The sequence below is a fragment of the Alnus glutinosa genome, chromosome 4 (genome assembly GCF_958979055.1).
Source record: "Alnus glutinosa chromosome 4, dhAlnGlut1.1, whole genome shotgun sequence".
Classification (NCBI taxonomy): Eukaryota; Viridiplantae; Streptophyta; class Magnoliopsida; order Fagales; family Betulaceae; genus Alnus; species Alnus glutinosa.
In genome coordinates, this window is record NC_084889.1 from 27,331,459 (window position 1) to 27,403,547 (window position 72,089).

General features: G+C 36.2%; 2 protein-coding genes across 2 annotated transcripts; both read right to left on the reverse strand.

Moving 5' to 3' along the window:
- Positions 1–14,546: 14,546 nt before the first annotated feature.
- LOC133866562 (probable calcium-binding protein CML27) lies at positions 14,547–15,393 on the reverse strand. Its single transcript, XM_062303121.1, has one exon. The coding sequence runs from the start codon at positions 15,341–15,343 to the stop codon at positions 14,828–14,830; it is 516 nt and encodes a 171-aa protein (XP_062159105.1). The 5' UTR covers positions 15,344–15,393; the 3' UTR covers positions 14,547–14,827.
- Positions 15,394–24,983: 9,590 nt separating this feature from the next.
- Positions 24,984–28,291, reverse strand: LOC133866897 (pentatricopeptide repeat-containing protein At3g18020). The gene is made up of 2 exons (XM_062303552.1): positions 25,351–28,291; positions 24,984–25,237 (listed from the first exon to the last, which is right to left on the reverse strand). Exon 1 carries the CDS (start codon positions 28,237–28,239, stop codon positions 26,113–26,115), a length of 2,127 nt encoding a protein of 708 aa, XP_062159536.1. The 5' UTR covers positions 28,240–28,291; the 3' UTR covers positions 24,984–25,237; positions 25,351–26,112.
- Positions 28,292–72,089: the final 43,798 nt, after the last annotated feature.

The window sequence follows — 72,089 nt, forward strand, 5'->3', positions numbered from 1 at the left end:
GGGATATTTATTTTTTTTCATGTGTCGTATAGCAATATATAAGAGAGTAAAATTTGAATGTATTGAAATTTTGGACTTTTAGTGATTTTCTTCGTGTAATTATCTTTAGTAGTGAATTTTTTTTTGCCTCTCTTACCGGGGATGTACCTCAATTTAAAAAAATTACTTAAATTTTGGTGTAATTTATGATTAATTTATTTTTTCTTGTCTTAATTTTTTTTGCATCTCATCGGTTATGAGAAATAAGACTTATTTCCTAGCATAATATGTAATTCATTGGTGACGATCAAAGTTTAAACTTGATGAGCTAGGCATCGCTTTTTGATTTTCCTGAAACCACAACCAGGGTAGGGCCTACTCATTTTTTGAGAAGATGGAAAAAGAACGAGCAATTACATTTGTAATTAACACTGGATTTGTTTGGACATAATTTTTTTTTTTTTTTTTTTTGTATTTTTTGATATTTGATGCAACTGAAAATAATGATTCACGAAAATCATTTATAGTTTGACAGAAAAGCCTATTTAATTTTTGAACAATGATTCATTTTATGAATTTAAACTTTTCATTCTTGTATGCAAGTTTGTGAGAATCCGTCATCGCCGGCTATTGGAATTTGTTGATAACTCGAATTTGCCGCCGAAGGTCCCCCTATTTCAGAATTTGACAATATTGGCCGGATTTCGGTCATTGGCTCCGGAATCTAGCACAGTGCCCGGATTCCATCAACTGTACATGACATATTTAGGCGATACTGAACTGTGCCAGATTCCGGTAAATGTTACTGGAATCTTACCAGTGTTGCCCAAATCCGGCCACCATTGCCGGAATCTCGTCGCCAGTCATTTTTCAACGTTAGTAATTTAATTTTTTGTATGAGCCAAACACTTAAAAATATTTTTTAAAAAAATAATGTTATTAAAAATAATTTTCGACAAAAACACATTACCCCAAAAGGAGGAGCGTAATATTAACTACTTTCCGTTTATTTGGTTGTCTTGCCAAGTGGTGATTTTTATTTATTTCTTAGAGCTACGTTCGCGCTGCCCAAACCTGACCGGTCTGAATATTCTTCGTTAATATTCAGTAGAGGAAACTCCCATTCCGTAAAGATAAATGACGAATATATATATGTAAAGCACCCAACAGGAAGCAATCAATGGCCCCGCAACGACGGTCCACGGAGACTAGCCGCCAAACAGGATATATAGTCAATATAGACATGCATGAAAAAATGAAACTACAGTAATGGACAAAAGAAACGACGGTCCACGGAGACTAGCCGCCCAACGTACAGGATATATAGTCAATATAGACATGCATGAAAAAATGAAACTACAGTAATGGACAAAAAAAAGAAAAAAAAAAAAAACACTAGACATGGAATTAAGTAATTAACATGTAGAAGCTGGTAGACTTGTCGGTGCAATCCGGCCAATCCAACGTAACATCTCAAATCTAATGATAATTTTAAAAGTTATATCAACTATAGAATAAAAAAAAATTTTAAAAAAAAAAAAAAAAAAAAAAAAAAAAGATAGTTTATAGCATTACTCTTTCAAACTACAACTTAATTGATAAAAAAAATTATCAATATCTCCTTAATGACAAAAATACCTTTAATAAAATAAAAATAAAAGTTCTTATAAAAAAAAAACTAAAACTAAGAATTAAAAAAAAAAAATTGAAAAAAACCAAGGGGTGGAAATTTAAAAAGTTTTCATTTTCTAAAAGAAAAGTTCTATTTTTTTTTTTTTTTTTTTCGAATTTATGAGATATGATTGTCTTATTCAAAAAAATAAATAAATTAGGGTCATTTTTTTTCTTTTGCTAACCTTTGGAGACATTGACAATTTTTGCTAGATTAGGGGACATTGTCCCAATTAAAAGTTGGCGAAAACATTGCCCATTGGATAGTAGTTTAAAGGGTATGCGGACTTTTTCCTATATAATACCAAAATAAAAAAGAAAATGATGTGATTAGGAAGTGTTGCAACTCATATGTCTTAGAGCATTCTCAACCGCTTTCTATTGATTTTTCTTAAATTTAGATAACAAAACTACTTTTTACCTTTCTATCTAAATACAATTCATAATAGCTTCATTAATTTATCGGTCCATATATCAATTAAATATTACTTCTTTACAAAATAATGCTTGGATGTATACTCTTATGTATATACTCTAGTACGGTGCGAAGTACTTAACGCACATGCACATGCGCACGCAAGTTTGGCAGTGGGTTGTAAGGCGCTAGTGACACTTTGATGGCGCACTTGGCACTTAGCACGAAGCATCGGAACTCGGAGCGATCTAATCATGATCTTTCAATTTCGGATGGTTATGATCAATCGATCTGGTGGTTTAATCTAAACCATATGATGCTTCTTAGGTAGATCCAGTGGTTGGATTTACTGGACCATCACTAAAATAAACTGTAAGGTCAAATCACATTTGATCTAATGGTTGAGATTAATAATAACGATCTAATGATTATTATTAAATAATCATAGATAGTTATTTGATTTAATGGTCAAATTTAAGTGTCTGTTAAAATAGTAGTTTATGGCTGTTACTTAAGCAGTTATGGACGGTTGAATTAACAGTTATTTTCAATATTATACATAAGTAACTGCTGTCCAGTTATCAAAAAAATACAAAAGTAACTGCTGTACAGTGATTAATAAAAGAGATAACAAAACTTCATTTATCTTGAATGCTTTTTCAGATACCTTCTGTATTTTTAAATAGAAAAGTCTATGTCTGTCTCTTGCTATAATAGAAAAATCTAGAAGTGTTCGGGTTTAATTTTCGTTAGTGCAAAATGCAATTAAACAAACAGAGGATTCTTGGCTCCATTGTATCCTGGAGAAATATTTGCTGTAACCTTTTGTATACCTTTCTGGTGGGGGCAAATAATTTCTTTAGGAAAGCGACATTGTAACGCGCCTTAGGAGCATTTCGTTTTTCTGCTTTCGTTTTCTTTTTCTAACATTCTTAAGAAATTATTTTTTGCTTCAATGGCACCGTAATCTCTGAAAGAACTTGCTGCTGATTTCATCAAACTCGAAAGGTTTTGGAAGCCAGATCTACACTTCTTGGACTATAAATGGTGGCTTTTTGGACTATGGTGGCTTGTTATTTGCTTTTCTTTATTATTTCTTTCGTTTTGGTATGACTGTTCATCTCAAGATGTCTTCTTTGGAGGAGTGGCCGAGCCAACGTGTCGTCGGCGGGATGATTTTTTGCCCTTTTTTTCACTTTTTTCTTTGATTTTGGAAGCCAGATCTACACTTCTCCGCCGACTTCTGACTGACACGCGCCCCCCAGCCATGTTCCCCGTCGTCTTCCGCCCTTGCCGCCGCAAGCTCTGGTCATGTCGGTCGTCGGTGATCGGCGCGTGGGGCCTACGCGCCTGGGAGCTCTCTGCTCTGTGGTGCGCGTGAGGGCCACGCTCCGCCTTTTTTAGGCCGTGCTCGTTGGCATCCAGTTATACGGCGTCAGATCTTCATCTGGGTGGTCCAGGTGACGACCTGTGTCCTTCACGCGCCGCCGTCCGGCATCTTGGCCTTTTCCCCCACTGCCGGCAGCTTGTTTTGGGTGTTTTTTGCCTACGTGTTTTTTGTGTTCTTCTCTTGTTTCTCCAGTCTCAGCCTGCTTGTACTTGGATCAAATTTTATGGGAATATTTGTTGGCTAATTACTAGATCAACCCTATTTCTTTAGAGAATGAACGTTATTGTAAGAGAGGCTCAAGTGTCCTTTTTGTAAAATTTATATTTCTGCTTAGGCAGCTGTTTTACAAAGCCAGATCCTTCTGGCTTAGAGAGTTGGGGGGTCCTGTCCCTTACTTTCAAGTTGTAAGCCTATGGGTTGTTTGTAGTATTAATGATAGCACATGCTATTTTGTTCAAAAAAAAAAAAAAAACTTCTCATATATTCTTGCACGCATGTTTGTAAGAATTCGCCATCGTCGGCCATTGATGTTTGTTGGTAGCTCGAATCTGTCGTCGAAGGTTCCTGGATTTCAGGATCCGAGGGCACTGGCTGAATTCTAGTCATTGTCTCCGAAATCTAGCACAGTGGCCGGATTCCAGCCACCATTGCCAAATTCTGGCTACTGTGCTATATTCCCGTGATACTCAACGGAATTTGGCCATAGGCCAGATTCCTGGGAAACTGGTTTGCCAGTCGTGCCGAAATTTAGCCAGTGCTGCCGGATTCTGACAACCATCGGCGGAATCTCGTTGTCGGTTGTTTTTCATCATCGATGATTTTTTTTCATATAAGCCAAATACCGAAAAATATTTTAAGAAAAATCATTTTTGTTGACCATATTTTTCGACGGAAAACATTTTAAGATACTATTAATTACTGTTTGCCGTTTATTTGGTTCTCTTGCCAAGTGATTTTTATTTATTTCTTAGATTAATTAAGTGTTGCCCAAACCTGGTCTCAATATTCTTTGTTAATATTCAGTAGATCGAAGAAAGTCCCATTCTGTCAAGATATATTAAGGAATATATGTAAATCACCCAAAATGAAGCGATTAAGCGATTACAATCTATATTGATAAAAAAAAATTATCAATATCTCCTTAATAACGAAAACACCTTTAATAAAATAAAAAAGAAAAATAAAAGAAAATAAAAAAACCAAGTGGTGGAAATTTAAAAAGTTTTCTTTTATAAAAACAAGGTGACAATTCCTTGAGCAAATATAGCCATCATTTAGTAGAAAATGGAAATATAGTTTTTTTTTTTTTTCTTTTTTTAAGTACAACAGCAATCAAGCTTACAAGAAGAATTCAAGGAACTTTAAAAGAAAAAGAAGAATCCATCCCAAAACAGGGAGGAATGGACGAACTAAAAGAACTAAACGATGAAACAGAGGTGGTAATGCAGCTAGAGGTAAATCTAGTCGCGGCCCAATCAGCCACATAGTGGGCGCAGAAGTTTGCACTTCGGTTGATGTTACCAGCAGACCAGCTAGGAGTAGATGAAATAGTTGAAAAAAACTCCGATATAATGGATGAAATACGCCAGTCTTGAGTAATCGAAGGATTATTGATGGCAAGGTTAACTGTCAAGGAATCACCTTCAAATGTTACATGGGACAATCCCATAGATGAGCACAATGTAGCTGCAAGAAGAGCTGTGGTTGCTTCTCCATACAAGGGGGTGCATAAAGGACTAATTCTCGTCAAAACTTGAATAATAGCACCCGTTGAATCTCTACAAACGGCTGCTTGAGCTGAGAAGTTCCTACGGATTGCTGTATCATAATTAATTTTAAAGCATAGAGGAGCAGGCTTAGCCCAGATCTGACAAACAGGAGAAATTTTATTTGACCAAGCCCGGAAGTGTGTCCGAGATGTACGGTTAACATCAGCTGAGATTGATAAAGCATTCGGAATCCAACCATCATGATGAGCTTTGTTTCGAGAGTGCCAGATACGATCACAAGCTACCATTGCAAATATTTGGAACAAATGAAAATCTGCAGGTGGAATACCTATTGTTCCCGGATGAAGAATAACATTAAGCCAATTAGAAATTTCAGAAATACAGAGGGTAGTAATATCCAGTGACCAGAAAGAGTTCTTCCAAATGACCTTCGCAATAGGGCATGAGAAAAAAAGATGAAGCTGCGAATCTGTTGAAGCAGAACATAAAGAGCATGAAGAATCCCTTTGAGAAGTTGCAATAGACTGAGCAATTCGATCCTTGGTGGGGACAATGTTCCAGATCATTTTCCAGAGGAAAAGTTTGAGTCGATGATTGAGCTTCAGCTTCCACAAACCTTTCCAACTGCTAGGAGTAACAGGCGAAACATGAGGGGATCGAGAGGAAGAATATAAATGATGGGCCGTCTTGGAAGAGAAAACCCCTGAAGCCGATGCAGTCTAAATAAGAGAGTCAGACATAGCTATCTCATGAAGTGCACTAATTCGAATTTTCTCTCTCCTCTTGCATGAACATGTCAATATATGTGTGTGTGTGGATGCATATTATAAGTTAAAAAGAAGAGATGTGTGGTGCCACTCTTTAACACTTTTTTTTTTTTTTCGCAAATTTACTATTAAATATGTGAAATTTACATGTAGTCCCATAAATTTAATGGTGAATTTGCACATATCTTATATTGAGATGGACAAAAGATACGTAAGAAAATGAAATTAAACATTTCTCTAAAATAATAATAATAATAATGATAATAATAATAATAAAAATCATGATTGAGGTGAAATCACATTATTGAATAATCTATAGTTACGCAAATTTCTTTTTGATTAAAAAGAATCACTTCGACTGAAAAGGCATTGTTGAATGTGTGAAGTGGACAAGTATGAAACCTACCAGTAAAGTCATTATTAAAAAAGAACCTCTTTCTTTCTTTCCCATTTTTTTTTTTTAGTGATTATTAAAAGAACTTGATAGAAAATGGAAAAAATATAATTTAGCCCCTTAAACTATCACATTTTTTTTTGGATGGCCCCTTAAACTCATCTTTGCCTGTCCACGTTCGGAGAGGCAGAGATGAGTTCGCCGAACTGCAGGCGTGCATTGTACCCAACGACAATGCTAGAAAAAAGCAGTACGTCATTCGGTCGATCGCAATATTTTTTTAAAAAATAAAAAATAAAATTTTAGTTTTTTTGTAGTTTTAAATTTTTTTAAAACTTTTTAAAAATCTTTTTATTTTTTAATTGAAAAATGACACGTGCCAGGGGTGTTATGGAGATATTTCACCAATATGGGCATTTTTCAAAGGTTTTGGTAGTTTGGTGGGCTAGAGTGTAAGCCTTGGTCGTTTGGGGCACCATTCGGATAAAGAGTAATAATTTGGAGGGCTAAATTGTATTTTTTCTATAGAAAATTTTTAGTCCCAAGGAAATCTACATATATAATTTCCTCAAGACTCAACTCAATACTATACTTTTTGGGCTTTTAACAAACACATGATAGGCATCATTTTCTTCAACAAATTTTACTGTGTCAACCTAAAGACTTACCTTCTCCAATAGATGTTTTAGATTGGTGGACAGTCTCAATCTACCGAAAAGTCTTCCCCAGCAATTTCAACTTCCTCCTCCACATGAGATGGATTTAGTAGATGTATTTGAAGCTTGCTAACAACAGTCAAGGCGGCCTACAACTGACCTAGATCGCATCAAGCCTTCCCTCCTTTTGTTGAAATCGTCTCTTCAATGATACACTCATCCTCCTCCTCCACAAAACATAGATTTGGTTGATGGTCTCAACAGTGAGCACCATCTATGGAGACAAATTATTCGGTTAGAACCCCAATTTGTGCACCAATTTGATCTCTAAATCACTCAAACTAACCACCAAAGCAAACAAGTTGCTCCTCCAATCACTATAAACATGTTGTCAATTGTTTACCACATGTTGACTCTTCGCGTTCATACACATCACCAATAGTTGCATATATGTTTCCTCCTCAATGTACTCTTTTTCGCGCCATGATAGAAAATAATCTTGGCTCTGATACCAACTGTTGTAGCGTGGTATAGTGAGTCACAAAATTAATAAATACAAACTACAAATCCTCCCAATAAATGTTGGAATTGGAAAATTAACATGAAATTTGACTTTTGTACACCCTGGAGAAAAGCTCTCAAAATCCACCAATATTTCCTCCATTTGATGTCAAAATAACAAGATATAGAGCTTTTACCCCAATTGGTCTGTTTGTAAACTAATCTGCATCAGTGAGTTGTATGTGTAGTGTGAAGCATGCATGGATTTTCAGAAAAACTAAAGAGGAAAAAAGAAAGGCACGATCTTTAATTTTAAAATGTAAATATCGCGACTTTAAGTGTTAGAAGGTGAAAATGGAACTTCTTTGATGTTTTAGAAGGTGAAAAGTGGGAGCTTGGTTAGAGGAAAAATTTGGAGAAGACAATCTGGGCGTTATAATCTATGTTCTCATTCAAACGTGGGTTACAGATATTCAAACGCGGTTTTGATGGTTAGAGTAGAATGGAGACTTTTAAGGTTTTAAGCGTTAGATTAAAGTTTATGTCATGGGGACCCAATTGATGATAAGGAAACATTTGCAGATGAGGGAGATAAGGTAACAAAGGATATTTTGATTGGAAATTTACGCACTAGGTAAGTAAATGCACGTGAAACATTAAAGTAATAATTTTGCAAGCATGACTATTTTGATAAATGATAAATGTTGATATTCTTATAAGCAGGAATTGTGTTATGATTCCTATGTTGTATGCCCTAAAGATTGAATTGGAATGTATCAAAATTTATGACATCCAACTGCATGATTTACATACAATTTAAATAAAGATGACATCGCTACCAATGAACTATTATATGAAAAATATTGCAAAAACCATTTGTTACATATGCATGCCAGTTGATATAGACTTGACCCATGGCCTAGTTGTTGAGAATATAACTTTTACACTAGATCTAAGTGGGATTGTGTCTGGCGCAACTAGGGTGGGGTCACTAGTTGTGGATATCATTAGGTTTAGTGATGTTACTTAAAGTCGGATCCGGTCGATCAACTAGTAGATATCGCGCTATGTGCATCCCTTGTTGGTTGCGGCCGGGGATGTACCAGAGGCTGTACAGAATGCCTAAACTTTACTGTAAGTGAGTTAAGGGTACAAATAGGCCATATGAAGGACAGTTATGACTTGATGACGTAATATTTACTTTATGTTTTTATAATGATCATGACTTATTTGCATAATACCTAAAGAATAGCTTTTCTCCAGATAAACTACTTAACCAAGTTGAATTTTTTTTTATTACTATTTCTAAAACCCTGACCTATTGATACATTTCGTGCATTGTTTACCTGTCATCTTTATATTTCAGAAAAATTTGGCTCGTTGCATGGACTATCTTTCACTAGCGCAATGCGCAAGTTCTTAATATTATTAGACCAATCGATTTGTCTTACAACATAAATCATTTTACGTCAAAACAAACGAAGTATAAGTTTCATGCCAAAACACGGTACAAATCGATTGGTCTTACGCGTTTAGAGTTGGGTCTTTTGATTTTCTTTTTTTTCTATGGTTGATATGGCACTGCTAATAAGGTATTAATATTAGAGTGTTGACATGAACACTGGCGTGTCAAATAAAACACACGTGACAGGGAACAAACCATTAACTCTGATTGTGAAGTGACTGAAAGACCTATTTAAAAATTTAGAGAAAACTTAACAAATTTATTCCTGAAATTAAAAACTCGATGAATAAATCTAAATCGGATAAAAACCTAAGAGCGAAATATGATTTATCCTTAAACCGAAACGTCTTTTCATCCTCACTTTTGATTTACTGTAACAATCGTTTCAAGAAAGTAGCTATAAGAGAGGTTATTTTGTGCGTCATAGATAAAGTTTGGGTTGAAGAAATTTCAAATTATATCTGTAGTATTTTATTTAGGGAGCTTTTGCTCCTAGGTGATTAAGTTTATTCAATAAAAATTAGTATATTTCAATTAAAAAAAAAAAAGGTGGCAATGAGAGGGCTCCTTATCAGAGAAAATATCAAACAGCTATCTTGGATTTCGACCCTTTTTCAAATAACTCTTTGGATTTTTATTCATTAATAAGTTGTTTTGTGTGTTTTCCATGTTTTCAATCAAATCCATCCTTTCCATCCCACTTCCGTCAATTTTTTATTTATTTATTTAAAAAAAATCCAAGAAAGGAGCATAAAAAAGAGCCCAAAAAGAGGAAGCTAATTCAAGCAAGCTATTGTTGCTTGGGTTAAACAAAGTCTATTGCTGTAACTTGTCAACTTGTATCACCCTATAAATATTACACAAAAAATACTAAATGGACCACTTGCACGATTTCTTATTCATTTACCCAATTTTTTTTAAATAAATAAATCCAAAAGAGAAGACATGTATAGTCAGCAATTAAATTTGGGCATCGGCTGATTTGGTGAATTTCTCGCATGCATCCTTGAATTCACTCAAGGCTGAACAAAAACTCCTACTGAGAAGAAGAATATATAATCCAGCATGGAGAGCCCAACCACTGAAGCCCATCAAAGGACTGGCGGCCCACTGAGCAAAGCAGCATCCGAGAGAACAGAAACTCATGGTGTGGCTACTATATTAACACCAAAATAACAATTTCATAGACGGAATTTGAAAAACTTCAACCCAATTTGAAAATAAATTCTTTCCCTTTTCTTTTTTGGATTTTATTATTTTACATTTATCAAGTACTCTTTTTTATCTAAAAAAAGTAATCAATTAGTTGCACTTGCAAATAATAAATATTAGGTTTGCATTAGCAATTTAGCATTTACGTGCCTTTCCTATATTGCAATGTAGGATTATGCCATCAGAAAACAAAAGCTTGAAAGATATCAAAATTAAACAAACAGGCCCTATACAAGGGGTGTACAAATGGTTATAAACGACAGTTTTTAGCTAAAATCGCTAACCGCCTAGACGGTTATTGTATTTTACCAACTAAAACGGCTAATAGCCTAAGCGGAGGCGATTATTTTTATAACCGCCGGTTAACGGTTATTGAGTAGGTAATCGGCAGTTGTATAACCGCTTTTCAATTTGAGCTTTGAGCCGATTTTGGACCGGTTTTAGTCACTTTTGGGCCGGTTTAAGTGCAGGTTTTAAATCTAAAATCCAAAATAGTAAACAAATCCAAATACAAATACAAATACAAATTTAAAACATAACAAATCCAAATAACCAAATACAAACAAATCCAAAACTCAAACATTACAAATCCAAAATTATATATATATATATAAAGTGCTAATAACCGCTTTTCTCATTTTTCCCAATCCTTATAACCACTAAGCCGTTATTTATAACCCCTTTTGAAAGCAGTTATACTGTTTGCGATTATAAGCGGTTAGCAGTTTTAAAGGGGTTATAACCGCTCCGTTTGTACACCCCTACTAATATTATACCTTACTAGTAATGCTAAGGACCATCCTTATATCCTCCTAAAATTGACGTGGTTTTCAAAATTACTATTAAATTTCAATCTAATAGTGATTTTAAAAGCCATATAAATTTAGAAGAATAAAAAAAAAATGATCTGGCTACTGTGCTGTAGTTAAAACTATAACAGATATGCCATAAAACACATGAACTGCCTGGATGTAAGGGAGTTCAATTTAAGTAAAGCCTTGTCGTTTTAAACTCAAACATAGTTGAAGCAAACGTTTGCTGTGGTTTTGTATGCCCCTGCCTCTAATTATACCACCACTCTCTCTTATCTGAAACGTACATCTCAAGATTTTAATCTAGACAGGGACGAAGAACATTCCAAACGGAATTAAAAAACTGTTCCAATTTTCGTAGAGCACATATCGATCTGGGATGGTTCAAGTAGACTTCATAATAAGCTAGACATCTTGTAGCCCTTGTTTCAGATGTTTTGTTGTACTGGTGTAGTTGTTTTTTTGTAATTAATTTCTTATTCATTAAAAAAAAATAATATATATATATATATAACCCTGCGTCTTCAACCTCCTCTTTTATCCTTATCTCTTCCTCTCTGAATCTCTGATCCAGCCAAAGGAAAGCCATACTGATAACACCACAAACGTTAATTATTTCTCTTTTATCCTTATCTCTGCGACTTGCATTTTTTTTTTTTTTTTTTTTTTTTAAATTGCAACTTGCATTCTTCGATTATCTTTATCTCTGTACAGGGGCATGGCGTCATATTTATAAACGGCGTCAAAAATAAAATCACCGCAAATGTTTGCTTTAACTATGTTTGAGTTTAAAACGACAACGCTTTACTTAAATTGAACTTCCTTACATCCAACCCGTTCATGTGTTTTACTGCAGATTAGTTGTAGTTAAAACTACAATACAGAAGTCAAATCCTAAAAAACATAGTCCCTATCATTACTTGATATGAGATGTTTATAATTTTTGTACAATTTTAACCTTTTATAAAAAAAAGATGAATAATTAAATTGAAAAAAAAGTTGTTTGATTGAAGTTTTACCAGTGTGGGCCCTATACTAACCTTAGCCCCACTAAAGACGGACCAGTAATATTTAGCATTACTCAAGGATTGATGAGCATCATCGCACTTGTAAATCCGTGTCCACCCCCACTAAGCCAACCTCTCTAGTGGTTAAGCCATTTTACTCTCGATGAAGTCAATTTTTCGTAATTCAAAATGACTGTAGCCTACCAAAAATTTTAAAGCGGGAAAATGTTTTACATCGAAAATAATGAAACCTTTGATTCCGAAGAGGAAATTCATTTTCTCGACTTAAAGCTTTACAATTATTATATATATTCTTAACAAACAATTTTTTTTTTTTTTTTTTTTTTTAAATTTAGAATATCTTTATACAGGTCAAGAAATTTCATTTCAGAATTTAAAAATTGATGTCAATTTTTTTTTTATATATATATATATATATTCATTCATAAAAGAATTCATCTAGATGGAAAAAGCAGAAAAAAGTAGGTCATTAATCATATATTGAGATCCCATGTAATTCTCAGGACCTGCAACTTGCAAGGGTCTACAATTATCTAAATGCATGATTATGCCCCATCGTCCATCAAAAAAAAAAAAATTAACACCCTTTGTCACTTCAATTATTCGGCCAACTTTAGGAGTAATTCAAAGACCTTATTGTTATAAAAAGTAATAGAAAGCAGAAAATCAAAATGTTTTTAAGGTGCGTCGATTTCCCTACTAGAAATTATATGCAAAGAATTATAGCAAATATTTTTTTATGTTACAATTGAACTAAAAAATTATCTGTTGTTCAGTTACATTTTGCACAAATGAAATTAAACTTAACTATTCTCAAATTTTTTATTGTAGAAAGAGATAGAAATTTGTAATTTAAATTACAGAATGTGTTAGAGAGAAACAGGAGAAGAGGTTAAAAATAACAGTTACTCTATCTAAACTGCTAATTCAACAGTAATAAATTATTAATTTAATAAAAACTTAATTTAGACCATTAGATCAAATAATTATCTAATAATAACCATTAGATAAAAGTTGATTTGACCTTATAGTTTACTTTAGTGATAGTCCAGTAAATCTAACAACTGAATCTACTTAAGAAGCATCTCATGGTTTGATCAAACCACCAAATCGAATGATCTGGGCCGTCAAAAATTGAATGGTCATGATCAGATTACTCCAAGCTTTGATACTTCTTGCAAAGTGCGCCATCAAAACCTCCTACAACCCACGTACAAGTGCATACACCTAAGCATTGCTTTAAAGTAAATGCTTGAGGTTGGTTTAGCTTTTTAAATAACAATTTGACTTTTTTTTTTTTTCATTTTCCTTTTCCTATATGGGACTCTTACTTCAATGATCTTTGATACCTTCAATTTAAAGCAACCTAAAACCACAAAATAAATATATACATATTAATTTTAAAAATTCTTTTAACACTTATCAGTTGTTTTAAGGCCGCTAAAATCACCCCCCCCCCCTCCCAATCAATTACTTTGGGGTTGGTTTGGTCCGACTATTCTCATCAACTATTTTAGAGTAGTGAACCACCCGAAAAACTGTTTTTGGTGGTTGGATTGCCCAACCTAGCGGTCACCACCCTAAAACAAGATTAATAAAATAGACATAAATTTCTTTCAAACTGAGTTGAATAAATTTCTTGCAACTAAGTCTATAAAACTGCCATATAATCTTTTTAACACATAAAAATCACATGTTTTTTTTTTCAATATTTTTATTACAAAATCAAATGCTTCTTACATAATAATTGAAAAGTATATGGATATGTTTGACAAGTTACAATACAATGCAGAATCCTGCAATACCATTTTCAACCTTATTTTTACATTTTTAAAAAACAATCAACATTAAAACATTTCAACTTTTTTCACTTTTATATCACATAAATAATTTTTTATTACTATTTAAATAAAAAAAATTCACTACAATACAAATTTTTTTTACTTTATATCACATTTATCACTTTTTACTATCTTCAAAATTAACTCTCCCCTATTCTGTTTTACTATTCTGTTATACACTTTACTAAACATACCTATATTTTAAAAATGCTAAAAGATACGTAACTACGTTCATAAAATTCTTACACCTCAATTTACAGAAAATTTGTCCTGACAAATTTCAGCCACCAGCTTTGACCTTAATTTTTTGGACCTTTTTTTCTCGTACTTTTTATGTACGAAGGTTCCCAACCGTTAAGCTTAACACCGTTAAGCTCCTGAGACTAGGCTCCTAAAACCCGTTGCTCCACCTGCCACGGACATACGCTTTCTTCCTTTCAAACATTGTTTATTAGAGCCTAACAGAAGAAGCATTGTTTATTACAAATCTTGGAGACCGGCACCATTCTTTTAGACTTTTAGTCATTTAACTTGACTGCTATTTTTAGCAAAGACTTTCTCGAGATTAGTTACCCCTAAACTTGCGAAAATGATATAATAGCAAAATTGTCGGCTATTCCATCGGGATTCCCATGCTCAACGCCTCTCATTGATATTTCACCGGAAAATTCGCTTGAAAGATAAATTTTCCCTCGAAAAAAGCAATAAATATTCCACAAGAGGAAAATGGTACAAAGAGCAACTGATATTTGCCATTTACACACCGCTAAAATTTTCAGATTTAGCACTAGTGCAATAGTTATTTTATTTTAACTAAACCATACCCTATAGTTCTAATGATCAGAAATTAATTTCAGATTTTTGGATGAATAGAAATTAATTTCAGATTCAAACTAGACAAGGAAGAAAAGGAAACGATAACACCTGTATACGTGCGAAACATTCCATAACTATAGATTCCGAAATCTACGGCGGGGAGCCATTGCTGTTGCCGTTTTTGTTGGCGTTGGTCATCATCCTCTCGAACTCCTCGAAATTGACGTTGCCGTCGCCGTCGGAGTCGACGGAGCGGATCATGCGGTGGCAGTCTTCGATGGAGCAGTTCATTCCGAGGCGGGTGAGCACAAGGTGGAGCTCGGAGGCTGAGATCAGGCCGTTCTGGTCCTGGTCGTAGAGCCGGAAGGCCTCGAGGAGCTCCGACGCCCCGCCGTCCTCTGCGCCGGCGCGGCAGAAGGCAGCGAACTCCGTGAGGGAGATGAAGCCGTCGTGGTCGGAGTCTAGCTCGTCCATGATGCGTGGGAGCTCGTCTTCGTTGGAGAATGTGGAGCCGAGCGATTCGAGGACGGCGCCGAGCTCCGACACGGAGATCCTCCCGTCCCCGTTGACGTCGAAGCGGTTGAAGACCTTCGCCACCTCGTCCATGTTCTGAAGGTAGACCGACTGCTTCTTTTGGCTCACGTTCGAGCTTGGGCTCGTTGCCATGGTTGTTTTGGTTTTCCTTTTTTTTTTTTTTTTTTTTGCTTTTATAGATATTGTTGGGTTGGTTTTCTTCGCATTTATAATAGGATCGGAGGAGCGTAGGGGAAAGGTGATCGAGAATTGGGGATGGGGACCGCATTGGGTGGAGTGTAAGGCGTGTTGAAATGTGTGGCACGTGTCTGCTCCACGCGGGTTCGACGCGGATCGGCTTTATTTTTTTTTATTTTTAAATAAGTGGTTCGGCTTTAGTTTAACGGCCGTTAAAACTCATTCAAGACATTTTAAATTTCTGGAAAAATATCATTTTAGCCTCTTATATTATCACCTATTTTGCATATAACCTCGTTAAAACACTCCTATTCTAGCTCTCAAACCATCAAAATCTTTGAAAAATGTCTCATTTGGTAAAATATTTTCATATTATTCCTGTCATGTATCATTTTTCAATTAAAAAAGAAAAATGATAGATTTACAATACCACCACAACAACTGTACAACACCCCCTCACATGGGGGTGGGGTCCAGTGTGTGGAGCCCACTCCCATGTGAGGGAGTGTTGTGCAGTTGTTGTGGTGGTGTTGTGTAGGAATCAAATCCCTTTAAAAAATATTAAAAAAAATTAAAAAAAAAAACTATAAAAAATTAAAAACTAAAATTTTATTTTTATTTACCTTTTTTTTTAAAAAAAAAAATAGAAAATATAGTGTTTTGGGGGTGGCTGCCACCTTGGGGCCAGGGATGGCCGTGCACCTCCCCCGACCCCCTAGGGGTGGCTATCGGGCCATTAAAACTCATTCACGACATTTTAAATTTTAGGAAAGATATCAACCCCTCAAATTACCATCCGCTTTGCATATAGTCCCATAAATTACCAACACTTCCACTCCAGCCCCTAGACTACCAAAACTTTTGAAAAATGCTTCATTTGACAAAATATCTTCATATTACCTATGCCACGTGTCATTTTTCAATTAAAAAAATATTAAAAATAATTAAAAACTAAAAAAACTAATTTTTTTTTATTATTATTTTTAAATAAAAAATAGGGTGTTTTGAGGGTGGCTGTCACCTTGGGGAAGGGGGTGGCCACGCACCACCCCCAACCCCCTAGGGGTGGCTTTCAGACCACCTCAAAATCCATTTGCTCGAAAGCTACCCCCATGCCATTGGGGGTAGCCGCGTGGCCACCCACGGCTCCAGGGGTGGCCGCGCGCCACCCCTCGAGTCCTAGTGGTGGCATTCGAGCCACCCTGAAATTCATTTGGGGTGGCCCAAAAGCCACCCCCAGGCCACTGGGGGTAGCCGTGCACCACCCCCAAGTCCTAGAGGTGGCTCGCAAACCAACTCATTTTCTTTTTTTTTTTTTCTATAAAAAAAATGAAGTTTTATTTTTAGTTTTTTTTTTAATTTTTTTTTTAAAAAAATATTTTTTAATTGAAAAATAACACGTGTCATGGGTAATATGGGAATATTTCATGAAATGGAGCCTTTTTCAAAAGTTTTGATAGTTTGGAGAGTTGGAGTCGGAGTGTTGAAAGTTTGTGGGGCTCAACACAAAACGGGTAATAATTTAGGATGACTAAACTGTAATTTTTTCTAAATTTTATTATATTTAAATATAAATATAAATATAGTAAACTGTTTAATTTTCAAAATAATTGTTGGATGGAGGATGGCATAGAGCACGACCGAGCCACACCCACATTAACCATCGTCGTGATTAGGTTGGACGACCTACTTCAATTACTATCTTCTTCTTCTTCTTTTTTCTTTTTTTTTTTTTTCTTTTTTTTTTTAAATTTTTTATTTAAAGAGTATAATTATATTTGTATAGTTATTTTTAAAGAATTTGCTAACAAAGACCTTGAATTTAAAATATGTTTATATTCGAGTCTTAAATCCATCGAATTTGAAACTAAAGTCTTAAATTTCAGTAACGAAAATAGCAAATTACGAAAACTAGAGTCCATATGAAGTGACGAAAAGCATCGAAAATGTGGGACTTCAATTTTTTTTTCTCTAAATTTAACTAAGATCGAGTAATGATATATACACCGCAGCAATAGGCTTGTTTGGTAAAGACATATACAGAACAGAACAGAGTAGTGGGTTGTTAATTTTGAAATTAGTAAAAAGTGATGATGTGATATAAAATAAAAAGAATTTGTATAAAAAAGTGAAAAAGTTTTATATTGTAGTGAATTTTTTTATTTGAACATTAATAAAAAATTATTGATGTGATATAAAAAGTAGGAATGTTTTGAGGTTGATTGGTGGTAGAAAATATAAAAAAGTAATAAAAAAAATTACATGAACAGTAACAGCATTATGCTGTTCTGTTCCGTAACCTATCAAACAAGCTCAATATTTCAATATTATGAGGTTGGGGAGTTTAGTGGGGTAACCGTAGAAGTGTAAATTAGAATGCAAAATTTAATTATTTATAATATTTGTGGCTGAATTCACAAAATATGGATATTACTTTTAGATATTTATAATAATAACCGCATCTGCATCCTGTTTTTAGTAACAGGATTCACGAGGTTATCATCCTCTATTTGCGTATTACATAATGAGCTTATTTTAGTTTTTTGGGTTTTCTTTGGGTTTATATTAGGGCCTATTTTAAATAATTTGAAAAATAACTTGGGCCGATTTTTGTCTTGTTTAAATTATTTTTAAGGATAATTGCACTATTGGTACTTGAGATTGGCCAAAATTACGAATCACTCCCTGTGGTACAAAAAATTTATGGAGGGTCCTTGTGATAAATTATAATTACAAATCACTCATTGATCCCGTTTTCTGTCCATCAACTTAACAGAGTCCGTTAGTGTATTACAATACAAATGATACTTAGACATTATCTCACTATTTATATGACGTGGCAAACTAACGGATTCTATTAACTTAGTGGACTAAAAACAGGTTCATAGAAGGATTCGTAATTATAGCTTACCACCATAACCATTCGTGAACTTTTTGTACCACAGGAAGTGATTCATAATTTAGGCCAACCTAAGAAACCAGTGGTGCAATTTTCCCTTGTTTTTAAGCTTTAATGTTTTGAAAATATATTTATTTCATATTATTTTTCCTTTTTGCTCAAGTGTTACACAAGAAAACAACGCATCCAACCAAACCATCTACAACACCTGCTCCACAATATAAAATATATATTATATTTAAAAGATATGTGGATAGTTGCAGATAGATACAGATAGCGGATGCGTGACAGTTAATATCAGTATATCTAGTAGGTGTAATGCTACACGTCATTCTTGTGCCTCTAAAAAAATGATGTAATTTCTAAAATTACCATTTGATTTGTAATAGATGATCACTATTGAATTTTGATATAATAATAACTTTAAATTACCATTTGATTTATTTTTTTAATAATGGTTAATCCAAACGTTATTACATTCCACCATATTTGCATGGTAGAATAAAAATATAATATTTTGTGATATATTATAACATTTCTCTTTAACTAAGTAATCAAATTTAAAAGTACTTCAATTATTTGAAATAAAATTTATAAAATCTGAAAAAATTTACGCACTACACTTCATTTCATTGTATTGATATGACAATACTTTCAATTTTATAAAATAGGATGTAATTTATATATATGTACATAATAATAATAATATTATTATTTTTAATAATTACTAGTTAAAGTGTTCACCTAAATAAGATGGAATGTAATATGTACTATTACTTTTTCTTTTTCTTTTTCTTTTCTTTTTTTTTATTCAATTTTTCTGAACAACAACAGGGGAGAAGGGGGATGTACCAGTACCATTACTTGTCAAACTTAGATCTAGACATCATTTTATTTCTATTATTGTCGGCAGAAAAGTGGACTAGACTTTACCTCAAAAAAAAAAAAAAAAAAAGGGCTGTAACACTTTTTTTTTCCACCTTTTTTTTTTTTTTTTTTTTTTTTTTTTTTTTTTCTTTTTTAATTATGAAAAGACTGAAAAAGTTTGTGATCCACACGACATGATCTTTGTGTTTTTTTTTTTTCATCACATGATATTGATTCGGAAGAAAAGCAAATTCGTTGCTTCAAGCGACATGATCTTTGTGTTTTGTTTTTCATCACATGATATTGGTACCTTTTTTTTAAAAAATATATATATTTTTTAGCGGTTGGCACGTGGTGAGCCGTTAATATTTAGACGAAAAATATAACAGAGATACTAAACGAGTTTTTACTCTTAACTCAAGTACTACCTAAGAAACAAATGAAAACTTAGGTACTAAATTTAAAAAAATTTAAAATTTAAGTGCCAATAAAATATTTAATCTTATATTTAAATATAAATATAAATAATATAAATATAGTAAACTGTTTAATTTTCAAAATAATGGTTGGATGGAGGATGGCATAGAGCACGACCGAGCCAAACCCACATTAACCATCGTCGTGATTAGGTTGGACGACCTACTTCAATTACTATCTTCTTCTTTTTTATTTTAATTTTTTATTTAAAGAGTATAAACGAAAATAACAAATTATGAAAACTAGAGTCTATTTGAAGGGACGAAAATCAACGAAAATGTGGGACTTCAATTTTTTTCTCTTATTTTAACTAAGATCGAGTAATGATATATACACTGCAGCAATATCTCAATATTTTGAGGTTGGAGAGTCTAGTAGGATACTAGTAGAAGTGTACGTGCATGTAAATGCTGCGGATGTAATTATTTATAATATTTGTGGCCGCATTATAAAATATAGATATTTACATAGTTTTCGAATGATGACATGTCGATCGTAGGATTGTTCTTCTAACAATGAGAGCTCGAAGAAGATTGTTGGGTCCATGGACCTGGAATCTACAAAACAGAAAAAGGCTCGCTGAGAGTTAGTTAGCGACGCCTTCTTTGATAGTTAATTCAGTCGCTGCTTTTCTGAAAAGAGGAATGAGAATAACAATTAATGTAACTGGCCAAGTTAGGTGTTATCCATTTATGATTTCTATTTATACCACCTTCCTTTTGTGAGCTCGCACATGTGAATCTTGCACTGCTGACGGAGCAAGTATAAATTGGATCTGACATGATTAGCGATCATTTATAGTATTCTGACCATTAACATGATGAGTTGGCCGGAGTAACGGCGCAAGGCACTACTGTTCTCCCTGCACCCAGTCCTGATTGGATTGGATGACCTCATATTTAATAAATGGCTAAAGATCCTCATAAATGAGGAGATCTTTCGTTTTGAACATATATCAAATACTTAATTGGTCGTCCGTGTGTCCAAACATTATTCACTTAAATGCTCGGCACTATCACTCCTCTTAAGAGGCATCTGTTATGTTGGATTCTCTTGATTGATGGGCCTATCCTGCATTGATTCAGAGTACAATTACTCAACAAACAAATATCACTTTTAGATATCTACAATTACAATCGCAACCACATTTACATCATGGTTTTAGTAACAGAATTCACGCGGTTATTATCCGCTATCTGCGTATTATATAATAATATATGGGCTTATTTTAGTTTTTGGGGCCTTCTTTGGGTCTATATTAGGGCCTATTTTAAATGATTTGAAAAATAATTTGGACCAGTTTTTAGTGTTTTTGACTTGTATAAATTGTTTTTAAGCTCTAATATTTTGAAAATATATTTATTTCATATTGCTTTTCATTTTTACTCAAGTGTTACACGAGAAAGCAACACATCCAATCAAACCATCTATAACACCTATTTCTAATTGTTATTACATTCTACCACATTTGCATGGTAGAATAAAAATATAATATTTTGTGATATATAACATTTCTCTTTAACTAATTAATCATATTTAAAAGTACTTTAATAATTTGAAATAAAATTTATAAAATTTGAAAAAATTTACGTGCTACACTTCATTTCATTGTATTGATTTGACAATACTTTCAATTTTAGAAAATAGGATGTAATTTATATATATGTACATAATAATAATAATAATATTATTATTATTATTAATTACTAGTTAAAGAGTTCAGTTCAATAAGATGGGCTGTAATATGTACTATTACTTTTTTTCCTTTTTTTTTTTTTTTTAAAATTTCTGAACTGTTAAGGGGGATGTACCAGTACCATTACTTGTCAAACTTAGATCTAGACATCATTTTATTTCGATATTTGTCGGCAAAAAAGTGGATAAGACTTTACCTTAAAAAAAAAAAAAGAAAAAAGAAAAGGCTAACACTTTTTTCCCCCTTTTTGTTTTGTTTTGTTTTGTTTTTTAAATATGAAAAGACTGAAAAAGCTTTTGATCCACACAAAATGATCTTTGTGTTTGTTTTTTTTTTTTTTTTGCACCACAAAATGATCTTGATTCGGAAGAAAAGCAAATTCATTGCTTGAAGCGACACCTATCCCTCTCGATATCAGAAGGAAAGCTCGTGGGTTACTTCGTGAAAAGCTTTTCTTACTCGTAGTAGTTTGTCCTTTATGATTATTAGTTAGTGAAAATTATTATTTTATAAAGTAATAGAATTTAAATCACAAAAGAAATATATATATATATATAAAGGAAAAAATTATATAAGTTTTCATCTGATTTAGATTCCGTTTTTAGATTTTCAATTTCAAAAATAAAGTCTTTAAGTTTTGCTCAAGTTTCAAATTGGTTCATTTATTATTTTACTGTTAAAGTTAACAATTTTTCATTTGTTACGTGTGTTTTATTTGGCATTTTAGGGTTCATGTCAGTACCCAATACAATGTCGATGTCTATGTGAGCATCAAAATTAACGGTTTCTCTTCTAATGTTACAAATCTAGAATATTAGGATGACGAAGAAGATTTTTGTTTCTAGAGTTTGGTCATCTTGGGTTTTTTTTTTTTTTTTTAAAAAAAAAAATTTTATTTATGAATGACTTGGTGCTTGTATTAGATGTTAATATGGACGCTAATGTATCAATTTAAGACATACATGAAATTTGACAAACTATTAATTTTGAAAGAAAAAGTGACAAAATAGCCTATTTAAAATTTGTGAAAACCTAAGGACTATATTCTTAAAATTGAAAACTCAAGGATTAAATTCAAATAAAATAAAAACTTAAGATCTAAATATGATTTTTTCCGAAAGTAAATGTAGTAAGGTATGACTTTAAAATAATATTACAAAAAATCTAATATAACCTAAAGGTCCTACTAAACTTACCAAATTCAAAACAACGCCGTTTATGTATAAAGAGAATGCGAATACAATAATTAACCGCATTCGCATACTCTAAAACTGTTATCCACACCCGTATATATGGATAATGGTTGTTGCTAACCGTAGCCGCATATACGGATAGCGATCAGATGCAAATAACGAATATCAAATGCGGACGATTTTTATCTGTCTGCAGTTTCACCCCTAGTACTACCAGTGTTGCCAGAAGTTCTTTTTGCGTTGTTCATGGGCCCCGATCCTTGTATCTCATAGTGCTGTCGACTCAAGTAGAAGGTCGCTACTAACTCGCTAGCATGAGGAGATACTTGAGTCCTATTTTGTACTCATTCGGAAAATTAGCGACTACGAAAAATGGCCAGCAAACTCTGGCAAAGGTTTGGCAAACTCTAGTAGAGTTCTGACAATGGTATGCCAAACTCTAACGATTTGAGAATGAGAAGTTCAAACTCGAAAAATAGTTTACGATTTTAAAGAAAGAAAATTAAATAAAGTTTTCCTAGTCAATCAAAAATGTTTTTGGTTTTATCATGATTTTTCATTGTACTAAACACCAAAAATAAGAAAAATGATTTAATTTTCAAAAAATATTTTACATCGAAAGAAAACTGAGCATGACTAGGGTTCGGTTTGTCGACGCTTGTTTGACAACCATTTTTGAAAATGGTGTAAATGAAGAATTTTCTTTTTTAAAAAAAGTATTAACATTTAAATTTGGTTATGATAAAAAATAATATTCATAAAATGTTTTTGAAAATATATATATTTTTTTCTTATTTTCATACAACTAGTCTAGAAATAAAAGATTGATTGTTTTTTAGTTTATCATTGTTGCTAAATTACCATTTATCACAAAAGTTTAGTCTTATTGGAAGGGATAAATTTAATCAATCAATTTATATTTTAACACTCTTCCTCAAGTATGGGTTCAAACTTTCCCTTAATAGGTAAGACTCAACACGTGAAATATTTAATTTAAATATGATGAATTGACGGAGACAAGGTTAAAACTCAGAATCTTTAATCTGATATACAAAGCAAAATTGCTACAAGAAATATAAGAGATGACTTTTTAAGTAACTACACAGCCTATTGGTGCTGGAGTTGCTCTAACAAAAATATCTATTCAAATGGCTGAAAAAGCGTGGGAAGAACAAAGCATCTCCAACCAGGCATGGAGAAAGGGGACAAACCTCACAAATAGGACAAATAGGGAGAGCAGGGGGAAGAAGGAACCAAAAAGATAAAGCAGTTGGAGCCACAGAAAATAATCCAACTTCATTCCTATGCTTTAACGTCAATCTGCCTATGTAAAATGTTTGATATAAAATGGAATAGTTGTTATCTTACAAGGTGTTTGATAAAATGTGGCTTTGGGGTTGGTATTACTTGGGTTGAATATGTTGTCTCTGTGAAATTGGTGTAGATTGTTTGCCATGAAGATGGTTTGAAACTGGGTGTCACCATCTTTAGCTAGCTTTGTATTGAGTTGGTGAATGAAGATGCAGAAATTCTTGCGGAGCAAACCGCTTTCGAATTCAGTGGGATGCCGGACTAAGGAGGTGGATCCAACGCCGTTTCGGGTGTAGGAGGTTTTTGACGGCAATTTCGTCAAACAGTTGGTTGGTCTTGATAAGAAATGGGATAGGAAGAGATCTGTTAGAGGCCCCTAGCTAGTATGGCTCCTACTTTATAATTAATCGCCAGAATGCTCGAAAGATAATGGTGCCATTAGCTTCACTATTTTTTTTCCCTTCGAGGTTGTAGTGACTGTCCAATTGCACAAATACAACAATGAGAAGCTACCCCATTTCAGTGAAAATTCTGGGTGTTACAGATTAGCAGCATGGTAAAATGAGTTGTAGAAAGCAACAACCTTCTCATAACACTATGTAACATTTCCAGTTGAAATAAGTTGTAAGAAGTCAGGGACATGGTCTGTCGGTTAAAGTAGGCAGAAGATTCTTAGTAGACTCCCCAAAATGGTTTTCTTAGCTATTTTTATGAGCCAAATCAAAAAAAAAAAAAAAAAAAAAAAAAAAAAAAAAAAAACCTCTCTAATAGCTTCAGTAAAATGGTAATTTTTGTTTGGCGAGTGAATAGTTGGTCAGTACTGTTCACTCATCAAAAGAATAACAAATAGTAATTTTTTCTCTCTTTTTTTATTTATTTATTTATTTTTATTTCTTTTTCACACTCAACAAATGTTCTTTTCTCTTTCCCTTTTTTATTTTTTATCCTTATGTTTATTTATATTGAAAGCATATGGCCTTTTTCAAAAAATATGACTGTTAGGAAAAAAGACAAATTTTCAAAAATATAACCGTAAGGAAAAGACAAATTTAAAAAAATATGTCCGTTAGAATAAGACAAATATTAAAAAAATATGACCATTAGAAAAAAGACAATCATTCAAAAATATAGATGTTAGAAAAAGAATAAAGAAATCTTTGACAAATAATATTTAAATGGAATAGTGAAATTGAATAGCTAAAATGGTGAAGTTGCTAAGGGTGCTTTAAAAAACTAAATAGCTGTGGCAAACAGATGTAAAAAGGTTGGAGCTAAAAGTGGATAGCTAAAACGTATGTAATCAAGAAAGTAAAAAGGTTTAGAGAGTTTAAAAAAAGACGAAGAATGTGGCAAACAGATGTTGGAGCCAAGGCAACAGCAGGACACCAAAAGACCAGCAGTTCTGCCTGTATCACAGTAACAAATTTGAGTAGCATTGCATCAATCAATGAGACCAAAATGAATGTTGGTTGAGATCTTCTAAATTAAAGAAACACCATTTCAGTGAAGGAAGACGTACCATGATACTTTCTATTTGTTGAGCCCTGCTTTTGTCTCTGGTTTGATGTTTGCATGTGCAGAAAATCCAGTACATTCCATTTTGTTTCCCATCCCGGTTTTTTGCAACACCTATGGTTTACTTCTTTTGTATAAACTAAAAGGTCTTCATAAACGAGCTGACCAATTTCTTGGAGATGAAGTACGTATAAGATTACAGTTTGGCAACAAGTTTGATTTTAGTTCAGGGAAACAACCAGTTCATAGCTTCTCTGAACCTAAATGACAAAGCAATCTCAATAATTGACCAGAAAATTTTAAAGGATGGTCTTGTATACTGCAAGTAATTTATACAGAATCCAGAATGTGTGGATTGATTGCAACTTTTATCTGTCTCTTTACACAACCTGCAGCAATGAAGTTACTAACCCATTGAAATTAAACTCTAGGATAACAAACACTTTCTGTCTGGACTATCTTGATGTTTCAAAGAACTTCTCTGTTAATTTGTAACATGAGTTTTATTGACATCCTTCAGATTACAATAATTGTTAAGGAAAATTGTAGTCCCCTATACCTGCCCAATTAGGCGTCTCAACTTTGCATTATCTCCTGTCTTGGGGTCAGCTCTGTCACTTCTGTATTTTCTAAACCGCTTCAGAAGATGTTACTTTCTGTCACAAAGTTAAAATTAAGATTCATCTTAATGGATATATGGATCCCCTTAACAGGATCATATAGTTTCTGTCTTCTTGTAGCTACTTGAATCCAAGTCGGATTTGCTTCACATTCTAAGTTTTTCTTCCATTTCTATATCCTGTGACCCACCTCTGGATTGCAGAATTGCATCCTCAATAGAGAATTGCCCTCTCACATTACCATGTAATTTGTCAAGAATCCTCCAGGTTACAGCATCTGGGACCAGCCCATTCCTTCTCATCTCTCCAACAGTCTGATAAGCTTCTCTCTTTAACCCTAACTTGCATGCACTGTCAATCAAAATATTATAGTTGAAAATATTTGGAGCGACCCCAGAATCTACCAGTTCATATAGGAAGTGACAAGCTTCATTCAATTTGCCTGAGCGGCAAAGCCCTTTGATAAGGGCCGCGTATACAAAATTGTCATGAATCTTTGAAGGCCATATTACATCATCCCAAAACCTCTGAGCCTCTTCTATTTGTCTAGTCTCACATAATCCATCAATTATTATAGTGTGAGTGGTACTGTCCGCAGTGACACCATCACTCAGCATGCTATTAAAAACTTCCATTGCCTCATTTGCTTGCTGAAGTTTGAACAAGCCTCGTAGAAGTGCATTATATGTCACAACACCAGGCCTAACACCATGTTCCGGCATTATGTGATTCAAAATATTAAATGCCTCTTGGGTTCTTCCAACGTTTAATAAACCACATATGACAGTAGTGAAGGTCACAGAATCTGGGGCACAAAATTTGCCATTTATCATATCATTTAATACCTTCAAAGCCTCTTCAATCCTCTCCATCTTGCACAACCCATTTATTGCCGTGTTCAAGGTTACTACATCTGGCTGACACTGGTTCTGAAGCATAAAAACCAGCACATTCAAAAGCTCAGTTGGGTTATTCATAAGACAAAGCGCCCTTAAATATATGTTGAACATTCTGGTTCTGTTCACACCTTCCTTATTCAGCATATGTTTCAGAATATTCCTTGCCTTGTGGAGCTCCGACTCTTTGCAAAGGGCTTCTACTAGAATCTTATATGTATACTCAGATGGTAAGTACCCAAATTGAATTCCTTCCTCTAACAACTGATAAGCCCTCACACAACCTCCGTCCTTGCAAAGGCCATGTATAATAGAGTTGTATGATACTAAACTTGGAAGAAACCCCCTTTTCCTCATTATGTAAACAATCCTTGCGGCCACATGATGTCTTCCAACTTTACAAAGTGAATCTATCATCTGACTGTAAACAAATTCCTCAGACACACTCTTCCCTTGAGGCATATCTTCCGTGATCCTAAACAATTCGTGAAAAAGCCCTTCTTTACACAAAGAATCAACAAGATTCGCAAAAGCTGCATTTCTCACGGACAGGTCCTCTTCATCCCTCATCTTCTCCCAAAGTTTGCACGTCAATTCCCTCCCACGATCAATGTCCCGCCTCCGAAGAACACCACGAATCAATACACTATATGTCAGGGAGTTCTGTACTACCCCATTCTCACCCATTTCACCAAACACCTTCTGGGCATTATCCACTTCACCAATTTTACAATAACCATTAATCAAGGTAGTATAAGAAACAATATTTGGACAATGCCCCCTACTCTTCATATCGAAAAACAACCTGTGAGCTTCACTGGGTCGTGAAAACGAGCAAAGCTGATTCATCAAACGGTTATAAATAACCAAAGATGGTACAAATTCAGGCTTAACGTCAAACAAACAGCGAACAACATGCAATGTTCTATATGGGGTTCGAGAATCAAGTAACCTGGCAATAAGAACATTGCAGGTGCGCTCGTCGGGGACGCAGTGAGAAGCTATGGAGAGTAGAAGTCGGTGATGGGCTTCGGCAAAGCGGTTGGAGTCGCATAGTGCGTGAATTATGCTGCTGAGGTTGAGGGAGTCCTGGCAGTACCCGCGGAGACTGAGACGGTCCAGAAGGCGGAGCGCCTCGTCGACATTGCGGTCTTCAGCACAGAGTATGTGAATCTTTTTGGTCCAGTATGACCTGTTGCTGATGCTGTAACGGTCTTCTGGTGCTTGATCGGGTTCATGTTTTGGTGGTTGTTCTCGTTGCAGGGAAGCGGTACGGGCTGTCCGGCTAGTGTTAGTGAAGAAGAATGCAAAAGGTATAGTTGTGGTCTTGTGGGTGAATGGGATCTTTGGTGATGGGGCGGTGGCGAGGAACATCATGCTACCATGCTTGTCTGAAATGGTACTGAGTCGGAGCTTCTAACTCCCTGTCCGCAACGTCATGCAAATTTGAGCAAGAATTATATCTAAAACAACTTACCAAAAGCCTATTTATTTATTTATTTATTTTAGCTAAGGACTTTTAAAATACACCATATATTCAATTATTTAATCTTTCTCTATACCAATTAAATATGTAAAAAAAAAATAAATAAATAAAAAATAAATAAATAAACTACAAACCTGTCTAATAATTGCTAAATGCCCCTTAGCACGTGAGAAACACATATTTTTTTTATTAGCATTAATAAGAAAGCTATGCTTCTCAATCATATGCTTTAGAAACACTATGCTACTTTTTTTTTTTTTTTTTTCCTTTTTTTAGAATAAGGAAATAACCTTCTATAATCTGAGACCCAAAAGGCCAAAAGCTGTAATTAGGGGTATAAAGACTCCTAAAAACAAAGAGGACTAGTTCTTGACTTGGAGGGCAGCTGCCTTAGTAGAAGGATACAAAAAAACACATCTTTTTTTACAATAAGTTCCACTATGAGAAGATAAGAGAGTAAGATCTAATCTAAAAACTATATTTAAAGTCTACCATGGCAGGTTACAGAGATTAAACAACAGAATAAAATTTAAAGAATCCAAAAATATAAACTCAATAACATTGGCCGGCATAGAGCGTAGGGAGTCGCTGGTAGATCTGTATAAGGCTTCTTCTAAATGAAAAACAAAACCTGCTCTTGAATAAGCTTATCTGTGTATTGGAATAAAACTCCGCCAAAACCTGCTCAAGAATAAGCCCATTTCTGTGCTAGAATAGAAGTAACCCAATTGTGCATCCAAACATCAGTTTTATTCTTTATCAAAACACTGCCGACGCTCTAAAAAAAAAAAAAAACTCTAGGTTGTGCAACCCATCATCATTCCTTCCTCCTCAAACATTGTCAACGACTCCTGAAACAGCACAGAAAGTGCAGATCCGAGAGAGAATACCCCTCTACATCCTCCACGCTCCCCACACTAGTCTGAGCCTCACCAAAAACAGAAAACTGATCTTTGTTCCTAACTTTGAACATCCCCACCGTAGAACAAAACCCACTAACTCCAAATCCTCAAAAGGATAAGACCATTCCCAGCAGGTTATGTAAATTTTAATCTATTTTACATGATCAAACTTGCTTTTTGCTAGTTTACATAACAACTTTTAAAACTATCCTCCATCAAATGATCTAAATTTATATCTATTTTATTAAAATAATCATTTTTAATATTTTTGTTAAAAACTCATGCCCACTCCTCTCCACAAACCCGAAATCACCTCTGCCATTTCATCAAACAAATGCAGAATTATCACGTACACCAGAATTATCACAGAGAAAACATAGAGATTCTTCTTCTTCTTCTTCTTCTTCTTCTGCTTTTTTAAGCACTGTTTGCTCTGGCTTCGGAAAATCAATATCAACCCACCGGATCAAAATCAATATCAACCCAACGGAAAATCAAAATCAACCCACCGGAAATCAAAATCAAAATTAAACCCACCGGAAATCAAAATCAAAATCAAACCCACTGGAAATCAAAATCAAATTCAACCTACCGGAAATCAAAATCAAATTCAACCCACCGGAAATCAAAATCAAAATCAACCCACGGTGAATCTTCTCTGTCGGCGGCCCATGGTTTCCACCGAAATACCAGAAACTTCCCATGGTTTCCACCGACCTGTCGCTGGGGTTCCGTCGGTTCCTCTAGCCAGCACTGTTGAGATCTCCAACCCCCGAGCCAGTAACGACGAACGACGAGCTCGCTAGATCGCTCCAGCTCCGGCCGACTCTGAAGCTCCAGACGGACAAGGACGTGTACCAGCTCGGCAATCTGGCAGTCGTCACTGTCGAGATCTCCAACTCCCAAGCCAGCGACGACGAGCTCGCCTATAATTCCTGGAGAGACTACCGGCAAGAGGAAGAAAGTGACGGGAAAGAGGAAGAAAGTGAAAGAAAGAAGAGAAATAATCATATAAAATTGATAGATGTGTGAACAGTGCGACGCCACATGTGGTGTCGCACTGTTCACAAATGTTCAGTGAATCTATTATGGTGTGAGGATGGAGAAGCTGATGGAGGGATGTTTTTGTGGTTTGGTTATGTATTATAGATTTACAGTGGGTTTTACATAACCCACTATGAGTGCTCTTAGAGGAAAACACCTTCACCTCTTGGGTTTGCGGAGAGTCACCTAGAGGAAAGAAATATAACAGCCCACGGCTCAGTGCCCGGCCGAAAACAAAACCATAAACAGAAAGCAAGTAAACAAGACGGAAAAAGCAAAGAGTAGGGAGTCAGGGGCAAAGCCCCCTCCCCCATCAACCAAGATCTGAAGAGAAACCCAGCGGCAAAAACACATGCTACTTTATTATACTAATTTGTAAGAATTAGCTATAAGTGAGTTTGTAGCAAATTTCTATTATTTAAATATTATTTCTTTATCATTTCTTTTCTAAAATTTGTATTTTATTTTACATTTATTTTTTTAACAGTCGTATTTGCTAACAATCAATATAAATAGAATATTCTTATAATAATGTCAAGCATATTCCTTACAAAAAAAAATTAATAAATAATGTCAAGCATATTAAGAGAATAGTTTTTTGCTGAAGCAATGTAAGAATTCCGATCTGAATAGTCTTTTTGTGAAGCATATTATGTTTTGATTTTGCTGGGAATGGAGCACCAAAATTATTTAGCTAGTTAAAGACCATGAAAGGTAATCCACACTGTTCGGGTAGTCTCTTTGGAAGCACAAAGAGCACAATGAATTCTATATAAATGGAAACTTCTAAATCAAAGTTAAAGGCAAGCCTTTTCTTTCAATCCCCAGCCAAATGACTACAGAAACACCCGTCTAAGATTTGCCAAGCAATGGTGAAGAAGATTATAAAACAAGGCAACAAAACATCTGCTTATTTACAGTCTGAACCAACACAAATGTCCAAGAAGATAATTAAATAAATGAAAGTCACATAGCAGGTCAAACACAACTTTGATCTTCTGTTCCCCTGCAACTGTACATAATGGATTTCCCAACATTCTCTCCATGAAAATCCTTTCGTACCGCAACTTAGAGCACTCAGAACACTCAAAGTGTATGATGTGAACCAATTAATATAAAATACAGGAATGGATAGGTTTGCTGTTTCGAGTTAGCCATGAACTCTCAAAAAACACAGTAACACTATATTTTACTTAACAAAATTTAACATAACATATATTCCATAATCCTTCATTTAAATACACAATAAAACTAGCAAATTTTTCATAGGAGTGTAACTCTATTCTAGATAGAGTTATCCCATAAATTAAGCTAGATAACCTATTGCTATTCAAAGATAGAAACCTATAGCAATACAAGATAAAGACTACTACTCATCTTCTCCCACTATAAGAGATAAGACTCTTATTCAATCTCTACTACTCCTATTAGATATATCTGCAACTTAGATATATCTCTTACTTAGATTTAGATGTAATCCTTACAGATTAGGATCACATCATTCTCCCCAACTAACCTTTTTCTTGTCCTCAAGAAAAAATTATGAAAAATAAAGTATTGAAAATAAAAACTAATTAACACTTCCAAAAATATAACTTAATAAAAAATATTAAAAACAATGCACGCATCTGCTCCACCTTTGAGCCACAAAAGAAAGTTGACCCATTGACTAACTAGGCCCTTCATAAAAGCCAAACTCGTTTTGTTTGTACCCCTTTTTTTTTTCTTCGTTTGAGCCAAACAAAAACGCCATTGCTTGTTTCTTTCACATCTCTGTAACAAAAGAGGTATCCAAAGCGGCAGGGCTGATGGTGGCGCTTGGTGCGGTGGATTCTGGATCGGCGGTTGCAATGGCCGGTGCAAGGTGATGGCTGTCGGACGGAACTACGATGGCGACTAGGAGCGATTTGGCGATGCAGTTTGATAACGGCGGAAGAACAGTGGTGGAGATTCCATTCCGATCTAGCATTGCTAACATCGTTGAGGAGAGATGACATTGCTGGCTCCAGTGATGTTTCCTCAATCTTTGACACAGAACTCATTGAGTTCATAATCGATGGTCCTAGTCATGAATACAAAGAATTCATTTAATTTCTTCTCTCGACCTTCGTCCCGTAGTCTCCTTCCACAAATTTTATTACTTGCTCCTTCATGAATACATGTCTTCACATGTATGCATGATTAAAATTGTGGTTGCACTGGGCGGTTAACATCTCCAAGATGTATGGATTAGACTAAAATTAAATTTCCACTATTGTTAACCAACTAATATTTAGGAAACTAATAGTGTAACATGATAGGGTGAAGAATGATGCCTAGCACCTAGAAGCCAGAGTTCCTAGTCCTAGCCTTATTGTCCATCAAAATCAAATCAAATTTAAATTTGAAGTTTCATAAATCCAATATTTTTTTTTCTTAGAATATTTAGTAGTGGAACATTATAGCAGGTCAAATAATGCTACATATCACCCTATGTTCTCCTTCTGTCCCCCCAAAGTTGATGCGACTCTTAAAATTACCATTGGATCAAAATTCAATAGTGATCTATCATAAATTCAATGGTAATTCTAAGAGCCACATTAGTTTTGGGGAGACACAATGAGGACATAGGGTGACATGTAACATTACTCTTTAATACTATGGTGGGAGGACACAAGAGGAATATGAGGGTGACATGTAACATTACTCTTTAAGCACCATGGTAGTTTGACCCTAAAAAACAGCCTTTATATATAGAATAAATTTATAGCACTATGTAATGTTAAAATTTATGGCACTAATATTTGTGTTCATGGACCCTAAACAATTAGGAGTGCAATTATCATAAACCCTTTGAACAAGCCGAACCAAGATTAAAAAAATAAAAAATAGGGATAACTTCACAAAAGGGTATCGAACTATACCGCGTTTTTACAGAAGGGTATTGAATTATCATTCCTCTCGAACCCGGGGTTTTAACTATCAAAATGAATCCCAGAAGGTCATTCTGTCTGTTCTCGGCGTTAAAACGTAACGGAAGTCGATTCACGTGACTTCCACGTGACTTTTTTAATGGGTTTGGTCTTCTTTGCCCCTGACTTCAACGGATACAATTTCGAACTTAAAATTCCTCCATCGTATCATATTTTCCTATTTTCCCCCAAATTGCTTTGTAAGTATCCGGAAACCCTAAAGCTCCCAATCCGTACTCGTGCGCTAAGAACCCTAACCGTGCTGTTACACTGTGGCTTGTTTCGACAGTATACACAAGAATCAAGCATCAAAGGCTGATTTTGACTAAAGGTAATGAACTTTTTTGCTCTTTTTTTTTTTTTCTTTTTTCTTTTTTTTTTTTTTTTTTTTTCAGTGTAAATGAATATTTATTTAACCATATTTGTTTATTTGCGGATTACTTGTTTTATTTCTGAAATGCTGGGCGTTATTTGGGGTTCAGGGACACTTTTCCCGTTGTTTAGGGTTTAAGTTGTTACGGGACCATGTGTTTGGTCATCGGCAATATCTGGGTCTTATTGAAGTTGCTGAGATGGTGTATTTTATATATTCTTTGGTTTGTGGTCCTATTTTGTTTGGGTTTATGGTCCCATTTGTTCCTGTCATTATCTTGTTTCAGGTTTGTTGTTCCCTTTTCTTTTTTTTTTGGTTTGTGGTCCCATTTCGGGTTTGTTGCTTAGGGTTGCAGAAAAGTTCAATTTTTTTAATACTATTTGTTGTGGTTAGTGGGTCTTGATGTGTTTGCCATTATGGGGTGACTTTTGTTTTGGTTTGCTGGCTGATGCCTTTATTATGCATGTTGTATGCAGAATTGCTTTACTCTGCTTGTGGACCTAATGACTTTTTTTTTTTTTTTTTTGTCTGCTCGCTAGGACGTGTCATTGTTTTGTCAACTTGTCTATTTGTAGGACATGTAATGTATCCAGAATTGCTAATGTTTGAGGTGCACCATGGTGGAGGATTTAATAGGGAGCATAGGGTCACATATGTTGGTGGGGACATATCACATTACCCTGACCCATATGATAGAGATGAGTTGTCATTTATTGAGATAGAAAGGGTAGTTAGGACTTATGGGTATGGTCCTGGTGACCTAATTTATTATAATCTACCTACCAAGAGTCTGGATGAAAGGCTACGACTTATTTCTTCTGACCATGATGTCATTCAAATGGTGGAGCACCATAGGGAGCATGGAATTGTAGAGTTATATTTGGTTGCCTTTGGTGTAGTAAATGTAGATGTAGATGTAGAAGTAGAAGTACATGGAGAAGAGGGTATTGTTGATGAGGAAGAGGAAGAAGAAGAAGAATATGAGAGAGTGTCTGTAGACAAAAGTGACCCATTCTGGGATCAGGTTCTAACTGATGACTCTGATGCTTATGATTTAGATGCAGAGGTGGGATTAGAATATGATGATGTTGGAGTAGATGAAGGGTTTGGACTGTAGCCAAAAGATGTTGTGGATTAGGAGGTTGGAGTAGAAGCAGCAGTTGGTGAAGCAGAAGAGGGTGAGGGTGAAGGTGAAGGTGAAGGTGCGGGTGGGGGTCAGGGTGGGGGCCAGGGTGAGGGTGAGGGTTATTCAGATATTTCCGGTAGTGATGGACTGATCTCACCTATTGCTAGTGATGAAGAGGGTGCGACTGAGGCTGAGTCTTCAAGACAGCCCTGTGTTACCAAGAGGGTTCCATTTAGTAAGGATGATTTGAAAGATCCGATTTTGCAGCGAGATAACACTTTTCATGATGTGTATGAGTTTAGAAAAGCCATTAAGCAGGCCTTTGTATTGAAAGGGAAGGACTTGACTTACGAAAAGAATTCCAGGACTAAATGCATTGCAGTGTGTGCAGACAAGAATTGTAAGTACAGAGTTTATGGGAGGCAGTTGAAAGATGAGTCCACGTTCATGCTAATTTCAATTAGGCCTAGACATACATGCCCTAGGAGGTACAAGAATCACTTGATCACTTCGAATTGGGTTGCCGAGGAGTGCATGGACTGTTTTAGGGATCAGCCGAACATGCCTATAGATGTCCTAAAGAAAAAGGTGAAGAAGAAGTGGAATGTTGAAATCCACGATAGTTCCTTATATAGGGCTAGGAAGAAGGCACAACAGACCATTTATGGAAAGTTGGGTGAGCAATACTATCGATTATGGGACTACTGTGCAGCAATTAGAAGCACAAATGTTGGGAGTTGTGTTATTCTGATGGTTGAGAGACCTATGCCCGAAGTGCCTTGTAGATTCCAGAGGATGTACATGTCATTGGCAGCCATGAAAAATGGGTTCAGAGATGGGTGTAGGCCTATCATAGGCCTTGATGCATGTTTCTTAAAGGGAGTTTACAAGGGACAGTTAATGACAGCTATTGGAAGGGATGCCAATGATAACATGTATCCAATTGCTATAGCTGTGGTGGAGGCAGAGACTAAGGACAGCTGGACATGGTTTCTCGAGCCCTTATTAGCAGATCTTGGCCCTAGGGGTCCACATGGGTGGACTTTCATTTCAGATAGACAAAAGGTAAATATTAAATATATCTTTATTTATGATTTACATGTCTTGTATGTGATTTGGTATGTTAAATCTAATGAATTTGATAGAGATATTGTTTTCATGTGTGCAGGGATTGGTACTAGGCCTACATGAGGTGTGTCCTTATGCTGAACATCGAACATATGTGCGGCACTTATATGCCAATTTCAAAGACGATGGTCATAGGGGGTGTTATTGAAGGGCCTGCTCTAAAGAGCTGCTTCATCTTACACACAGACTGGATTTTATGCTGCAATGGAGGAGCTCAAGGGACTAAACCCTAAAGCACATGAGTACCTAGAAAAGGTTGACCCTAGAACCTGGTGTAGAGGATGGTTCAACACAAGCACAAAGTGTGACCTTCTGCACAACAACTTGGCTGAGTGCTTCAATAGCTGGATCCTTAAGTTTCGGGATAAGACCATCTTGACAATGTTGGAAGGAATCAGGGAAAACTTAATGAGAAGGTACCAAAGGAAGAGAGATGCTAGAAGGGCCATGGAGGGGAATGTGGAGCCAAAAATTAAAGAGAAGTTAGAGATAGAGGAAGATGAGGCCAGCCATTGTACACCAAGTTTTGTTGGTGATGGTTTATTTGAGGTTGATTGCAAGGGCATGAAGTATGTGGTCAATTTGTGCTAGAGAACATGTGGGTGTAGAAAATGGGATGTCTCTGGCATCCCATGTTGTCATGCCATCTCGGCAATATGGCATGGTGGAGGCAACCCAGATGATTATTTGAGTCATTACTTTGGAAATGAGATGTACTTAAAGGTATATGCACCCATCATTTACCCTGTACCAAGTGAGGAGCAATGGGTTAGGACAAATCAACCGAAGATTGAACCACCAAAGTCAAGAGCAACTATAGGTAGACCTAAGAAAGTTAGAAATAGAGGTGCTGATGAGACATCAAATCCATACTCAGTTAGAAAGGGTGGCAAGAAGAACCAATGTGGGATGTGCAAGAAATATGGTCACAATACAAGAACATGCACTGTTAGGATGAGGCATGTTGAAAGACAACAACGTAGGAGAACTTCCTACAGAGAACATGCTGCAGATACTGACTGCAATCTTGACAGGGTAATGTTTCTTCTTTGTGATTGTTTAGCATACATTTAGTACCTAAAGGCATATGTTTCTTTATACTGTGAGTTTAATATGTTTGTGTTGTTTTGTGATGGTTTCTGACATTTGATGTGTTCTTTTTAGTTGGGTGAATCCTCCAGTGCACCATCTGTGGGCCATTCTAGTGCACCAACATCTAGTGCCCCATCTACTGACAATCCTACTGTACCAACAAGGGGTCGGGGTCGAAAGAGGGTAAGAGCAAGAGGAGAGGGTACAAGCACTACATCTACTGCACCAAGTAGGGGTGAGAAGAGCACTAGAGGAACAGGTGCAAGCACTACATCTACTGCACCAAGTAGGGGTGAGAAGAGCACTAGAGGAACGGGCGCAAGCACAAGATATACTAGGAAGAAGGCTAGTACCAGTTTGGCAACTAGAAGCAGAGTTGGTGGAAGATTGAGAGCACATCCTACACAAACTAACCCGAACACTCGAGGAAAAGTGATGCTTGACCTCACTGGGAACCCTTCTGGACCACCCAAGGTTCCAGGTGGTGGACCTGCATGCTCATGGGGTCCTCCCAAGGTTGCAGGTGGCATAACTTTCAGACTAACTCCCCCTGACTTTGACATAAACAAGACAAAAGTAACAAGTTCTGACATTCCTCCACCTGTAGGCAAAAAGGATAAAGGAAAGAAGAAGATTTGGCAAGTCTGATGTGTATTTTTGGATATGTGTTGTACATTTTGGAAGGGCATGGACAACATGGTTATGATGTATATTTTCAGTTTGGGTTGTGTATTTTGGAAGGGCATGGACAGCATGGTTTTCAGGATGTATTAACTTAACTCACGATATTTAACAGAATGGTTATGATTTGTAACTTATGTTATTTAACTTATGGTACTATTTTTTGGAAGGGTTTAATTTGTAATTTCAGTAGCTACATTTGATGTGTTTTGATGTTATTTGAGTAATGGAAGGTTAAGGAATTGTTATGCATTGGTTTGTTTTGATGTCATTTGACTTTTGTGTAATGATTGGAGGAATTTGTTTGGTTTGTGATTGGATGAGTCTAGCTTTTCTATTCAGGTTTTTTATACCAACAGGTTTACAGGAACACATATATAAACCATTTTGAAACCAAAAGGTTTATGATGGTATTTTGGTATTGTCTGTTATTGCTTTAATCTGTTGGTACTAATTTTGGACCAAAAACAATAATTGGTAACAAATGGTACCAACAAGTTTACAGAGACATACCAAATTGGTCATTTATAAGTTCTTTGAAACCAACACAGCATTACAGAATATCACCCAATGATAACATTTACCATTTTGAAACCAAATTGTTTATGATGCTATTTCTGGTATTGTCTGTTATTGGCATTATTTCCTTAATTTGTTGGTACCAAATGTTGTTTATAACTCCGTGAACTTCTTGTTAACAAATAGACCAATTGAATGACCAATAACATTCATCCAATTTTGGTACCAATTTTGAACCCAAAATGACAATTGGTAACAAATTGTAGTAACAAGTTTACAAAGACATACCATATTGGTCATTTACAAATTCTTTGGAACCAACATAGCAATTGATATCACCCATGAACAACAATATTTCAAAGATAACAATTACAATACACTTATCAAGGGAAATTCATAATCCGGCTAACAATTACAAACCAGTTACCACCCTTGAACACAATCCGACCAACACTCAAAACATTACAAGGCATTACATCATTACAAAAAAATTTTCATGCCAACATTATCCTCGATGCATTGCACTGGCTGTGAGATTGAGGATATACAAGCAACAACACAAATATCACCCATGAACAAACATAGGCAAATTTGTACTTCCTCTCTACTGACCGAAGCTTCATCTTCTGTCTCTCTAGTTTCGACTTATATTTCTCAGCTTCTTCTTTGCATTTATCAGCTTCATTCTTATTTCTCTCAGATTCAGACTTCTATTTATCTGCTTCATCCGAGACTTGGTTTCCACTCAATTCCCGTTCAAGCTTCAAACTCTCGTGCCACTTTCTCAACCTCGACATAACTCTTAGACCGTATACACACATTTCAGGTTCACGCCATAAAAAATAATCACATTTCACAGCTTCTTGCTGCATAATCAGAAAATCCCATCAATCAACACTTGTGGAACCCTTAGGAAAAAAAAAATTGGGAAAACAGAGATGGAACCCTAAAGGGGAAAAAAAAAATTGAAAACAAAGATGGAACCCTAGGGGAAAAAAAATTGGGGGAAGAAATTATTTACCTTGTAATTTACAGAAGAATAAAACCTTCTACCAAAATTTTCCATGGTGAAGAATGTCCATGAACATGCTTTCAATCCACATTTACACAGTGGACCAGTAAGGTTGCCGAGCTCGATTCACTGTCAGACATAGGTTATGATCGCTTCCACGTGAAGAAGGGAAGAAATTAACTCATGCAAAAAAACCTACCTTTCACGCGTTGATGGAGGTAGGCCGAAGCTGAGAGTGTATGTATGAGCTGAGAGTGTATCAATGTATATGAGATAAGTGCTTTGTGAAGGAGGTTTCAGACTTGATGTATCCGTTGAAGTCAGGGGCAAAGAAGACCAAACCCATTAAAAAAGTCACGTGGAAGTCACGTGAATCGACTTCCGTTGCGTTTTAACGCCGAGAACAGACGGAATGCCCTTCTGGGATTCATTTTGATAGTTAAAACCCCAGGTTCGAGAGGAATGATAATTCAGTACCCTTCTGCAAAAACGCGGTATAGTTCGTTACCCTTTTGTGAAGTTATCCCTAAAAAATAAAATAAAAAAATTCCTAATTCCTTTTTGCACTATCTAAATTCCAAGGCAATCCTTTCGCTTCTTGACGATCTTTTGTATTCTTACTTCTTTCCTCAAGAGTTTTATCTTTTCCCTTGAAAATCCAAAAATAAAGGAAAAAATAAGATAAAACGACCGATTTGAGGGAATCGAGCCTCTAATTTATCACATTGATGGGATTAAACTTCAAATGCCTTTGACAATTTTGTACATCTCTTTTATGAATTGTTCATACTACATCAAAAAAGTTTAAATACAATTATTCATAAGTTATGGAGATATTGCACCCTTTAAAAACAATTACTAGAGTTGTATAAGAGTTATATAGAAGTTGTAAACGTATAATATCTTTAAGTTATATTGGGAAAAAAAATGGGACAATTACCTTTTTTCCTGTGAACTACTAGCCTCTGTCAATATGCCCCTGTGAACTAACACTCTCACCATTCTATCGCATCGAACTACCATTTAGTTACCAAAACCCTCATTCCGTCAGTTAACCTCGTTAAATCAAACAGTGAACCTATCACGTGAACTTTCGAATTTATTCATTTTTTCCCTATTTTAGCCCTCACCCATTATCGTTGGCCTATTCTATTGAATTATATATTCTAATCTATCGTCTCCTTCTCTCTTTCTCTCTCTCTCATCAAGAGCTCGCGCTCCAGTATCGTTCCTAGGAGGGAAGATGGCGATGTTGTACACCTCTCATGTTACACGCTTACTAGACGGGCAGTTTTGATGGGCGTTGCCATAGGGGTGTAATTGACGACATTGTCCTTGTGGCCTGTCGAGTCTCGATTGTACTAGCGAAACGAGTTGACCGGAGACTCTCGTCACCTGAGTATTTCTAGAGCGAGTTGGTCACGCCGAGCTGATCCGTGCTGTAATTGGTGAAGTTTAGGTCCGAGTACACTACAAAGTTTGAGTCCTTCGCATGCTTCTCCGGACTCGGTGATTAATCGGGAAAGCAGAGCAAGTTCGCGGAGGTGCAGAATGCCAGCAAGTGCGAGGACAGATTGTTCTGCACCGCGAGCTTGGCGAAAGTCGCGGAGTCCACCGCGCTCAAAGGGGAACGCCTTCAATAGTAGAAAAGCTGCCTTGGGCTGACTGTTTCGAATCTCTTTGTTCCAATACCAAACTACATACGCTCTAGACTAAACAGTTTTTCTCCGACTAAACAACTGCTAGCCCCAGCAGAATTCTGAAACCTATGTCCTCATTTTTGTGTTTGTTAGGCAATCACTAGAAAGAACCAGAACCAAGAGATCAAACATAGTAGAAGAGGACTGCCCCACATACTGGAGAGGAAACAACCGCTTTTTGGCTGAACTTGCAACTTCCCTCCATCAAGCTTGTCCAAAAGTATAATCTTCTATGAAAGAAGGGATTTGTGGCATAAATAGATTTTCCACGCAATTCCACCAATCTTGAATTTGGGCAATGGTAGCCAGGAAATACAAAGAAGTAGAAAAGGGTCGGTGTACAATATTGGGCAAGGAGGATGAATCCCTAAATCAAAGTATTGAGGACGGACCTCTTGCAATACATTATTCGGAAAGGCCCGTTGTCGTTGCCACATCGAGCTCTGAAACAGGTGATTTCTCATTCCAAAAGCCTGCCACCGCTCAATGAAACAAAAGTGACTTCCAATCATCATTAATATGGGCAGAGATAGCCAGGAAAGCAAGGGCGAAGCTAACCTGCATTGATAAAAAATGAAAACACAGGTGAAACAATGATGCGCAGAAACAACAAAGTTGGATAATAAAAGAGAATTTGAAACACAGTAGTGAGACTCAATGTGCTTACAATGAGAGATGAGAAAAAGATAAAGAGGAGGAGAGGAGTCATGGGGCTGAGTTTTTTGTGCATTTCTTTTAGAGGGAGAGAAGCGAGTGACTCGTGAGAATGTTGGTGGATTTGTTGGGTTGTAGTAGGTAGAAATTTATATTAGTGTGGAGAGAGAGGGAGCCCTTTATTGTGAGGGAAAGAGAAGGAAAAAAATTAATAAAACCACATGTGAAGTGCCCTTGATAGGTTGACCGTTTGATTTAACGAGATTGACTAACAGAATGAAGGTTTTGGTAAGTAAATGACAGTTCGTTGCGGTCGGGTGGTGAGAGTGGCAGTTCATGGAGGCATATTGACGGAGGTTAGTAGTTCATTTGGGAAAAATGTAATTACCCTAAAAAAATATTACATTAGTAATTAAAATAAAATCAGAATAATATGCTAATCATGAAAGTATCTTAATAATACAAACATAAAATCAAGAAATATGAAATATTAGAAAATATTGATTCTTAATAGTTTCTCTTTCGAGATTTATTTAAAAACATCATGTGGATAGAGTGTTGTGATCTTGTACATCAAATGCACAACGGAATAATCTCAATGATCGACTTTAAGAGAATATGGAAAGATCATGCTTTAAAAAATAAAAGACGATGGAGACACACATACTTGAAATTCGGCCACTACTTGGCTATGAGCAAAAAATCTTTTTCTTCTTGCCTCTTCAAAAGAAACGGCGGCCTCTAGAATTTCTATAACCTTAGGATCTTCTCCTCAATGACTGAAGATGACCAAGAGAGTGGGCTCTTAAGAAAGTGTTTAGTGTTATGGTTGAGCGTTGTTTATGCTTCACAAGCTTCTCTATTTATAAGCTTAGGTTTACTTGGAGAGAAGGCATACAACCAATCTCCAAACACCCCCATATTGGACGGCTAGGCTAGGCTATGGATAAAAACCTAGCCTCTTCTATTGGAGACACATGGCTAGGGCTAGGGATAGCCCAAGTGTCTTCAAAATTGGCCCTATGCTAGTATTCCATTCTAGTCCATGTTTTAAAATAAAACAAGCACATACCAATAACTAGAAGTACGTCACTATGATCGAATTATATTAGCTTGAATAGTGATCTGAAGGAAAAAATAAAAACTTGCTCCAATTGTAACGCCCCCAAAATTAGGTAATTGTTTTTACTTAACTGTGAGGGTTACTGGCCACTTCCTCACTTCTATTAACTGGTAATTGACTGAAGAAATTACCCTAAACCTATATTCGAGAAAAAAAAAAAAAAAGAGGGCATGCGGAAACGAAATCATAAAGTAAGATTTTTTTTGCAGTTCTAAATTCACAATCATAATAGTATGTATTGTCAAACTCAGACTTAGAGCTTCCAAATGAACATTACTACAACAATTAAATTCTAATTACTCAAACACACCAATAAGAGTCATCCACTTGGCATCTTATGAAATCTTCTAACCTATAAAACGTTGAGGTGTTTCAAAGTTAAAGAAATAATTGTGTAAGTCCACGACCTAACAAATAATTTTTTAATTTTTTAAAAAAAATCTTTTTGGGTTAATTACTTTTTTAATTTAATTAATTCTTTCTTTTTTTTTTTTCTTTTTTTTTTTTTTTGTAATTTTCTTATTTCTGGCCAAAAATATCACAAAATCAAATTACACAAATCAATAATTAATAACGTATTTACAAACAAAAAATAATTACAAAAAATAAACATATTCGTTACTAACAAAAAATAATTACACAAAATATCAACAAATCTGAAGGGTGTCCCTGCGGATCACGAGGTATCGTCCCAGGCGTGTTCTCGCCAACCGGCGATTGCTGCGCAAGGGATGGTGTAGCAGGCGATGGTGTAGTGACAAGGGAGTGCTGGCTCAGCCGTCGTCTAATAGGCGACAACGGACCAATCGTTGTCACATCACCTGCAAGTAATAAAAACAATTAAAGTATATAATATTATACACAAATTTAAACAAGTAATGAAAACAAATTAAAATTAATTTTGTCGTATACACAATATGGATCATACCTGCAGATGCACTAGTAACAGACGACGTACTACCTACATTTGCAGGTGAAGACTGAGCACTAACGCATGCTTGTGATACTCCCATGGAGGACATGAAGGCCTCGAACTGTCGCATGCCCTGCTTCAACGCATCATTCCTCTCTCGCTCAGCACGTAGCATCGCTTGCATTTCTGCCATCTGCCGGGCCTGTTCGGCCCAATTCGAGATGTGCCCTCAGATGATCCCCCATATGAGCGAGGCCTGTATGAGAAGCACGTCCCCCGAACAGGAGTAATGTTCGGCCCAACCTATCGAACCCTCCCCGCGTACTTAGGCCTCCCAACCGCCTGTTCGTACGTGTCGTTCGGTACCCAACGCACAATGTCTTCTGAGACGCTCTGCGTGGCAGCTGTATCACTGGATAAACTCTGCGTCATCCTCTCCTGTACGTTGTCAACATGAAATACACATATATTGAATAATGTCATATCACACTCATAACATAGAAATATTAGTAAAATAGATTAGTAGCATACGCATAGGACCCATGTACGTTCATTCAGGTAAGTGCCGTCCTTCCTTGTGTGCGTCTTCACAAACGACTCAGCGCGAGTGGGGGGCGTGCCAGATGTATGTGCCTGTCACCATCTAGTTGAAATATATAACAAACAAAGAGTGAGAAAATAGTGTAAAAAATAAAAACAATGAGCAACAAATATGAAAAACATATACATATATTTGTTCATACCTCCTCGTGATTAAATCTGGCATAACTTTTGAATCCCGTACAATGGGGGAGGTCATTCAACTCCCGTAACCGCTTCATCCGTTCAGAGGTCGCCTACGCATTGAACATGATGATAAAAATGTAAGCATTGACACACTTAAAGTAGTAATATAATTAAATTAACTGTTATTAAAAAAACTCAACATTATAATAATACAATCAAAGACCTACATACCCTTTTTTGCTCATTCCACCAATCGGTCAGCAGGTACTCCACATTTGCTGTGTCATGCTTCTCAAAAACCCTACCTGGCACTCTCGCACGTATAGTCTCGGGCGTGTCACCGTCTCGAATATCTAGCTTCGTTTTGAACTTCGACTTCCACGAGCGGTGCTTACAGCCAATATCAGCCCACGCTTCCTGTTGTGCCTTGCCCTTGTCCACTGATACAGGTAGATAGAACTCCTCCACCACATTCAATTTAAGCATTAATTTTAAAAGTTCAAGAAAAACTTAATCTTATGTATAATTTAAATAAATAAATAAATTAGATTCATACACATACCATCAGCGCGTCCCACATAGCCTTCTTATTCTGCACATCTACCTTCGTCCATTCGTTCCGCATATGTATGTAGTACCCGCTCCTGATAAGCATGCCCGTAGCCCGCCTAAAATGATTGCAGGCTCGTCCTACAGGTTGTGTCGCAGCATTATACTGCAAAACAATCTTCTTCCCCCTCGGGAGCACCCAATTTCTCTCTGGGTCCCTAATCACCTCATAATATATGCTCACGTCTGGGTTGTACCCTAATAAAAAAATATACAACATTTAATTGTTTAACACTAAAAAACTTAATTATATTAATAAATTTTAAATTTTTTTTTTCAAACTTAATATTAATTATTGGTAACATAATATGAGTTTTACTGATGTATAGATATGTACTTACCCATCAACTGAATCTGGTCAATCTGTATGCGCTCGGTCGCTGGGTCGCCTGCATGCTCCTCGCCAACCCCTTCCGCCGGGGGATGCTGTTGATCATCATCTGAAGGCATATCCGACTGACTATCTGGGGCCAACTGATCGGGACCCAACATCACAACGTCCCCCTCATGGGGAATCTGGCATCTGACTCTCACCAAAAAGTGGCACCTGGCTCTCCTCAGATAGTGGCACCTGACTCTCCTCAGATAGCGGCACCTGGCTCTCCCCAAATAGCGGCACCTGTCTCTCCCCAGGCGCCGGGCCCAGGCTCGCTACCGATGCTGGCACATGTCTCAACCCCATAGCCGGGCCCTACATCACTGCCGGTGTAGGCATCTGTCTCAACCCTATAGCTGGCATCTGCATCTCCCCCGTCTGTGGCAACAGAAACCTATCATCATGCGTCTCACTATCAGATCCGCATGGCATAGGTCTAGTATAGGGATATGGAAACTATGGTGCATAACCATGTGGGCCCATCCCATCATAACCCTCTCGCGCCCGCCATCGAGTCACATGACCCGGTGAGGTGATCCCCATCTGCAAGAACGACAGCGGCACCGAATACGGAGAACAAGAATATCCAGCTGTGCTGGTTTGCCCGTGATTTGACGTGGGCACGAGCACTGTACCAGGCAACAATGGTCTATAAGCTGCCTCTGGGTTGTGTGGCCACCCCGCAGTATATAGTGCCGCCGAAGCTGTGGTCGTGGTTGTGGGGGGCACGGGTAGGCGTGGTGCCCGATGTGCACAAGGAGGGGGTCTCTGGTCCATCGATTCCTGCAAACAAATGTAGACAACTTAATTACTATTTTTACGTTATATATTACTAACGAATATGCAAATTATACAATGGGATTTACGCAAATTAAAAAAGTATATTCAGTTGAAGCGAATTGTACCAACAATAAATATAGCAATCATTGTATAATGGGAGCTTCAATCGGATCAATGTCGGCCTTGTCGTGCTCGAATTCATCATTTATACCATGTAGGTCAGCAGTTGCTAATACGAGTGGTACACACTCGTGATAGGTTGTACCTGCATCATTACTCCCTTCCCCCTGACCAACGTCGTACACGTTGCGCGGTTTAGTCCTCACGGCACAAACCCAATTTGGATTCCTTCTATCTTCGACGAAAAATACTTGGTCTACCTAAGATGTAAGCACGTAAGGCTCGTCAGTAATCAGTTCTCCCCTGTGGACGAGGTGATTGAAGTTGACAAACATTAGGCCATTATCGTCTATTCTGAATCCTCTATCCATCGTGGGGTCTGCCCAATTGCACTTGAATAGGACGTACATAGTCCTGTTATAATACTCGACCTCAACTATATCGGTTAACTGCCCGTAGTACGTTTCGCCTTCAACGGTTGGCACACATACGCCGCTGTTCTGAGTCCTCCTTCCCACATCATGGGAAAGCGTGAGGAACGGTTTCCCGTTTACCACGTACCTGTTATACTTGAATGCTATCTCCTTTAGGCCTCTACAACGCATAACCAATTGTGGCCCAATTCCTTTCTACGTTGATTGTCCAGTCCATCGACCTATGTTATAATTTCAAATATTAAAGACCACATTTGTACTTAATTACGACATATTGCTAACCCCTATCTTAAAATGACACTGAACACTCTTAAATATTATATACGAGAAAATAACTATTTCCTTACATATGCACGGTACCATTCGCAAAACTGCTCATGATGTTGGGCTTCAATAAAAGCGTCTGTGATGCGACGCCTAGTGCATGATCACCTAAGAGCATCTTTGTGCATCCTACATTCAGTGGATATAATATTGTAGTAATTATTATTAGTAATTTTATTTGAATCCTATTAAGTATGTAAACAATACTTACATCCACAAATGGAGGAACTCTTCAGAGTTGAACACAATATAACGATGAATCTGTTGCATTGTCAACCGGTTCAGGCAAACTCGCGTTCCCGCGCCCTTGGATCCATTAGGATTTCTTTGAGGTCTGTTGTGGAATGTTGGTGCGTTTTCCAGATACCTCGAACAAAACGTTACCAGCTCGGTCGCTATATATCCCTCCGCAATGCACCCTTCAGGGGCCGTGGTGTACACACATACATATCAAGAAATTGTCCACGTTTAGGGAACCAATTACATATATATATATATATATATATATATATATATATATATATATATATAGTGAAATTTTACCTCTCTGCCGGGTACATCCACCTATATTGTACGGGGCGGCTAAGCCTACACTCGCGCACAAGATGCACGACCAAATGGATCATGCTGGTAAAAATCGCTGGAGGAAATACCTGTTCCAGCTTGCACAAGGTGATACAGACACTACCCTACAATCGGACCATCTCGTCTTCTGTTAGCTTGGTTGAGCATATGCCTCTGAAAAATGCATACATCTCCACAAGAGGTCTAACCACTTTATCTGGCAGTGACTGGCGCAATGCAATTGAGAGAAGTTGCTGCATCAGTACGTGGCTATCATGGCTCTTCAACCCCAAAATTGTACATTCTTTGAGTCGAACGCACCGTGAAATGTTCGAGGCATATCCATCCAGGACTCTCACATTTTGAAAAACCTTCAAAAAAATTTCTTTGTCCTCTCTGGACATCGTGTGACAGGCAGCAAGCATATACGTCTTACCATTTGCGGCTGTGAACGGATGCAACTTAGGTCTCAACCCCATTTCCTGCAAGTCTAGCCGAGCTGCCAGGTTGTCCTTCGTTTTCCCTTTGATGTCCAAAATAGTGCCAAGTATATTGTCCATGACATTTTTTTCTATGTGCATGACAACAAGATTGTGCCGAAGCAAATTGTCCTTCAAGTACAGCAATCTGAAAAAAATACTTTTCTTTTTCCACACAACATCATCAGAACTTCGTGCACCGGTCTTCCACTTCTTTCGTTTTTCTTCTTACCCGCGTCCTCATCCCTAAATGCAATCCCGTCCAACTGTTGGAGGATCTCGTCCCCGAATGGCACGTTCAAAGCGCATTCTAATTCTTTAGTCCCGTCAAATGTTCTTCTGTTCAGCCGCCATAGATGTTCAGTTGGCAAGTATCTCCTGTGTCCCATATAACAAAATTTATTTCCGTTCTTCAAATATTTAGAACGTGTCGAATGCATACAGCAAGGACATGCTTTCACACCTCTGTTCGGCCAACCAGATAAATATGCATACGCCGGCAAGTCGTTTATTGTCAACATCAACTAAGCTCGCATAGTAAAATTCTCCATCTTTGAAGCATCTAATGTCCGTACCCTTACATTCCACAGCTCCAGCAACTCATCAATCAATGGCTGAAGGTAGACATCGATATCCATACCAGGTGAGCTCGGTCCAGGGATAACCAGTGACAGGATGAACAGCGTTTGTTTCATGCACATCCAAGGAGGCAAATTGTACGGTACAAGCAATACGGGCCATGTGCTGTGGGATGTGCTCATGTTCCCAAATGGATTGAATCCATTTGCTGTCAATCCAAGCCGCACGTTCCTACTGTCTGCCATAAAATCCGGGTGTAGAATGTCGAATGATCTTCATGCCTCACCGTTGGCGGGGTGCTCAATACACCATCCCCAGTGCAGCCTTCTGCATGCCATCTCATATTGTGCGTAGTATGCTCCGACATGAATAACCTCTGTAGCCGTGGGATGAGTGGAAACCACCTTAACACCTTCACTGGACGTTTTTTCCTCGGCGATATGACCTCACCATCCTGATCTAAATGTATATCAGCCCTCCACTTAGATTTTCCACATACGGTACATGACTCTAATTCTTTATTATCTTTCCAGAATAACATTCAGTCATTACGGTACGCCAGAATCTTCTCATACCCGAGACCTATGGATCTAAGGAACTTCTTCGCCTCGTATGTGTTTACTGGCAAGGTCTCATCGCAAGGAGGCAGTAACTGACTAATAAGCTCGAGAATATCAAAAAAAAATTTGTTACTTATACCTCCAACGCACTTCAAGTTGTATATGTGTACAGTAGCACTCAGTTTACTATGCTTTGTACCAGGGTGAAGTGGCTTCTTGGCAGTCTTTAACAACTTGTGGTACTTCAATGCTTCCCCTGCAGAGGTTCCTTCATTAACTTCTCCCTGCTGAGTACTGAAGGCTTCTCCTACTTCGTGCACATCGAAGGCGTCACGCAACATGGCATGACCACCATGTTTTAGGCCTCCGCCTTGTTCCATGCATTCAACCTGTTCAGTGCTACCGGTAGCCGCATCTGTGACACTGGGATGACTTGAACACCGACCAGGAACAGCAGCCCCTTGTATAGTCTCATCGTGCATATACCACAAACTATATTTCGAAGACATTCCCCTACCCTCTGTCAGGTGGGCAAGAACGTAAGCTAGGGCGTGCCGCTGGTTATTCCGGGAGTTCTTACATGGACAGTAAATTTTGCCATCAGCGGTCGTACAGTTACGAACGGCAAATTCTACGAACGCTCTACACCCGTCGTTATACTGTGTCGTACCCCTAAGTGCTGACATCCAAGACTTGTCTATATTTCTCTGTATGTGATTTAACAGACTGAAACAATTTGAAGTTATTTGACTTCAACAATTAAAGTGATTAAATTCCTTAGAATATGAACTTCTTCAAATATTAACGTGCTCATTGATCTTGTTTTAATTTACAATTTGTTTTAAACTGTTGATTAAAAGTATAGTTTTAAATTATTTTAGAAAAATATTAGTAACATGGCCAATTAGTATTGTTTTGGGGTTTAGGGTTTAGGGTTTTTTTTCACACTGGCATTTTTTTTATTTTTTATTTTTTTTAAAAGGTTTAGGGTTATGCTTTTTTTTTTTTTTTGTTTTTTTTTGTTTTTGTTTTAGGGTTTAGGGTTAGGGATTTAGGGTTTAGGGTTTTTGTTATTTAGGGTTTAGGGTTAGGGTTTTTGTTTTAAGGTTTAGGGTGTAGGGTTTAGGGTTTTTGTTTTTTTTTTAGGGCTTAGGGTTTAGGGTTACGGTGCAAAATTTGTCAATAAAATATATTATTGTAAATGGTAGACGGTGCAAAATTTGTTTTAAATTTGTTTTTAATAAATATTGATTATAATTATTGAGGTTAATTTTGATTCAAATTGTTGGGTACGATCATTTTACTATAAAATGAAGGGGAGTTTATTTTAAAACAATTTTTGTAAAAATTTGTCAAAAAGGATAATAGCAACACAAATGAACAATTAAACTTTATTCCTTTTTTTTTAAAAAAAAAAAAAACAAAAAAAAACAAAAAAAATGCTGAAATTGTACATTATACTTGTTTAAATTTTATTTTAAACAATTCCACAATTTTATCTTAAAAAGGTCATTTTGTATATGTGGACCATTTTTAGAATTCATTTTTTCATATTTTGGTTATTTATGAATTTGTATATGTCGACCATTTAAAAAATGCATGTATTGATTTTGTGTTGATTTTTTAAATTTTGTTGTTAAGGCGAAATTGTACTGAATGCTTCTCATAAATATGTATTATCCTCACACCAACGTTTAAAGTGAAAATGATATTGTAAATTTTGTAATACAAACAATGATGTAAAAAGTGGACGGTCAATTTGTAATTTTTTTTCTTTCTTATTCAAACCATTTTTATTTTTTTTTTCCATTTATCATTTTCAAAAGTGTCATCGTTGGTTTATAATGCTAAACTAATAGCGGATATTTTTTGATTTTTTCCACTAACAAAAAAACTCTTGAATTCATAATAACACATTAAAATATATATATAAAACCTCTCACATCAACAATTAGAACAAAAAAATTAAAAACAATAAAAACACAACAACATAGTGAAAAAAGTACGTGGCTTCAAAAAAAAAATAAAAAATAAAACCCTAAATGAGACAAAAATATGAATATGTACACAAAAATTTCATCAAATATGTAATAACCAAATACATGTAGCATTGTTAAAAAAAAAAAAAAAAAAAAAAAAAAAAAAAAAAAAAAAAAAAAAAAAAAAAAAAACCAAAATTATATGTATACAAATTACAATAAATCAGTAACATTGCAATAAAAAAAAAATTAGTACGAAAAACCTTGTTGTTTGCCCAGTACTCCAAACAAATTTAAATCACACAATATCACAAGGAAATGAACAAAGTGCACAGGGATATACATATAGAAGAAAAAAAAAAATTAAATACAAAAAATGAGGGACAAAATACTCACAATAGATTTCGGGGTTTATGGATTTAGGGTTGCTTATATATATACCTGCATATTTGGAGGAACAAAGAAGAAAAAAAGTTAGGAAAATATCTACATGTATATATGTAGAAACCGGTAGAGAGAGAGAGAGTAAAATGGTCAGCTCGACTGTGTTGACCATTATCGGAGCAAATCCACGCACATCCGGAGTAGGCTGCCGGAGAGTAGTCCCAGTAGAGAGAGAGAGATAGCCGGTGAGAGAGAGAGAAGATCGGTGGTGGACGGTCACCACGCCGGAGACAAGGCCACGAGGCGGTGGAACGGATTGTCGCCGGCTGTGCTTGACAGAGAGAGCGAGAGAGAGCGAGAGCGAGAGAGAGAGAGAGAGAGAGAGAGAGAGAGAGAGCGAAATGGGTAGCTTCTAGAGGAAGCTACCCATTTCTATAATATATACATATTATATAAATTAATATATTAAATTAATTTTATAAAATTTTTAAAAAATTATGCTAGGTGGAGCGCGGGAGAACTCTCGCGTAGTGGACTTGGCCAAACAATTGGACACGTGTACTAAGTACACGTGTCCAATCGGGGACGTGGTATTATGCCACGTCCCCAATTGGCGACGTGTATTTAAAATACACATCCCCAATTGTAGTAGTTTTATTAAATAAAAAAATTATATATAATTTGGTCACGTAAACACAAATACAAACCCATGCAACCCTAAATGTATGTACTGTACATATTAAATACACGTCGCCAATTGTAGCAATTTTATAATATAAAAAAATTATATATAAATTATTATATATATAATTTAGTCACGTAAACACAAATACAAACCCATGCAACCCTAAGTGTATGTACTGTACATATTGCTAAACCCTAAGCCCTAAAACTAAACCGTAAACTATAAATTAAAACTAAACCCTAACCTTAAAATTATACCCTAACACTAAGTATATATATATACTTTACTAAACCCTAAATTAAAACTAAAACCCCTAACCCTAAGTGTATATATTATACATAGTCATAAACCCTAACCTTAACCCTAACCCTAAGTGTATATACTATATATAGCTATAAACCCTAACCCTAAGTGTATATACAATATATAGCCATAAACCCTAACCCTAAGTGTATGTACTATATATAGCTATAAACCCTAACCCTAAGTGTCTATACTATATATATCTATAAACCCTAACTCTAAGTGTGCATACTATATATAGCTATAAACCATAACTCTAAGTGTATATACTATATATATCGATAAACCCTAACCCTAAATATATATACTATATATAGTTCTAAACCATAACCCTAAGTGTATATACTATATATAGCCATAAACTCTAACTCTAAGTGTATGTACTATATATAGCCATAAACCTAAGTGTATATACTATATATAGCCATAAACTCTAACCCTAAGTGTATTTACTATATATAGTCATAAACCCTAAGTGTATATACTATATAAGGGACTAAACCATAAGTATTTAATTTATTATATAGCACGGAACCCTAAAAATAATTGCATTTACTATATATAGCCATAAATAGTAAGGTTATGGTACATACAAGTCATTATAAATGTATATAGTATATAAATCGTTTACATGCATGCATGCATATATTATGCATATATATATATATATATATATATATATATATATATATATATATATATATATATATATATATATATATATATATATATATATATATATATATATATATATATAGTATTAATTATAGGTTTTTTAACTTTGTTATGTTGCATCTTTTTTTTGTTTCTAAACGTAGATAGTGTACAAAACCAAACCTTAATTTGGTGTTATATATATATATATATATAGCGCAAATTTAAGATTATAATATATAGGCCCCATTTAATAACTCCCTCCCCTCCCCTTATTTTCACTTCTCCCAAAAAACATCAATTTCAAAACATTCTTCACCTTTTTTACTAACATTCTTCACCTTTTTTACTAGTAAAAAAGGTGAAGAATGTTTTGAAATTCAACAATTTTTTATTATTATTTAAATAAAAAAATTCACTACAATATAAATTTTTTTTTCACTTTTCCACATAAATTATTTCTGTTTTATATCACATCAATCACTTTATACATTTACCAAACAAAAAACATTCTCCATAAGGGAAGGGGAAGGAAGTTACTAAACGGGGCCATAGTTAAGAAAAATAAGAATTTGTTTTTTAAAAAAAAAAAAAAAAAAAAACACAAATTGATACAATGATTTATATGCATTGTGTACAAAATCCTAAATACAATTTTTTTTTTAAAATGTATATTTGGAAGAAAAAAAATAACAGTTCGCCATGTGGATTTATTACACGTGGCCACATATGGCCGCGTGTAACAAATACACGCGGCCAATTGTACACGTGTAAAAAATACACATGTTTGATTGGACGCGTGTACTAATATACACACGTATTAATATACGTGTACAATTGGCCGCGTGTAAAAAATACACGCGGCCACTTGTTTTGCTTATACTACCAGCCACGTTCTCATCAAAACACGTGGCTAGTTGCCCGCGTGTCTACAGTAACCGATACTGTAAACACGCGGCCAATTACATCTTTTTTTGTAGTGTCACTAGAGTCCTTAACGGTGGCCAAGGCTGACGTGGCACCGTCTAATAGACAAGCTCCAGCTGCCTACTGATCGACTAGCAAAGGCACCTCGCGGGCGCGGTTGCTGCTGGCTGTCGCACGTGCAAGGTGTTGGTGTTGAAGAATCAGTTGGTGAAGGTTCCCCTAGAAGGCGCAATAGCCTCTCCCTCCATAGGTACCCCAGCATTCTGGGAAATGCAGATGATTAGTGCCCCGAATGGCAGAAGCATGCTGACTCCTGAGTCCTAGACCTTCTTCATGATGGAGACAACGAGGGAGGCACAGGTTCTGCTCAAGGGTGATGGGGTCGATGCTCTTGATCGAATGTACTCGGCTGGCTATGATGCGGTAGACCAGCCGAACCTCTACGATCAACGTATTGAGAGTAAATCAAAATTTCTTACAAACTAATTATAGAGTTTAGGACACTATCCCTAACAAAGAGATAGAGGGAAGAGCAAGTAACAATTGTAAGAAATTACATATGTGTCCCTCAGACACATTTAATTCGTTGTAACGGTTGGAATTTAAATAATTATCATAATGGTAATTATTTAATTTATTGTAACGGTTGGAATTTAAATAACTATCATAACGGTAATTATTTAATATAAAGATTAAATATGATTTATTCCACATTAAATTATATGAAATCATAACGGTTTAAAACGGTTTTTTATATTAATTTTCTGATTTATTCTTCTTGATAGGTGGAGAATAATCAGCCATCTAATTAATAACGAGGGTCCCTAGCCTACCTATATAAAGAACCATGTGTATCCATCTATTGGCACACTTATAGGCACAAGCCAGAAGAACTCTCTAAATTTTTGTTTTTTCAGAATACTTAGTATTGCAGAAAATTTCTTCATTCTTCGTTCTTCATCAAGCTTGAACAAAATATGGCTAGAAGTATTTATAATTCCGCTGCTTATTATTTTATAGTATTTTATTTTATATATTATGCTTACAACAATATCTTCATGAGAGAGAGAGAGAGAGAGAAGGGGGAAAGGTTGGGGATCTATATATACTAGACCCAAATTATTGTACAATCATAATATCAGACCATATATGTGTACGCAATCTGCAATGCAATGACCATGACGATATAAGGAAACCTTAGGTTCACGTCTTTTCGATTTGTTGAATTCCCTAAAGCAGTTTCTACTACATTTTTTAAATTCTTTATTTTTCCCTTTTGAACCACTAGTTGCTTCAAGAGTCTTCTTCTTTGAGTGTTTACCATCTTCAACTGGAGAGAAAGAGAGAAGTCCAGCGAGAAATGGCAAGGGATGGAGAGAAGCGTGTAGGTGGGGACCAAAAAAGGGAAGGGGACGGTGCTTTGCATGCACCAAAGCTAGAAAAAATGTCACTGACAACATTATCCCCACCATAAGCCCTTTCATACTATTTCCACCCATAGTTTCTCTTTCCCATGTAGGATTTTTTATTATGGAACTCGAGGATGAATCCATAATCCACGTCGTCTAAAGCTTTTATATACAAGATTTATTGGATATTTTTGAATTTATATATATTTTTAGTTTAAATTTATTTTATTTTATTTTATTTTTAAAAAAAAATATTGAATTTTGTTTTTTATTTATTATTATTATTTTTTTTTTTTATCTAAGTAAAGAGTTATTTAAACATTGTGACCTTCGAAAAGTTTGATGATTTTTGACTAACGTGAATTTTGGTTAAGGTCATATGTCTTGACTCTTGAGTTTGGATGACAGTCATCCAGTCATGTCTCCAAACTCTAAAGTTAAATTTCATATATATATATATATATATATTTCTAAATGATTAGTGAAAAGAACATGTTGGCTTCAAAAGACACGACATAGTCACAGTTTACACATAAATTAATGTTTAAGAATTATGAACCAACTTACATATATAAATTAAGTTGATTTCATAATTCATCATGACATTGCAAAGAAATGTTTAAGAATTATGAATATTAGAAATATATCATAGCTTTTGAGCTTGAAGGGTGAAATTATCTCTTGACAAGGGTCATGTGCTACTTGTACGTTGGGTATATCACAGTGTCTCTTAGCAAGCATTATTTTTAAATGCCAATATGCAATTTGTATTCATATACGCTAGTAAGGATGTGATACCAACAAAAAATAAAAATGTATATTTTTAAAATGAAATTATGTTGGGTCAAAATACCTATTCAAAGGATTGGAAAAATAAGCAAAAAACGTAATATTGGTTTTGTTGATTATATTAATTTTAATCCCATTTTTGTATATGTATAGCTATAGTTGTTCCTCATTAATTTTGACCCATGCATAAAGCTATGAATACCAAAGAATTATGAATAGATATCTTATGACATATTAAATTTGACCAATACCAAAGAACACCAGCAGCCAGCAGGCCCCGTTCAGGCTTTCACGTTCCATAATGGATATGGCCGGAGGAAGTTGCAACGGACTTCGTCCCATCAAGGTTACTGTAATGCCCCACACAAAACACGTGGTAAAAATCTTTTAAAAGACCACCGGTTTAAGTATATGTATGTGTGTATTATATATATATATATACACACACTGTATACACAAAAGAAAATAATAATATTATGTTTTATATATAAAAGCACCCAAAATGAGTTTTAAAGGTTTAAAATGCCCAATTGAGGGCATAGAAAATTCTAAAGAATTTTAAAGCTCATGTGCAGGGCTCAAATGCTCTGTGCATCGTCCCAATGGTGTTAAGTCAGAACGTTCGAACAGTGTTGAGTAGTAGGTAATGAATTCTTAGGAAAGTCACCCCAACGGTTGAGATAAACACTCGAATAGTCAAGCTGTGCATGCATAAGTAATACGTCCAAACATAGAAGAAGCTTGATCGAGGCCTTATAAAACCTTAAGGAAACCCTAGGGTTGCCATTTTGGGTTGCTGTAAGAGAGAAAATGAGAGAAATAGAACGAGAAGGTGTAACACCCCATATTTTAAGATATTAAATAAAATATCTTAAAATCATATTTATGTCCTAATAAACTAAATACGAATATTTATTATTCATCAAGATATGTTCAAAGAGATTAAATGTTTCTTGAAAATATATGTATAAGTGTATTGGTGTTAAAACAGACCTTAAACTTTGGAATAATAAAAATAGGGTCAAACGAACTCTGTTTTGGTTGATTTGGTGGGTGTCGATTCCAAAACCTTAGTACCTCTTCTTTTGTTTTATTTTTCTTTATTTAATTTACTTTTTCTTTTATTCACAAAAACAATCTTTCAATTTTTTGGAACTAGGTTAAGATTTAATTAGTTTAGACATAAATTTTGTTCTAAAAAACACAATTTCCTGTGGGATCAACCTCGCACTTGTAATCTATTAACTGCAAACAATTCATGCACTTGCGAATACAATTAAAATTCACAATAGTAATGCAGTGTAAGGAGCTAGAATCTTCTCAAAAAGCTCGTGTGCAAAGATTTAGTGTTCGAAGTAACTAATCACCAACGAGAACGTCAAAACAATATACGAAGAGCAAGAATACTTTTATCTATAAATTGTTCAGTTTTTAGTACACATTTCTCTTAATAATATGTCATGAGCCCTAACATTTTGTTAATGTTGATTTGAAAATGCATTGATATTCGTTGTATTATCCATGAAATAAGTTATATATGTTCTTATAACTAGAATTATAATGGTGTGGTGTACCGCCATGGGGAAATAAAGTAAAGAGTATGGAGTAAGTGCACACTTGTATATGGACCTGACTCTTTGACCCACATTTATTTTTAATATTTTCTACTATGGATTTAACACAACCATCCTCGAATGACGGTCATGCCCTACGACATCACTTGTTGTGTGGATCGTCCAGGCTCAAATTGGTCAGACAATAAATAGTGACTAGCTATTGAACCTCATGGGGCATCGGCATTGTACCTGAAGCAAGGGCTGCTCAATCCTTAGGCAGTGGCCTAAGGCTCCCAACTAATAATTATACAATAAATTAAGAGTGTTATGAGTACAAATAAGCCATGTGGATAATGATTCTGGACTATGGAATAATTATTTTTATTATATTTTACATTTCATTAGTCTGATTTTCTATCTTAAAACCGCAACGGTTTCCCTGAAGCCTTAAGTATCTTTTAAATATATTGTTTTTGTATTGGCATAATTATCCTAATAATTGTTATTGAGCATAATTTTTCTCAAAATGTCTTACAAAGTCTGGCTAATATTTTAGTCACACTTCCTCAAAATATTTATGAAAAGCATTAACTTTCTTACGTTATTTTCAACTAAACCGGGCTCACTACATAGGCTAAGTTTCATTGGCTTACTAAGTTGTAGACTTATGTGCTTTTGTTCCACCTGTAAAGCAGTATTGTTTTACATATTAGCAAGTTACCCCCAGTAATGTAGATTAAAGTTATCGTAAGAACTTAAGTCACTAGGCGAAGGCTTGTAGAGGCAGTTTTATGTGTTTCCTCGCCGACTGGTGAATTTCTATGAGGATAGTATTTTTAGATGTTTCTATATTTTTTTCTTAAAAGACTTTGGATTTTATTATTGGTAGAGATGTTATCAAGGTAAATAACATTTTAGTTTAGATCAATATTGCATTTTTGCTACATTTATTATGATATTTGTTAATACAAGCGACTCTCTCAATTAATTACTAGTTAATTAAATTAGGGGCGCTACGTGTGACACTCTGAGTTAATTTTTAGGGTTAAATACTCCTCTAGTCCCTGAGTTTTGAAAACTTTATTTTTTTAGTCCATGAGTTTCATTTTGCATCACAAATGATACCTCAATTTTGGGAAATGACTGAATTAGTACCTCGGTTAACTTCTCCGTCCAAAAACTAACGGCCCGCCACATCAATGACACTTAGCACCACTAGAAAGTCAACACCTATCCAGTCAGACATGTCAGCATCAACTTAATTTTCAAATCACCCAAACACCTCCACATCACATACCCACGTCATTAGTTTATTTTGGGGGGAAAATATTTTCTACAATTTAAGAAACTTAAAACTGAAACTAAAATATTCAAATATTTCAAACAAAAAATTGAAAATAGAAGAGAATCATCATTTATTTCAAATAGAAATAAAAAAGAAATTGCCGAAGAGAAGAGGACGGAAGAACCCTAATCCCTAAACTCCCTCCTGAACTCGCTCCTATCGAATCCACAGAACCAGCCGACTCCCTCCCGAACTCTCTCGATTTCTCTCCCGGACTCTCTCCCAAACACGATCAAACGAAGCTGGCCAGTGTTTTTGGAGTTGCAGACTTGCCGATTTCCTCCATTAAGTCTCTCAGAGGTTAACGGAAGTTAGATGACTTGCCTAACTCAAACATAACCGTCTCCGGAGATGGCTTCTTGTCGCACACAAGATTCCAAAGGGAATGAAGTTTCCCATGGTGTAGAGAAGGTCGGTTCTTAGGCCCAAAATTTTTCTAAAATTTGTAATTTTTTTATTTTTTCTTAACTTTTTTTTATAAAAAAAAAAATGCTTAGTTTGAAGATTTAGACAATTTTTTGTTTGTTATGTGTTTTGTGTTGTTCGTTCCTTGAAGTCATCATGCGGATCGTCTTCGGTGGGTCGTGTTGACATATCCTATTTCTGTTTTTGCGATTTACCCACACCATTGAAGACCTCGTGGACTACGAAAAACCATGGAAGAAGATTTTGGGGTTGAGCCACTTACAACTCAAGAGTAAGCATTTTGTTATAATTATAGATAATTTAAGTGAGTTTTTGCTGACTGAATGCTATACTTCAACATTCAGACAAAAGCTGCATGCAAATTTTTCAAATAGCTGGACAAGCCAACTTGTGCAAGGGGTGTGGAGGTCTTAAATGAAATTACCAAGAAGCTTAACGAAGTGGATGATGCAAATGGTACTTTGGTAGCAAGGATTAAAGATTTGGAGAATGAAAATGTCAGTTGCTTGGAAAGGGTTAGGCAATCACAGAAGTGAAATGATAAAAAAATGGAAATCATCAAGTGTCTAGAGATGGAAAATGGCAACTATAGGGCAAGAGAGAAATTTTTGATGTGTGCTTTGTTCTTGTCTAGGTTTACCATTCTTTTGATTGTTTATGTTACACTTATGGAATGAAATGTAGTTTGAGATATGAATTGTAGATTATGTAGTTTCGATATGTATTTTGTATATGTATGGGACGTATGTAAGTTTTATGGATGGAGCTGTTGGTTTGAAGGGATTCCCGTGTATCACATTTGATACCTAACTTTTGTCAAATTATCACAATAGGTACTTAGTGTTTTGAAACATATCACAAATGGTACCTCAATATGTTTTAGTGTTCCACTATTTCCTAAATGCACTAATTTATCAACAAATGTACATTCATGCTCAAATTTTGGTCACTTCATACATGTCCCAATTTATTCCATTGTTTTTTAAACGGTATCACAGATGGTACCTCATGTTTGAATTTATATCATATGGAGTACCTCAGTTTTACCTATGTATCACATATAGTACCTTATAGGGTACCTCAATATGTTTTTAATATGTTATGTCAAAAAATATCCCTTCATGCGCAAATTTATCAACCTTGGCCCCTTCATATTCTGATTTTTGGTTAGCCCAATTTGTTCCATTAATTTCTAAATGGTATCATAGCTGGTACCTCGGTTTTTAATTTATATCATAGGTAGTACCTCGGTTTTGCATATATATCACAGACAGTATTTTAATATGTTTTTTAATATGGTATGTCAAAAAATATCCATTCATACACAAATTTGTCAACCTTTGTCAACCTTTGCCCCTTCATTCACTGATTTTCAGTTTCCCCAATTTGTTCCATTACTTTCTAAATGGTATCACAGCTGGTAACTCAGTTTTTAATTTATACCATAAGCAATACCCCAGTTTTCCATATATATCACAGATGGTATCTTAGTATGGTTTTTAATATGGTATGTCAAAAATATCCCCTCATGCACAAATTTGTCAACCCTTGTCAACCCATTCACTGAGTTTTGGTTACCTCAGTTTATTCCATTATTTCCTAAATGGTATCACATGTGGTACCTCAGTTTTTGATATATATCACAAATGATACTTAAGTTTTGTTAGTTGTATCATAAGTAGTACCCCCTGATTGTATTTTGGGTGTAACCTGCCCATACATCTAATAATCAAACATGTTTAAATATGTACATCAACAACCAGTACACACACAGCAACACAAAATACATTAACAAAATGTGCATCAATCAAAATGTGCACATCAACAAATAGTACACATGTGCACATCACATGAACATCAACTTGTGCCTTGATTTCAAATAACTTGCTTCACAAATAGGTACAAATAGGTACATCAAAAACCAATACACACACAACAACACAACATACATTAACAAAATGTGCATCAACCAAAATGTGCACATCAACAAATAGTGCACATGTGCACATCAACACAACAAGTATGTACATCAACAACCCGGATACACTCATCAACATAAAAGGTGCCTTATCTTTGTCTTGTACATCAATCTATTTCAATTGGTTGTGATCCACCTTGCTACAACCCAACCAAGAGATAGGTCAATCAACATGTATTTAAATAACTATTAACCAGTCCACTTAGGGCAACAAAAAAAAAATAGTAAGTGGCTAACCTTTGGTTGCCTCTTGTATACGAAAGACATTCTCCCTTCTCTTGGTCTTCGACATATGCTTGTTCCTTGAGATATTCTTCGTCTTCGAGGTGTCATTGTCGGTTGATGTGATGGACCTGATATGCCAAATGGGCTTACACCTGATGGACCTACAAAGGCAGATGTGCCTGCATCTGGTGTACCAACACCAAATGGCCCTGCCCCTGATGGGCCTACATCTGATGGCCCTGCATCGAATGTGTTTCCCTGCCGCATATTTGCCAAACACATCAGTTACAAAAATATAGTCATTCAACCACTATACAGAAATATAGTCATTCAACCAGAAATATCTACCTTCGGTTTCTTAGGCTGTTTGGGATACTTATTTCTATTCAGGTTGTCGGGTTTGCAGCAACTCCTAGCATTGTGCCCCTTTTCACCACAATTTCCACACTGCACATCGTAGCCCTTGTGACTCACTTTAATGCTCTCTTCCGGCTGCTCATCAACTCCTCTTTTCCTCTGTTTTTTAGGTCTACCGTCTTGTTTCCATGGCTGCGGTGGTTCTATAGGTTCCACACCCTCATCAACAGGCCACTCATCCAGGCCAGGCTTAGGATTAATCCCGGAGGCATAGGATTTTCTGTATGTATCTATCATGTACCAATGACTGACATAAGTCTCTGGTTTTCCTTTATTGAGGTATATCGCACAAACTGCATGTGGACAAGGAATACCATTAAGTTGCCACCTCCCACAGCCACATGTTCTTCATTGAAGATCCACCACCCGCCGAGCCGCATGGGCACTATCGACCTCAAACTGCATCTGATTGCTCCAACGGTAAATATAGTTCTTCGCCTCTAACTTGTTTCTCTCCAACTTCTTCACAATCTTCGGACAAATTACGTTCGGTGTCGTTGCTACCCTAGCATTTTTTTGACAGAACCAGTTCATAATTTGTTGTCGTATAGTCTCAAAACAAGTTAGTATCGGCTGGCCTCTTGCTTCCAACACCCAAGCATTGATGTTCTCGGCGATGTTATTTAACTAGATGTCACTACAGTTGGTGGTTCAGAATGCGTGCCTTGACCACATTTTTAGGTCAACCCCTCAATGTAATAGATAGCTTTTTTGTCCATACTTCCAATGACAGAGAGGTAGTACTTAAATTGGACTTCATTGGGTGCCCTAGCTGCATCGCACAACGTGTCCTTGAACTCCTTCCCCTTCCATCCCTTCCCCTTCATATTTGCATGCAAGTGCCTGACACAATAACGATGCTCGAGATCAGGCATTAGATCCTCCAGAGCATCGATTAGCCCCTGTGTAAACAAAAAATAAATGTCAAACAAATGTTATTAAAATAAAAATGACCATATGATAATTGAATTAGATATTACCTTATGTCAGTCTGACATGAATAACCACATATGCTTCTGCGAATAACTAATACCCTCCAACAGTTGGACCAAGAACCATGTCCATGTATCCCTGTTCTTTGTCTCGCATATCGCATATGCAATTGGGTATATGTCATCATTACCGTCACGGCCGATGGCGGCATGCAATTGCCCACCCCATTTGGTCTTAATGAAGCAGTCATCAACACAGATCATCGACCTGCATCATGCCCGGAATCCTTCTTTACACCCTGCCAAAAAATCATACATCCTCTGGAAGAACACTCCGCCCCTTTGAATGTAAACCAAGCTACCGAGATTCCTCTTCCGCAGTGCACTACAATACTCTCGGGTGTGACAATATTGTGAACCATCTCTTCCGTCGAGGATATTAATTGCCATCTTTTTTGCACGATGGCAACTCAACAATGTCTTCTGCACATTGTAATCTCGACGTATCATTTCCCTCAACGCCCTAGCCTTAAAGTTTCTTTGGTCTCGAAAATCTCTACATATCGATTTGCATCCCACCTTATAGTTGTCTTCTTGTTGTACTAATTACTGCCACAATTATGCTCATCATAGAGAGTTTTGATCTAAAAATACTTTCTACACGGAGTCCAGGAAGCATGTATTTTGTAGTGACATAATGATTTGCAGTGGGCGGTTACCCCTTTTTTGTCGTTGTGCACATACTTGTGATCGAAGTTATTTTGCACTGCGAATAATTGCAATGCTTCCTTAAATTCTTTCGAGTTCGTAAACCTCAACCCTACACTCAACTCTACTTTCTGACTCCAGTCCTGCATTTTCTTCCACTCAGGATATCTTTTCTTACACTTTACAGTTGACCTTTCACTATCTTCTTTGCCACTGTCTAGACTATCAAAGCACTCACTATCATATGAATTCGCGTCCAGGTCATTTGCTGCATCGACTCCAATGTCTGCTTTGGAATCTCTATCCCAAGTCTGAAACCAGGTATTTATATCATCCTTGGGTTTGCGTATGACATCATTTTCCTTCTCTACAAACATGTCCTCCTCCCCGCCTCCCCGCCGTCTGTCAACTCAATGTCCTCATCCTCCTCCTCATCCTTCTATTTCCTTGGTAGCTTATCCCTCTGTTTCCTTGGCTGCCCGAGTGGCTGTTTCCTTGGCTGCTAGGGTGGCTGCTTCATTGCTGGCTGTTGCACTGCTAGCTACTGGGGTGGCTCCTGTGAGAAATTCTCCTCCGCATAGTTTATCTCAACTTCTGCAGGAGACTAGGTCAAAAGCAAAATAGGATCTACTACTTCAATAGGAATAGGTTCTTCATGATCCACAAAAATGTGCAGCTTCTTACTGCCACTATTCAAACAGCCATTTTTTCAAAGTAACAAAATCATCATCTTTGGTAAGACCATGTATCTGCTCGTTGGTCTCATCATCAAAATTGTAATACATTTTGGGTATGTTGTTGTATTCATATTCCAGGTAGCACTCCAAAATGTTGGTCAAATCTCCAAAGTTGAATTGGGATGTATCTATACCGGCAATTGTCAGAATGTCTCCCCCAAGATAGGTCATCATGTGTCCAGATAGTGACCCATGATGGTAAACAAGTAGCTTAAATGTTAGATCTGACATATTTTGCACCCTATGAATTAAACAAAAAAGAATCGTCAAACTCTAGCAATAAAAACTATAAAATTAACTACAAAAAAGATGGGCAAAGAAAGTATGTAAAATTAAATTGGAAGACTAGATCTGCATATAAAATATTAATAGTTTAAAATCATCCCCCCAATTGTAATGACAAGGGACACCAATACTATCTGATGTATGCACATTATTGCAGTAGTTATATGTAGCATTTTGTTGGGTATCATTAGCTATGTGAATAGATAAAACAAGTTGTCTGACATACTATGCAATGCGCCTCCCTTAATCTCTACAACTTTCAAAATTATATTTTAATTTAATATATAGTAACTAGAACTGTGTAAGGATTTTGTTCATCTATACTTTTGGTTTTTTGAGGATGGTTCGCTGTTAATAACAAGTTCATTGAGAACTGCCTAGCATCAGTCGACAAGCAGAAACAACCATGGCTAATCTTTCTTACACACAGGGTACAGGGTTATGACTCTTTCACAATCTCATGAAATTATAGGGACATCTTGACCTGTATTGATGATAGTTCTATTGCTCTAATATTCCCCATAAATTATGTTTAAGTTTTTCATGTGATGGCAAATCTATGGACCAAAATATGTGCAATAATGTAATTATTACAAGTTGTGTAATCTTTCCCGGTTTAATATTCTATTAATGTGTATCTATAGTTTTTACCAAGTTGAGCATGTTTTGATCTGCACAGTTGGTGAACATATTATGAATTAGATCATTTATCATGTCTTGACACTTAGTTGCAGGGTGAAACTAATCTAATAATAGTGTTTTTTGTACTTTATTGTTCCATTTTGCCCAGTTGAGACCCTCTCTCTGGATGTGCTACCACAAACACAGTAAACAGATAAAGACAAAGACATGTAATAAAGTAATACATTCCAAAATGTAATGTGCTGGACAACAACCCAACCAAACTGGTTGTTGGCTTTCTTTACCCAACAAAAAACAAAAACTCGTGATGATGGTCAGGCCCTACCCAACTTTTTTCCACCCACAACAACCCAAAGTTTCGGTTTTAATAACCTCATCACTTTGCCCAACAACCGACAAGCATTTGTTTCAAAAACCAAAACAAAGATTCAACCGACAATCACAATACACAACCCATATATATAGCACAAAACAAACTTCTAACAAGTCCTCTAAAAAACAAAAATGGGCAAACTACCTCAGAATGTGCCGATTTGATGAGCGAAATCCCCTTTCATCTACGAACGAGTGTGAAATTGGCGAAAAGACTGCAAGTTACGGAGCACCGGCCGGCCGGTTCTGTGGAGTCGATGGGAGACAGTTCGGGAGGGAGTTGGCCGGTTCTATGGAGTCGATGGGAGCGAGTTCAGGAGGGAGTTTAGGGATTAGAGTTCTTCTTCTCTTCGGCAATTTCTTTTTGATTTCTTTTTTAAATGAACTATGATTCTCTTCTACTTTCAATTTTTTGTTTGAAATATTTGAATATTTCAGTTTCAGTTTTAAGTTCTTAAATTGCAGAAAATATTTTCCCCCCAAAATAAACAAATGACATGGGTGTGTGATGTGGAGGTGTTTGAGTGATTTGGAAATTAAGTGGATCCTGACGTGTTTGACTGGAAATGTGTCAACTTTCTAGTGGTGCTAAGTGTCAGTGACGTGGTGGGCCGTTAGTTTTTGGACGGAAAAGTTAATCAAGGTACTAATTCGGTCATTTTCCAAAACCGGGGTATCATCTGTGATGCAAATTGAAACTCAGAAACTAAAAAATAAAGTTTTCAAAACTCAAGGACCAAAAAGGTGTTTAACCCTAATTTTTAATCAATTAATTTTGAGAGCAATACATTACGGATTCGATGTAGAGGCTGGCAGATTTGTACATCAAAGAGATAGTCAAACTACATGGGATACTAGTTGCTATAGTCTTAGATCAAGATCCTAGGTTCACAGGGACGAGGCTGAACTTTAGTATAGTCTACCACCTGAAAATCGATGGTAAGTTGGAGAGGACTATCTAGATTTTGGAAGACATGTTGAGGATTTGCGTGCTTGAGTTTAAAGGAAGCTAAATTTAGTACTTACCCTTGATAGAGTTTGCCTACAATATTAATTTTCAAGCAATTATTGGAATGGCACCGTATGAGACTTTATAAGGACGCGCGTGTCGTTCACCCTTGTATTGGGAAGAGGTGGGTGAACGACAAATTTGAGGCCAGATTTGGTGCAAGACATGAGGGAAAAGGTTTACCTCATCGGAAAGAATATGCTAGCCACCCAGAGAAGACAGAAAAGCTATACGAACGAGAACTACTGAGAGTTGGAATTCGAGGCGGGTGATATAGTATTCTTGAAGGTCTCACCAATGAAGGGCATTGACCAATTTGGCAAGAAGGGAAAACTAAATCAACAATGACCGAAGGGGTTGGCCTTGTGGCTTACAAAGTTTCTCTGCCACTAGAATTGGCTCAAGTTCACAATGTATTCCATGTTTTTACCCTACGGAAGTATGTTTATGATCCTATCCATGTAGTCAAATACAAACCATTGCAATGACTGGGAACTTGTAGAGGCACCTAATGACATTAAACTCATCGAAAGTAAATAGGCCTACAAGAAGAAGAGATGGGCAAATAGGAAGGTTGAGACCTTTCAAGGCTAGGCTTGTTACAAAAAGGTTTAATAAAAAAGAAGGGATCGATTATGATAAAATAAAAAAAATAAAAAAAAAAAATAAATAAGGGGTAATTACATTTTTCCCCAATGAACTACCAAAAAATGCGCGATGCCCCCACGAACTACCAACTACCAAAGACAACCATTTTCCCCCCTTCCGACAGTTAGAGGGGTTAAAAGAAACAGTCAACGAGTCATGTGCCGTTTTACATGGGGGCATGTTGGAAGATGGTGGTAGTTCATGGGGGGAAAAGAGGAAGATGGTGGTAGTTCATGAGGAGAAAAGAGGAAGAAAATGAGGGTAAAACGACGTGTGACGGTCACGTGACCCGTTGACCGTTTGTTTTAACCCCTTTGACTGACGGAAGGGGGGAAAATGGTTATCTTTGATAGTTGAATGCTCTATTTTGGTCTAGTTGGTTGTTCATGGGGGCATCGTGCATTTTTTGGTAGTTCATGGGGGGAAAAGGTAATTACCCAATAAATAATTATCTGTAGCTATGCATAAATCAATCCGGGATCTTTTGTCCATTATCACTCATTATGACTGACATTTTGCAAATGGATGTCAGCCGGCTTTTTTGGATGGCCATCATCAGAAGGACATCTATATGATGCAACTAGATGGATTCGTAGCCAAGAGCCAGGAGCATATGGTATGCAAGCTGCGAAAATCTATTTAGGGAGTAAAACAGGCATCTAGATCATGGAACATTAGGTTTGATGAGACAATCAATTCGGTTAATTTTAATTAAAATTCTGATTAACCATGTGTTTATTAGAGGTGTCAAGATGAAGTGGTAACATTCCTAGTATTATATGTTGATGATATCCTAGTCATTGGGAATGATGTGGGAGTGTTATCAACATCCAAAATCTGGCTATCAAACTAGTTTGATATGAATGATTTAGGTGAAGTTAGCTACATTCTTAGGATCAAGCTTTGACGATTTTGGAAAACTACGATGTTTGAGTTATCCCAAACTACTTACATTGATAAGATTTTGACCGAGTTTAAAATGCAAGAATCTAGGAAGTGATTGCTTCCCTTCAACCATGGATTCCATCTTTCTAAAGAGCAATTTCCTAAGATACCTTAGAAAGAAGACCAGGCGAAAGCAGTTCACTATACTTCGGCAATTGGAAGCCTCAAGTTTGCCAGGCTATGTACTAGGTCATATATTTGTTTTGCTGTCGGCATGGTCAGCAATTATTAGTTAAATCCTGAATCACTTCATTGGTAGCTGGGAAGCATAAACTCAAGTATCTTCGCAGAACAAGAGATTATATGTTTGTTTACCATAGTGAGGATTTGACACCCATTGGTTATATAGATTATGATTTCTAGTCGAGTTGTGATTCTAGAGGCGCACTTCAGAATATGTGTTTACCATGAATGGTGGAGCCATTAGTTGGAGGAGTGTGATGCAATTTATATTGTTGACTAAATTCACCACAGAGGCCAAGTATGTTGTTGCTTTTGAAGGAAGAAAGGAAATAGTTTGGATCAGGAAATTCTTAATGCATCTCTGTCTCGTGAGATTGGCATAATCTCCAATTATGTTGTTTTGCAACCACAATGGAGATGGTTGCACAATTCAAGAAACTGAGTAATCACAAAAGAGGAAAACTCTTTGAGCACAAGTATCATCTTTTCAGAAAGATTGTTAAACGTGGGGGGGGTGGTTATCGGAAGATTACATCTGCAGAAAACCTGACCAACCCTTTTACTGTGTGTCGAAAAGTACATCCCACGCCTTCAGCATGTGTGTCAGACCGTACCAAGAACGATCGCGGTCGTACGTCGAACTATCGTCTAACCTTAGGTTTTTCACGAACTTTTGCGATACACTTGGCAAACGTTTGCCAAAAACTTGATCAATTGATTCTTATCTACTTCGACCTCTTCACCTATAAATACCCCCCACCCTCACCCTCTTCATCTCATTTATGTCCATTTCAGTCAGTAAACGCTTAAGTGAGAGTGAGAGAGTTTTTGGAGAGAGATAATGAACTCTCTTGGTCCTTCATCTTCAAGAGAGGTAACCCATTTAACCTAACTCGTTTCTTAAGTGATTCTTACTTTATTTAGTTAGTTTTCTGTGGCCTAGTTTACTGTTTTGGCATGTCTCTAGCTAGTTTTACATCTTTGCTTAGTTTTGGTTTTAATTCTAGATTAGTGTTTGATTTGTAGATTTTACATACTTATTATTGCATGAAATGTCATTTTATTAGTATGAACTTTATTTTGTGAAAACGTGTGGTTACTGGCAAGATAATAAAATGATGAAATTATGAAAGCATGCTTGTAAAATACGGTGAAGATTAAATTTCATCCTATGGTACACCATCTCGTGCGGAAAAACAATCATGGGCTTACTATTATACGGATTGTTCTTTATGGTCAAAAGTTTATAATGTGTTATGATAGGTCTTGGATACAATGGTTGTTTGTAACCAGTGCACAATTCTTGAATGGGAGTCACGGTTGCATCCTTAGAAGTAGCATGGGACACCCAATGTCAGACTCGGTTGAGTTGCTAGTATATGACGGTACGTATACGTACATAACCGACGAGGCATTGGTGTTGTATTACAGGTCCCTCGAGACAGCATCAACCCTGCTGGAAAGAGGTTAATATCATGGGTAAACCATATAGAATTAACCTATGATATGATACTCTTGATTTAAGCATATATACAATATAGCTATATTACATGCATCATCATCTTGTATAATGAAAGAATATTCTCTTGCATGTGATTTCAACTTAAACTAAGTTTACCAAATGATAACCTGTGTATCATGCATGTTATTACTCACTCAGTCATGTACTTATACTTGTATCCTTTCACCTATGAAACATGTATTGTTTTATGGATAGTTTTTTGTGATGACGAGTTTGGAATAGCATTTGGTCCTATTGGAGGGAGTGCTCAGGATTATATTTGAGGAGTTGGATCCCATTTGGCTGGCGCGGATGTGGCGAGGACCTAGTGAATGCCGTCGTGTTGTGATACATATCATCTTTATGTTGTATTTCATTAAATGTCGGCTTTGACTATTGATATTGGTGACTCTTAGACCTTTGGTTCTGGACCTATACTATTTTGGCTATTGATTTTTTAACCATATATTTTATAGTTTCAGATATTATTATTTATGCTGATGTTTTTAGTTTACTCTGTCTATTCTTGTGGTTGTGGATTTTAGAATGCTATCTTTATTCCTCTAAGTGAGTTTTCCGTTATAGACTCTCTTCAAAAATGATGAGATTCATATGGTGTTGTTATTCTAGAATAAGATTAGAGACGAACCATGAAATTAACTATCAATTTGTTTCATTCAATAAAAAAAAAAAGACTACCAATTAGTTAATTTCATTGGGATGTTACAAGTATTCAATGCAATATTTAACCGTCTTTATTAAAAAGAGTATTGTATATATACCACATCATTAATATACGTGATATTGTCAATCCATCATTAATATAATTAAAAGAAATCAAATGATAAATTCACAATTCCAAGCATAATTATAAGATAAACTGGGACATTGTTGTATTTTTTAAAGTGAATTCAGCCTCTTCCACATGTTCCTCAATTCATGCAGCAAATCAGCAGCCCCCACAAAGTCATCCTGCATCCTCCACGTACTCAGCTTCTCATGCAACAAATCCAAGTCAACAAAGCACTAATTGACAGCAGCCTTTGACAGAAAACATGTGTCCATGTTTTCTGCAAACAGCTGTAGCTATAGCAGCCCCTGCATTCAACTCTTGCCCCTACATTCAGCTCTTCTGCACTCTTCACAGCCGTGCGCCTAGGACAAGCCTCAAGAGGAGTCTTCTCAAATTTCCAGCTTTGGTTTTCCTCTTTTACTGATCATGTTGATCCCCTTGATTCTTAGCTTCTTGTAGCAACAATTCTCAGCTCTTGTAAAAACCTTTGTACAAATGCTTCAAGCCAACTTGGCTATATATATACAATGAATTCTCACTGTTTTGGTAAAAGTAACCAAACAGTTTTTCTAATAATTTTCATGGTATCAGAGCCTTCAACAAGCCAACACTCCTCCATGGCCACATCTTCTACAGACTCCTCTTCTTCATTCACTACCATCCCTTCTCCTGAATCTGCTTCATTAACCTTTACCTTACCCAACTCAACACCTCTTAACATTGTCAAACTTGATGGCCCCAACTACCTTGATTGGGTGTCTCAATTTCTGCCCATCCTTCGGTGCAATGACCTTTTGGGGATAGTAGATGGTTCTAAGCCTTATCCACCAAAAACACTAACCAATGCTGAAACTCAAGAACAGCAGCTGAATCCTGCCTATGTCTTATGGCAGAAAAGAGACCAGCAACTCCTTAGTTGGATCATATGTTCGTTAACACCATCATTGGTGTCCTCTATGTACGGGTTGAATACCTCTCACTCAGCTTGGACTGCTCTAGCTATCCGGTTTGCATCTCAATCAAATTCTCGGATTTCACACCTCAAGAGGCAGCTCCAAAACTTGCAGCAAGGAAGCAAAACCTGCACTGAGTATCTCAATACAGCAAAGAAGTGGGCAGACCAACTGGCTGCCAGAGGCA

What these genes read in the sequence shown, in the direction of transcription:
- LOC133866897 (XM_062303552.1), bottom strand. Translation starts at nt 28,239, where the DNA reads ATGATGTTCCTCGCCACCGCCCCATCACCAAAGATCCCATTCACCCAC.
- LOC133866562 (XM_062303121.1), bottom strand. Translation starts at nt 15,343, where the DNA reads ATGGCAACGAGCCCAAGCTCGAACGTGAGCCAAAAGAAGCAGTCGGTC.